The sequence below is a fragment of the Triticum urartu genome, chromosome 3A (genome assembly GCF_056163025.1).
Source record: "Triticum urartu cultivar PI428250 chromosome 3A, HENAU_Tu73, whole genome shotgun sequence".
NCBI lineage: Eukaryota > Viridiplantae > Streptophyta > Magnoliopsida > Poales > Poaceae > Triticum > Triticum urartu.
This window is the reverse complement of record NC_141875.1, coordinates 187824803-187896891: the sequence shown is the minus strand read 5'-3', so window position 1 is coordinate 187896891 and position 72089 is coordinate 187824803.

Here is a 72089-nt window from a genome sequence, read left to right as displayed (position 1 = left end):
CCCGGTATACCGCCGGAGGCATTCACATAGAGTCATATTTTGTTCTAAGTATCGAGTTGTAATTCTTGAGTTGTAAGAAAATAAAAGTGTGATGATCATCATTATTAGAGCATTGTCCCAGTGAGGAAAGGATGACAGAGACTATGATTCCCCCAGAAGTCGGGATGAGACTCCAGACGAAAAATAAAAAATAAAAGAAGAGGCCCTAAAAAAAAGAGAAGGCCCAAAAAAGAAACAGAGAAAAAGAGAGAAGGGACAATGCTACTATCCTTTTACCACACTTGTGCTTCAAAGTAGCACCATGATCTTCATAGTAGAGAGTCTCCTTTGTTATCACTTTCATATACTAGTGGGAATTTTTCATTATTGAACTTGGCTTGTATATTCCAATAATGGGCTTCCTCAAAATGCCCTAGGTCTTCGTGAGCAAGCAAGTTGGATGCACACCCACTTAGTTTCTTTTTGAGCTTTCATATACTTATAGATCTAGTGCATCCGTTGCATGGCAATCCCTACTCACTCACATTGATATCTATTGATGGGCATCTCCATAGCCCATTGATACGCCTAGTTGATGTGAGACTATCTTCTCCTTTTTGTCTCCTCCACAACCACCATTCTATTCCACCTAAAGTGTTATGTCCATGGCTCACGCTCATGTATTGCGTGAAGATTGAAAAAGTTTTGAGAATGTCAAAAGTATGATACAATTGCTTGGCTTGTCATCGGGGTTGTGCATGATTTAAATACTTTGTGTGGTGAAGATAGAGCATAGCCAGAATATATGATTTTGTAGGGATAACTTTCTTTGGCCATGTTATTTCCAAAAGACATAATTTCTTAGTTAGTATGCTTGAAGTATTATTATTTCTATGTCAATATTAAACTTTTGTCTTGAATCTTTCGGATCTGAATATTCATACCACAATTAAGAAGAATTACATTGAAAATATGCCAATTAGCATTCCACATCAAAAATTCTGTTTTTATCATTTACCTACTCGAGGACGAGCATGAATTAAGCTTGGGGATGCTTGATACGTCTCCAACGTATCTATAATTTTTGATTTCTCCATGCTATGTTATCTACTATTTTGGACATTATTTGGCTTTATTATACACTTTTATATTATTTTTGGGACTAACCTACTAACCGGAGACCGAGCCCAGAATTGTTGTTTTTTGCCTATTTTAGGGTTTCGAAGATAAGGAATATCAAACGGAGTCCAAACGGAATGAAACCTTTGAGAACGTGATTTTCTCACCGAACAAGATCCAGGAGAGTAGGACCCTACGTCAAGCAACCAACAGGGAGGCTACGAGGTAGGGGCGCGCCTACCCCCCCCCCCCCCAGGCGCGCCCTCCACCATCGTGGGCCCCCTGTTGCTGCACCGACATACTTCTTCCTCTTATATATACCTACGTACCGCCAAACGATCAGATAGCGGGCCAAAACCCTAATTCCACCACTGTAACTTTCTGTATCCACGAGATCCCATCTTGGGGCCTGTTCCGGAGCTCCGCCGGAGGGGGCATCGATCATGGAGGGCTTCTACATCAACACCATAGCCTCTCCGATGAAGTGTGAGTAGTTTACCTCAGATGTTCAGTTCCATAGTTATTAGCTAGATGGCTTCTTCTCTCATTTTGGATCTCAATACAAAGTTCTCCCCCTCTCTTGTGGAGATCTATTCGATGTAATCTTCTTTTGCGGTGTGTTTGTTGAGACCGATGAATTGTGGGTTTATGATCAAGTTTATCTATGAACAATATTTGAATCTTCTCTGAATTCTTTTATGTATGATTGGTTATCTTTGCAAGTCTCTCGAATTATCAATTTTGTTTGGCCTACTAGATTGATCTTTCTTGCATTGGGAGAAGTGCTTAGCTTTGGGTTCAATCTTGCGGTTTCCTTTCCCAGTGACAGTAGGGGCAGCAAGGCATGTATTGTATTGTTGCCATCGAGGATAACAAGATAGGGTTTTTATCATATTGCATGAATTTATCCCTCTACATCATGTCATCTTGCTTAAGGCATTACTCTGTTCTAATGAACTTAATACTCTAGATACATGCTGGATATCGGTCGATGTGTGGAGTAATAGTAGTAGATGCAGGCAGGAGTCGGTCTACTTGTCTTGGACGTGATGCCTATATACATGATCATACCTAGATATTCTCATAATTATGCTCAATTCTATCAATTGCTCAACGGGAATTTGTTCACCCACCATAAAATACCTATGCTCTTGAGAGAAGCCACTAGTGAAACCTATGGCCCTCGGGTCTATCTTCATCATATTAATCTTCCAATACTTAGTTATTTTCATTGCTTTTATTTTACTTTGCATCTTTATCATAAAAATACCAAAAATATTATCTTATCATATCTATCAGATCTCACTCTCGTAATTGACCGTGTAGGGATTGAAAACCCTTATCGCGTTGGTTGCGAGGATTTATTTGTTTTGCGTAGGTGCGAGGGACTCGCGCGTAGCCTCCTACTGGATTGATACCTTGATTCTCAAAAACTGAGGGAAATACTTATGCTTCTTTGCTGCACCACCCTTTCCTCTTCAAGGGGAAACCAATGCAAGTGCTCAAGAGGTAGCACTCATCTATGTACTACGCCACAGTATGATTCCCCTGGCGTAAGTTGCGGAACTCACGCTTCTTCATACTCATGGCTCCAGTTGAGACATGGGCAGTGCGGAAGGCTTGTTGAAACTGATCCCAAGTAACATTGGCCACGGGGAAAGTGGCGGTGTAGTTCTCCCACCATGAGGCTGCGGGTCCATCTAATTGATGTGAGGCAAAGCGCACCTTCTCAGCATTTGTGCAACCTACGGTGGTCAGCTCCCTTCAAATCTTGCCGAGCCAGCCATCAGCAACAATCGGCTCGGTGCTGCTAGAAAACACCGGCGGATTCAACCTTAAGAAAACGGTCTAAGTTGTCAATTGGGGTGGTGACGGTGGGTTGTTGTTGTTGTTTTTGCCTTGGTTCTGGACAAGCAACTGCATCAAGGCATTCTGCTGTTGGATCAACTGAGTGAGCTCCAGCAGGAAAATGAATCCGGGGTCACGTCTCAGAGGCATCTGATAGGTTTAGAGGGATCAGAACAGAATAGAGTAGGGTCTAAAGAGATATTTCACTACCCATATGCACATGAGACAAACATATTCAATACACACCACTCAATTCAAACAAGATTCAGACAATTGACCTAGCTACTATTACAAGATCTTGCAACGATTTCTAACTACTTGGAAGAATACTAATAGTGATATGATGGTCGACTAAAAATTTTGATCGCTGGAAGACTCCATAATATCTGCTCCAGCTTTGTCTTCATAATCATCATCGCTGTCAGGGTCGGGCTTCACCACGGGTATTCCTAGCTTCTTCTTCAGGTCTTCATTCTGCTCCAGTAGTACAACAATTTCTTCTTCATATCCATCATGTGTAGCCTTGAGTTCCTCTTCTAGCTCCATGTTCCAGGTCATCACCTTCTTCGTATCTATCATGTTAGCGCACATCTAGTTCTCATAACGATGAATGTGCTGGTTCAACTCCTGTATGTAGGCTGCAATAGATTTATCCCTCTTGGTGTGAATCATTTACCATTGCTCATCTCGGCGTCCACATATCTGGTAGGTGGTGTCTTTAAGTTTCTTGTTGTACACCTCTCCTATGCATCCAATGGCGATGTGGGCGGCCATGATCTTTTCTAAACTCCGGGTTGGTGCATCAAAGGACAACTCGATGGGCTCGGTAATTGGTGCAAACATCCTTCCTGGAATACGAACTTGAATCATCCAGCGCTCCACTACTGGTAAAGTGGCGGTGAAGGTTCCAGTGAAGCTTGGTATGCCGATGTTTAGGTACCTAGTGACTTCCTTCAAGTGTCGTCCGAAAGGGGTGTCGTCATCCGGTTGAGTGAACTTGTTCCTTGGGTCCAACATCTATAGTGTAGAAATAGAGAAGAGTTAGAAATGAGTAGAGAAGAGTATCATGTGGCTTTTCCTAGTGGTCGCATCCTACAGTCAGCGTGTGCTCTGATACCACCTTGTAGCGACCCGATCCCAATGGACTGTTGTCTCTGTGCTTAAGTGTCATCCCTTGATCGGTATTGCTGACACACACAGTACTCGAGGATTTATAACAGAGTTCAATGACACAATTATTACATCGAGTCTCTCATAAAGGGTAATTAATACAATAATATGGCTGAAGTCCATCTAAATAACTTGCGGGAGCATCGAAGATAAATGAGTCCATCCAACTCCACGACAAAACTGAGTGTCGCACCTTACTCTTCGTCTGAAAATTCTGCAACATGATACGTTGCAGTCGTGTAGGTCAGCACATGGAATAAGCTTGCAAGATCACACTATAGATAAAATGATGCAATAATAACTATCACTACATGCATAATTGTCTAGTGGAGGCTCTAAGTTTAACATTTGCATAAAGCTAATTTTTCCCTACAACAAAGGAATAGATTTTATTTAACTACCAAGTTTATGCCATTATTGAGAAGGTTTCCCGACCTCAATCCCAAAATAATATTAATAACCCAACAAAATTCATTAAGTAAAGTGATGAGATCAATCAATAATTCAAATACCAGATACTCAAGATGTCCATAACCGAGGACACGGCTAACCATGATTAGTTTATACACTCTATAGAGGTTTGCACACTTTTCCCCACAAGACTCGACCACATCCATGATCGGATGATGGAGAAATAGTCTTTCTAAAGAATTAACTCTTTACTCTGGGTAGACAGTACCACCTACTTTCCCCTACATCTGCTAGCCTACCACTGAAAGAGGTCACACAACTTACTCAACTATGCCAGAGCCAATAATGGCTTGTGGCTGCACACGGAAATTTCTGAGCGTGAATAATATTATGATCCCTTTGAGCCTGGGTGGCATTCCATAGGATGATCACACGGGTACTCCGAGATATCCTAGGACAACACTGGATTGCTCCAGGTGCCACAACTAATCCACCCAGATGTGCATTAAAGTAGCCACCTTAAGTTTGCCTTAGTTAAACTCTCTCACAACTTGCATGATTCTCACATACCAATCCCCGTCTACGAGCATGGCTAAGCAATAAAAAAACATAACGTGTAAACCCAGGGTTAATAAAAAGACAATAGGTTCCTACCTCATTAACTACTTACCCATAACCATATGTTCACAATCCTACTCATGCAATGTTTGAGGGTTGAAACTAATGCATATTAACTGGGTAATAAAGGGATATGATCAAAGTCTAACTTGCCTTACTGACGATTGGAAAACCCTAGAGATTCGTAGTAGCAAGCTTCGCACTCCAGGTACTCTATCGTAAACAAACAATAGCATACATAAGCACTCAAGCATAAGATGCAAAGGTAAAACCAAATAAAAAGATCTAAACAGAAAGTTCAAGTGTAGAGCTTTGACTTTCGAAAATAATCAATCAAATCGGAGATACGAAACTCAAGTTACGATCAAAAGAAGTTCAAATTCAAATCTGTTTGAAACCAAATTTCAAACTGTCAAAAACATGTTCAAGTTGATTATCTGAACAGAGGAGATCGTAACAAAGAATTTGGCGTTGGTTTCCTTGGATTTGAATAAACGAGAAAAAAGTATTGATCGACTAAAGATTAGGGACTAATCTATGATGAAAATAATTACGGGTAGGTCCCTGGCTGAAAATAAACAAAAAAAGAAAATTATATCGGACGAACGTCCGCTAACAGATACTAACGAACGAAAAATGTTTGTTGACAGATCTAAACAAACGAACGTTCGCTAACTAAACTAACCTAAAAAGAATAAACCGTGTTAAAAGAAAACCGAAAAAAATCGAGTCGGGCGGTGGTTTTTTTATACCGGTCGGCAGTTCGGCGGTTTCGGCAAAAAAAACGATAGTGGCGGCGATGAACTCCGGCGTCGATCGTCCGGCGCGGCAGGCGGCGGGAGGTGGCGAGGTGAGGCGGCAGCGGTGGGGTTTGATGAGGAGGCGGGGGCCGAGTTTGAGCCAGACTCACGGCGACACGGCGTGCGGCGGCCGGACTCCAGTGGGAGTCGGTCGCGGGGAAGGCGGGCGCTGCTGGGCCGTGGCATGGTGCTAGCTGAGCCGGCCCAGTTCGGTCGCAGAGATTTTTTTAAATATCGTCGTGAAGAAAAATCCAAATAAAATAAAATAAAAATCCTAAAATTCGAAAAACAATTTTCGCTATCCCGTCCTAATATTTAGAACAACGTGAACATTTTTCTGGAGTAAACGCAATTTTCAAAAATGCAACTTTTCCCCTAATTTAATAAAATACAACTGAATAAAATTTCAAATAAAAATATTTTTATTCAAAATTAAATTTCCAATATTTCCTAGCTATTTTGAAGAAGTCATATTATCTTCCCTCATTATTTTATTTATATGAAATTATTGCAAAAATAAATTTCAAATAAAATCACTTTGATCCAATTTACGAATTTTGAAAATTCAAAAATGGATTTTTGTGAAAACCTCCAACTCTCTCAATTGGTCCTTCAGTTGCTTAAGGTTTCTAGGATCAAAATTCCAAATAAAACAAATTCATAAATGCATAAATTATGGATGCATATGATGACCTAAAGATAAACATCCAAATTGAAAATTGGGATGTTACAGCTATCGACGACCTCGATGTCATAGCCGGTGTCCGCGACATACCCGCATACTCTAGTCCGATGATTGAGTGCATGTGGCCAGTAATGGTCGTCAGCTTCCTCGGCGACGTCGGGCGAAGAGACCACGCACCTCTTTTGGTCCGGTTGCTCCTCAAGCTCCACGGGAAGCATAGCCAGGCTTAGGCTGTGACGCTCTGGAGTGGGGGACGGGGACGGGGATGGGGATCTATGGGAAAGGGGGCATTTGGCAGGCGTCATCTAAGAAACTCAGAGCGGCCTGGGTATGGAGATCGGTGGGTAAGCTGCACAAGCAAACCGGCAGATGTTGACAATGGAGGCCTTACGGCGGCGACCTTGCTAGGGTTTCGAGCGAGGGAGGGGTGTGTGTGTTTGTGTGTGTGCGCGCGCTCCCAAGGAGGTTTTGGTGTGTGTGTGTGTGTGGAGGGGGCAGGGGTGTGTTTGTGGAAATGACATGGCTACTGAAAATTTTACTACGCGGGAGTAAAATGTCGGGGCTCTTGAAAATTTGGATGATGGTGCATCGCACACGGTCCGGAGATAACAACCGTGTGTTATGAAACAGAAAAAGCCTCGAGGCGGGCAGATATTTTCGAGGGATGCAGGCGGGAGCAAGAACAAGAAACATCACACATGGTTGAAACATAATAATTGTATTATCAAACAGAAAAAAGCTGCAGGCGGGTAGATATTTTTGAGGGGGGAAGCCTCGTGGAGCCCAACACTGTGCGGATGTGCGTGACAGGGGCACGGGCGTGGCACACGGTTAGTGTGAGTGAACCGTGTCTGTTGCGTCATCCGACTTGTCTAATGTTCATAAATTTGGTGAAAATGATGCGGGAGAGGGTCCGAACAAGAACACACTTGCATGTGGACCAAATATATGTATGAAAAGGGTAGTTTGATGTTCAAATATCAAATGAAACTTCGATGTGGCACCTATCTCGCAAACCACGCGGTATTCCTAGCCCCCTCATGTCGGCAAGAAGGGAATCCTAAGATATGAATGCATGCCCCCGCCCCACGGAGGTTCACCTGGCAAAGTGTGAAGTAGCAGCCCCCCCCCCACACACACCCACTTTCAGTCGGCGGGCCAAAGAGGCATCTCACCAAGAAGGGTCATAAAACGGACCAAGAATAATCCACCTTGGTCGTACAACCTCTCTCTTGTTGTTGGTGAAAGTGAGGGCCATCACTATGCGTTAGTGATATTTGCAGAAGCAATAGTTGGTGCGATGTCCTCGATGCAACGATGCTACGATGGAGATCAAGGTGTCAAGCCAGTGAAGATGGAGATCAAAAGCACAAGATGGTGATGGCCATATCATGTCACATATTTTGATTGCATATGATGTTTATCTTTTATGCATCTTATTTTGCTTAGAATGGCAGTAGCATTATAAGATGATCCCTTCACTTAATTTCAATATAAAAGTGTTCCCTTTGAGTATGCACCATTGCTACAGTTCGTTGTTTCGAGACACCACGTGATGCTCGGGTGTGATAGACTCTACATTCACATACAATGCATGTAAGACAGTTTTGCACATGCAGAATACTTGGGTTAAACTTGACGAGCCTAGCATGTACAGCATCGTCTCAGAACACTGGAGACCGAAAGGTCGAACATGAGTCATATAGTAGATATGATCAACATAGAGATGTTCACCACTGATGACTACCCCATCTCACGTGATGATCGGACATGGGATAGTTGATTTGGATCATGTGTCACTTAGATAAACTTGAGGGATGTTTATTTAAGTGGGAGCTCATTAGTAATTTGATTAATTGAACTTAATTCATCATGAACTTAGTCTTCATAGTTTTGCATATCTATGTTGCGTACTGGGTCCGTGATCTGAGGATTATCCTCATTGCTGCACAAAATAATTATGTCCTTGATGCACCGCTAGGTGACAAACCTGTTGTCGGTGCCAAAACTGGCTGATCTCGGGTAGGGGGTCCTGAACTGTGCGTCTGACGATCGAAGGTAATAGGAGGCAGGGGACATGATGTTTACCCAGGTTCGGGGCCTCTTAATGGAGGTAATACCCTACTTCCTACTTGATTGACTTTGATGAGTATAGGTGTTACAAGAGTTGATCTACCTCGAGATCATAATGGCTAAACCCTAGATGTCTAGCCTGTATGATTATGATCGCCCGTACGGACTAAACGCTCTGGTTTATATAGTCATTAGAGGGGCCTAGGGTTGTATAGAGTTGGTTTACAAAGAAAGGAATCTTCACATCCAAATGCCAAGCTTGTCATCCACGCAAAGGAGAGTCCCATCTGGACATGGGGGAAGGCCTTCTGATACGTCTCCAACGTATCTACTTTTCCAAACACTTTTGCCCTTGTTTTGGACTCTAACTTGCATGATTTGAATGGAACTAACCCGGACTGACAATGTTTCCAGCAGAACTGCCATGCTATTATTTTTGTGCAGAAATAAAAGTTCTCAGGATGACCTGAAAATCTGCGGAGACATGTTTTGTAATTAATGAAAAATATTGGCGAAAGAATCAGCATTAGGGGGCCCACACCCTGTCCACGAGGGTGCAGGGCACGCCCCCTGCCTCATGGGCACCCTAGGACTCCACCGACCTCAACCCCAACTCCATATATTCACGTTTGGGGAGAAAAAAAATTAGGGAGAAGGATTCATCATCTTTTACGATACGAAGCCGCCGCCAAGCCCTAATCTTCCTCGGGAGGGCTGATCTGGAGTCCGTTCGGGGCTCCGGAGAGGGGAATCCATCGCCATCGTCATCATCAACCATCCTCCATCACCAATTTCATGACGCTGAGCGCCGTGCGTGAGTAATCTCATCGTAGGCTTGCTTGATGGTGATGGATTGGATGAGATTTACCATGTAATCGAGTTAGTGTTGTTAGGGTTTGATCCCTAGTATCCATTATGTTCTAAGATTGATGTTGCTATGACTTTGCTATGCTTAATGCTTGTCACTAGGTCCCGAGTGCCATGATTTCAGATCTTAACCTATTATGTTTTCATGAATATATGTGAGTTCTTGATCCTATATTGCAAGTCAATAGTCTCCTACTATGTGTTATGATTCAGCAACCCCGAAGTGACAATAATCGGGACCACTCCAGATGATGACCGTAATTTGAGGAGTTCATGTATTCACTAAGTGTTAATGCTTTTGTCCAGTACTCTATTAAAAGGAGGCCTTAATATCCCTTAGTTTCCAATAGGACCCCGCTGCCACAGGAGGGTAGGACAAAAGATGTCACACAAGTTCTTTTCCATAAGCACACATGACTATATTCGGAATACATGCCTACATTACATTGATGAACTGGAGCTAGTTCTATGTCACCCTATGTTATAACTATTGCATGAGGAATCGCATCCGACATAATTATCCATCATTGATCCATTGCCTATGAGCTTTTCACATATTGATCTTTGCTTAGTTACTTTTCTGTTGCCACTGTTATGATTGCTACAAAAACTACTACTGTTAATTTTGCCACCGTTACCGTTACTTCCATACTACTTTGCTACTAAATACTTCGCTGCAGATATTAAGTCTTTCAGGTGTGGTTGAATTGACAACTCAACTAATAATACATGATAATATTCTTTGGCTCCCCTTGTCTCGAATCAATAAATTTGGATTGAATACTCTACCCTCAAAAACTGTTGCTATCCCCTATACTTGTGGGTTATCAAGACTATTTTCTGGCGCCATGCCGGGGAGCATAGCTCTATTCTTTGAGTCACTTGGGATTTATATCTGTTGATCACTATGAGGAACTTGAAAGATGAAAGAACCAAGATTTTTCCATCAACTACGAGGGGAGGTAAGGATCTGCCTTCTAGCTCTGCACTTGACTTACCTTCTGTTATGAGTAAATTTGCGACACCTACACCTATTATTGATTCTGATATGTCGCATGTTATTGATGATGCCACTTCTTCTATGCATGATGCTTATGACGAAACTACTTCTATGCTTGATAATATCATGCCATTAGGTCAATTTCTTGATGAACAACTTGCCAGCGTTAGAGAAAATGAAATTATAGAAACAGATAATATTGATGAAAGTGATGATGAAGATTCTCCCCCTAGATATGAATTGCTTGATGTGCCTGAGGGTTATGTCATGGATGCAGAAACTGCTAGAGACCTTTTTTCCTACAAAGATAGTTATGATCTTAAAAAACTATTAGCTAAGCTGAAAGAAAAGTCTTTGAATGCTAGAATGAAATATGACCCTGCTTTTGCTACTTAACCTATCTGTATTTCTGATAAGGATTATGATTTCTCTGTCAATCCTGAGTTAATTACTTTGGTTGAATCTGATCTTTTTATGGCTATGAATCTAAAACTGTTGTGGCACATCTTACTAAATTGAATGATATAGCCATCCTATTAACTCATGAGGAAAAAATGCGTTACTACTATATCCTTAAGTTATTTCCGTTCTCATTAAAGGGTGATGCTAAAACATGGTTTAATTCTCTTGCTCCAGGTTGTGTGCGTAGTCCCCGGGATAAGATTTATTACTTCTCTGCTAAATATTTCCCCGCTCATAAGAAACAAGTTGCCTTAAGGGAAATATATAATTTTGTGCAAATTGAAGAAGAGAGTCTCTCACAAGCTTGGGGGAGGCTTCTTCGATTACTTAATGCTTTACCTGATCATCCTGTCAAGAAAAATGAAATACTTGATATCTTCTATAATGGACTAACCGATGCTTCCAGAGACCACCTGGATAGTTGTGTTGGTTGTGTTTTCACGAAAAGAACTATTGAGCTAGCTGAATTGCTATTGAATAATATATTTAGTAATGATAATGATTGGACACTTCCTGAACCAACTCCTAAGCCAACTCCGAAGAAAAGGGGTATTCTATTTCTCAGTCCTGAAGATATGCAAGATGCAAAGAAACCTATGATAGAAAGGGTATTAAAGCTGAAGATGTTAAGAATTTACCACCTATTGAAGAAATACATGGTCTTAATAACCCGACACAGGCAGTAAAGGTAAATTCTCTCTATAGATTTGATGAAGGTGATATTCCTTGTAATAAGTCTACTAGCCAATGCTTGGATGAGTTTGATAATTTTATTGTTAAACAAGAAAACTTCAATGCTTATGTTGGTAGACAATTGAGACGTAATGCTTATATGGTTGAACACTTGAGTGATTATATGTCTAGAGTTAAAGGTGACCTTAAACTTATTAGTAAACATGCTTATATGGTTACCACTCAGGTAGAACAAGTGCTTAAAGCACAAGATGATTTAATTAATGAATTAAATAATAAGAAAAATGATAATGTTGTTAGAGTTATGACTAGAGGGGGTAAATGACTCAGGAACCTTTGTATCCTGAGGGCCACCCTAAGAGAGTTGAGCAGGATTCTCAGAGAACTAATGTTGATGCACCTAGTCCTTCTAAGAAGAAGAAAGAGAAAAATGATAGGACTTTGCATGCTTCTAGTGAACCTGTTGTTGACACACCTGAGAATCCCAATGGAAAAGAAAGAGAACCATGGGTTCAGAAACCCATACCTTTTACTCCTAAACCATCAAAGAAAAAGGATGATGAGGATTTTGAGCGCTTTGCTGAAATGATTAGACCTATCTTTTTGCATATGCGTTTGACTAATATGCTTAAAATGAATCCTTATGCTAAGTATATGAAAGATATTGTTACAAATAAAAGAAGGATATCGGAAGCTGAAATTTCCACCATGCTTGCCAATTATACTTTTAAAGGTGGAATACCAAAGAAACTAGGAGATCTCGGAGTACCAACTATACCGTGCTCCATTAAAAGAAACTTTGTTAAAATTGCTTTATGTGATCTTGGAGCCGGTGTTAGTGTTATGCCTCTCTCTTTATATCATAGACTTGATTTGAATTAGTTAACACCTACTGAAATATCTTTGCAAATGGCCGATAAATGAACTGCTATAACTGTTGATATCTATGAGGATGTGCCTGTTGTGGTTGCAAACGTTACTATTTTAACGGACTTTGTTATTCTTGGTATTCCTGAGGACGATGGTATGTCGATTATCCTTCGTAGACCCTTTTTGAATACTACAGGGGCTGTTATTGATTGCAACAAAGGCAATGTCACTTTTCATGTTAATGGTAATGAGCATATGGTACACTTTCCGAGGAAACAACCTCAAGTCCACAGTATTAATTCTATTGGAAAAATTTCAACGATTACTATTGGAGGTTTTGAATTCCCTCTTCCTACTATCAAAAAGAAATATGATATTCTTATTGTTAGGGACATGCATATCCCCGTTGAGGTAACCTAGTGTTATTCGAAAAATTCTCCGGTTTCATGTTATTTGGAAAGAGTTTGTTAACAAGACTTGATTGACCTTGTTAGTGGATTCCTTTTGATGAGCACGAGATGGATGAAGTTAGAAAGCACAACTCTCTGTACCCTCCTTTTACTTTTTGTTATTTAGATTAAATAAAGCAAAAATAGTATTTTTGTTTGTTTTCTGAATTATCCTTACAATAAAAATACCCCAAAAATAAAAGTTCTCCAAATGTCCTGAAAATGAAATATGATTTTTGTGGAATATTTAAGAATTTCTGGCACTGAGAACACACCAGGGGCCCCCACCATTTGGCCACGAGGGCACAGGGTGCGCCCACCCCCATGGGGCGCGCCCCCCTGCCTCGTGGGCCGCACATGGACCCCCTCCACTTACTCCAGCACCCACTCACTTCGTCTTCCTACAGAAAAAATCCTCCCATAGCTCAAACACATGTTCTAGCTCATCTTGCTGCCATTTTCGATAGCTTTGCTCAAAGCTCCATTCACAAAACTGTTTTGGGGGATTGTTCTTCGGTATGTGACTCCCCCAATGGTCCAATTAGTTTTTGTTCAAGTGATTTATTTATTGCAAAATTTTGCTACTAAGGTGACCCTGTTCTTGAGCTTGCATATCAAATTTATATGGTCCAAAGTAGTTTTAATGCATGATATAGCCTCTAGGCACCTGTGGGAGTAGTTGCTATCAATCTTGTTGAGTTTGATTCACTTTAAGTTTGAGTCACTAAAATTTCAGAATTTTTTCAGAGAAATAAAAATGCATAGGAAAATGTACCAAGGTGGTTCCTCAAGGAAGCAAGAACCAAGGCTCGCGATACGTGAGCCAGACGATGAACCACTGAGGGAAGCTCAAGTGTGGCCTTGTGAATGGCTGTCAGAGGAGTTTATGGTAGGCATCAAGCATGAATTTGATGTGTATGTCCGTAATGTTGATCTTGAGGACTTCGTGTCAGATAAGTGCCTACAGTACAACTACCTAACTGATTCCTTTGTGAGGAGGTTTAAATTTACATCCTCGCGCAATTCTCACACTGTTTTACTTGATCTTTATGATAAATCATATACCATGGACCTAGAATATTTTAATACTGCTTGTAAACTCCCACGGTGGGGCAATGTTAGTGAACCTTGCAAATCTGAATATAAAGACTTTCTTGCTAGTGTCACTGTGGGGGAATCTAGGGAAATCACACAAGCTACCATAGGGCGCATTCATTTCCCTTCCATACATTATTTTGCTCTCTTTATAGGTAGATGCATTAACGGTAAAGATGAGGCTTGTCACATGTGCATTCCAGATCTTAGTGTCCTCAAGAGTGTGGTATTAGGTGATAAACAATATAACTTAGGGTCCATTGTTGCACGAAGGTTGCATCTTAACGATACAAGTGGAGATTTGTTTGGTGGAATTTATGCAACTCGTGTAGCTAATTATCTTGGTGTACCCACACATGGAAATGATATGGAGTTGCCTCCTGCTTATCTAGATTATTGTGCTATGGTTCGCCATCAGTTTCTTGAGAGGAATGAACAGTTCCTCCAGTACCAACTAATCTTTGACAGACGGCGCACCGTCCATGTTGCTCTCCCTGCTCCTACTTTCTTTGACTTTCAGGAAACAATGAGATCTGTTATAAGCAGGGAGGAGGCGAACGAGTATGAGAGGAGGACGGAGGCAGCTCGCCTCCAAGCTGCAGCTCATGAGGCAATAGCTGCTGCATCTCAGTACGACCCCGGTTACAACTTCGGATATCCACCAGGCCAGCCGTGGCCCTAGACCAACTTAGGCCAAAAGCCTAATCTTGGGGGAGTACGTATTTCTCACCAACATTACATTCATGTTCACACACTCATGCCAGTTGTCGATGCTCATACTTTTTCATTGTACTATCCATGCTAGTTTATTTTCTTTTCTAAGCCTTCTTCTTGTGTGTTTGAAAAACCTTAAGAAAAACAAAAAATAGTTGTAGCTTTTAGCTAGTTTACCTTCCATGCTTGTAGTAGTAGTAATTCAAATAAAACCCAAAAAGATTTCTCGTTCTTCTTTTGCTTGTTGGGAGCTCTCCTATGTAAATAGTTTTATTTCCTTTCTTATTCTTTGGGGGTCGAGAGGAGAAGACCATAATGAAAATGTTGAGTGGCTCTCATATGCATTATTGTTGATTTAACCAAGAGCACATATTACCTTGTCTTCTCCCTTGTATAAAATGCTTGCAGATTCCAGCTTAGTCCAATGCACGTGCACTATTATTGTTATCCACATCGTTCGGTCGTGCGAGTGAAAGGCAATAATGACAATATATGATGGACTGAGTGAGATGAGAGAAGCTGGTACGAACTCGACCTATCTTGTTTCGTAAATATGATTAGTTCATCATTCCTGATTCAGCCTATTATGACTGGAACATGTTTGCAATTAGAATTAGAGATTATAGTTTCCCATGCCATGCTTAATAATCTAGGAGTTTATAATGGTTTACCTTGCGTGCCAACATGCTATTAAAATGGTTGTGATGTGGTATGATAGGGTGGTATCCTCCTTTGAACGATTCGAGTGGCTTGACTTGGCACATGTTCACGCATGTAGTTGAAACAAAATCAACATAGCCTCCACAATATTTATGTTCACGGTGATTTATATCCTACTCATGCTTGCACTCATTGTTGATTAATCTTAATCCATGTTCATGACTGTTGTCGCTCTCTAGTTGGTCACTTCCCAGTCTCTTTCTAGCCTTCACATGTACTAAGCGGGAATACTTCTTGTGCATGCACTTCCATAAACCCCAAATTTATTCCATATGAGTCCACCATACCTTCCTATATGCGGTATTTACCTGCCGTTCCAAGTAAATTTGTATGTGCCAAACTCTAAACCATCAAATGAAATTCCGTTTTGTATGCTCGAATAGCTCATGTATCAACTAGGGTTGTCTATATCTTCCATGCTAGGTGGGTTATTCTCACGACGAGTGGACTCCGCTCATCATTCACGAGAAAATGGCCGGTAACTGGGATGCCTAGTCCCATGCTCAAATCAAATCAAAATAATTGCAAACAAAACTCCCCCGTGATTTTTTTAGTTGGATGGCACCCATTGTTTCAAACAAGCCATGGATTGATGTTTGTTGGTGGTTGGGAGTATAAAATTTGCCATTTTGTTTGGGAACTGCCTATAATGTGTGTAGCATGGAAGATATCGAGATCTCTTGGTTGTTATGTTGACAAATGAAAGTATGCCACTAAAAATATTATTTATCTCCGTTTCAAATCTCGAGCTCTGGCACCTCTGCAAATCACTGCTTCCCTTTGCGAAGGGCCTATCTATTTACTTTTATGTTGAGTCATCATCCTCTTATTAAAAAGCACCAGTTGGAGACCACCACTGTCATTCGCATGCATTGCTATTAATTTACATTGAGTATGACTGTGACTGGATCTCTTTTACGATGAATTACAATGTCTAGTCAGTCCTTGATCTTCAGGGGTGCTCTGCATTTATGTTTTGCGGTCTCGGAAAGGGCTAGTGAGATACCATCTTGTTATATCATGTTATGATTGTTTTGAGAAAGTGTTGTCATCCAAGATTTATTATTATTGCTCACTATTGATTATGCATGATATGAGTAAACATGAGACCTAAATGTTATTGTGAATATGGTTAGTTCATAATCTTTGCTGAAAACTTCAATGCTGGCTTTACATATTTGCAACAACAAGATCAAACAGAGTTTGTAAAGGTTTTTCTTTATCACTTTCAGTGTGTCAACTGAATTGCTTGAGGACAAGCAAAGGTTTAAGCTTGGGGGAGTTTATACGTCTCCAACGTATCTACTTTTCCAAACACGTTTTCCCTTGTTTTGGACTCTAACTTGCAAGATTTGAATGGAACTAACCCGGACTGACGCTGTTTTCAGCAGAACTGCCATGGTGTTATTTTTGTGCAGAAATGAAAGTTCTTAGAATGACCTGAAAATCCACGGAGACACGTTTTGGAATTAATGAAAAATACTGGCGAAAGAATCCGCATCAGGGGCCCACACCCTGTCCACGAGGGTGGTGGGCATGCCCCCCTAGGGTGCGCCCCCTGCCTCGCAGGCCCCCTGGGACTCCAATGACCTCAACCCCAACTCCATATATTCACGTTCAGGGAGAAAAAAATCAGGGAGAAGGATTCATCACGTTTTATGATACAGGGCCGCAGCCAAGCCCTAATCTTCCTCGGGAGGGCTAATCTGGAGTCCGTTCGGGGCTCCAAAGAGGGGAATCCGTCGCCATCGTCATCATCAACCATCCTACACCACCAATTTCATGATGCTCACCACCGTGCGTGAGTAATCTCATCGTAGGCTTGTTGGACGTTGATGGGTTGGATGAGATTTACCATGTAATAGAGTTAGTTTTGGTAGGGTTTGATCCCTAGTATCCATTATGTTCTAAGATTGATGTTGCTATGACTTTGCTATGCTTAATGCTTGTCACTAGGGCCCGAGTGCCATAATTTCATATCTGAACCTATTATGTTTTCATGAATATATGTGAGTTCTTGATCCTATCTTGCAAGCCAATAGTCACCTACTATGTGTTATGATCCGGCAACCCCGAAGTGACAATAATTGGGACCACTCCCGGTGATGATCGTAGTTTGAGGAGTTCATGTATTCACTAAGTGTTAATGCTTTGGTCTGGTACTCTATTAAAAGGAGACCTTAATATCCCTTAGTTTCCAATAGGACCCCATTGTCACGGGAGGGTAGGACAAAAGATATCATGCAAGTTCTTTTCCATAAGCACGTATGACTATATACGGAATACATGCCTACATTACATTGATGAACTGGAGCTAGTTCTGTGTCACCCTATGTTATAACTGTTGCATGAGGAATTACATCCGACATAATTATCCATCATTGATCCGTTGCCTATGAGCTTTTCACATATTGATCTTTGCTTAGTTACTTTTCCATTGCCACTGTTACAATTGCTACAAAAACTACTACTGTTACTTTTGCCATCATTACCGTTACTTCCATACTACTTTGCTACTAAACACTTTGCTGCGGATATTAAGTCTTTCAGGTGTGGTTGAATTGATAACTCAACTGCTAATACTTGAGAATATTATTTGGCTCCCCTTGTGTCGAATCAATAAATTTTGGTTGAATACTCTACCCTCGAAAACTATTGCAATCCCCTATACTTGTGGGTTATCACCTTCTATCTTGTATCTTCTTGGCCCATATCACCTAGCTAGGACGCCCGGGGACCCCCTAATCTCGGACTCCCTCAGTAGACCCTAAACCAGGCTTCAATGATGATGTGTCCGGCCCGCTAATTATCTTCGGCATTGCAAGGCGGGTTCCTCCTCTGAATACTCCAAAGTAGTTGGCCAAAAGAACTATGCTCGGCTTTGCATAACAGTCACAAACCTAAACTACAAGGGAAAAATACTTAAACAAGATAAGCCGTGTCTACTGACAGCCTTTTCCGCGAGACGTTATGTTCTAGCCTTATTATTATTTCGAACCGTTTTTAGCCTCCTCCTTCATATTTTAAGGCGCGGTTCTCATTGACATGTCTTGTCAAAGCAAAGATCGTATCTCCTTATTGCGAGATTGTCATCAATACGGGTTTGGGTAATCCAACCGTGCCATTTGCATGACCTATTGGGAATACGCAAGTTTTAAGGCTCGTGGGGGGACGCTTGATATTCACTGCCTTTATAAGGAGATAAGGATCCATCTTCTTACCCCACACCTTCTCCTTCCTCAGCCCATCCGCTCCCGAGCTCTAGCACCCAAGTCCAAATTTCTCCCACTGCCACCAAATACTCTGGCCATGTCCGGATCTGGTTCGCAAGGCAAGTGGATGACCTCCTCCGTGACGCAGAGGGACATCAGGGAGCTCCGGGAGGCGAGGTACCTGACGGCGGAAATCAGACATAGACTCTCGGTCAAGGATAAAGTTATCCCCACTCCAGAGCCCAGCGAGAGGGTTGTGTTCCTCCCTCACTTTCTCCGTGGGCTAGGGTTTCCCCTCCACCCCTTTGTTCGTCGTATCATGTTCTATTACAGGCTGGATTTTCACGATCTACCCCCGAACTCCTTCCTTCACATCTCAGCATTTATCGTCGTTTATGAGGCATTCCTCCGCATCCCCCCACACTTCGGTCTGTGGCTCAAGATTTTGAATGTGAAGCCGAAGGTGGTTGACGGGCAACACGCGGATTGTGGCGGTGCCATGGTGAGAAAGCTTCACAAAGTTATTTGGCCCAAAGGGGCCTTTGTGAATACCATCACGATATGGCAGCAGGAGTGGTTTTATATCACTGAACCCCGCGGCACCAAGTGGGCGGCCGCCCCTGCATTTAGATCTGGACCCACGTTGCGTCTTGCGTCATGGACCAACAAGGGTCTGGACTAGGGATCATCCGACGAGGTGCTGATGCTGAAGAAGCACATCAAAAATATCATAGAGAAGGACGCCAGCCTCACAGATGTGATCCAGGTGATGCTCATCCACCGGTCCCTTCCCCGCCAACGCCGGCCTCTCCGCATGTGGGAGTTCAATCCGGAATGGCCACACACCCTGAAGCAATTCTTTGGCACGATGCACGAAGCAATCTGGAAGTTACTTTTCAAGACTCAAAAGTCGTGGACAGGGACATCTGAGGACATCGGCCTCGACTGCAATCATCCAGCCTCCCCGGTAAGTGCTACATTTCCGAACATAACATAGTTCATTAATCAAAAGAGGGAGTGCACTGAGAATTTCATCCTGTAAAAATAGGGCTGTACAAAGAAGGCGGAACAGATCAGATGTCCAGCTCCATTGCCCGAAAACCTAGCAGATCCTCTTCTAATGAGGATGTCGGTCCCTGATACGTCTCCAACATATCTATAATTTTTTATTGTTCCATGCTATTATATTATCTGTTTTGGATGTTTAATGGGCTTTAATATACCGTTTTATATTATTTTTGGGACTAACCTATTAACGAAAGGCCCAGTGCAAATTGCTGTTTTTTTGCCTATTTCAGTGTTTCAGAAAAGGAATATCAAACGGAATCCAAACGGAATGAAACCTTCGGGAGAGTTATTTTTGGAACAAATGTGATCCAGGAGACTTGGAGTGGATATCAAGAAAGAAGCAAGGAGGCCATGAGGCAGGAGGGCGCGCCCAGGGGGAAGGCGCGCCCCCACCCTCATGGGACCCTCGCAGCTCCACCGACGTACTTCTTCCTCCTATATATACCAGCATACCTCGAAAACATCCAGGAGCACCACGAAACCCTATTTCCACTGCCGCAACCTTCTGTACCCATGAGATCCCATCTTGTTGCCTTTTCCGGCGCTCCACCGGAGGGGGAATCGATCACGGAGGGCTTCTACATCAATACCATAGCCTCTCCGATGATGTGTGAGTAGTTTACCATGGACCTTCGGGTCCATAGTTATTAGCTAGATGGCTTCTGCTCTCTCTTTGGATCTCAATACAAAGTTCTCCTCGATTCTCTTGGAGATCTATTCGATGTAATTCTTTTTGCGGTGTGTTTGTCGAGATCCGATGAATTGTGGGTTTATGATCAAGATTATCTTTGAACAATATTTGATTATTCTCTGAAATCTTTTATGCATGATTTAATATCTTTGCAAGTCTCTTCGAATTATCAGTTTGGTTTGTCCTACTAGATTGACCTTTCTTGCAATGGGAGAAGTGCTTAGCTTTGGGTTGAATCTTGCGGTGTCCTTTCCCAGTGATAGCAGGGGCAGCAAGGACCGTATTGTACTGTTGCCATCGGGGATAAAAAGATGGGGTTTATATCATATTGCTTGAGTTTATCCCTCTACATCATGTCATCTTGCCTCATGTGTTACTCTGTTCTTATGAACTTAATACTCTAGATGCATGCTGGATAGTGGTCGATGTGTGGAGTAATAGTAGTAGATGCAGAATCGTTTCGGTCTACTTGTCGCGGACGTGATGCCTATATACATGATCATGCCTAGATATTCTCATAACTATGTGTTTTTCTATCAATTGCTCGACAGTAATTTGTTTACCCACCATGGAATTTTCTATCTTGAGAGAAGCCACTAGTGAAACCTATGGCCCCGGGTCTATCTTTCATCATTTTATTTTCCTATCAATTTGCTTTTTCTATTTTGCAATCTTTATTTTTCAATCTATACAACAAAAATACCAAAAATATTTATCATATTATCTCTATCAGATCTCTCTTTCGTAAGTGACCGTGAAGGGTTTGACAACCCCTTTATCACGTTGGTTGCGAGGTTCTTGTTGTTTTGTGCAGGTACTAGGTGACTTGCATGTTACCTCCTACTGGATTGATACCTTGGTTCTCAAAAACTGAGGGAAATACTTACGCTACTTTGCTACATCACCCTTTCCTCTTCAAGGGAAAACCAACGCACGCTCAAGGGCAGTCCCAGTGCCCTATCAGGCGTCGGAGAAAAAGGTCCAGAAGAAGAAGGAAGCCAAAGAGGGCCTCCGCCGCAAAGGTACTTCGGACGCGATGTCCGGAGAGACCAAAACTCACTCCTCCGGGGAGGATGAGGATGAAGAGGAGGAGGAGGCCGACAGCAACCTTTCCCCGATGGGGAAGAAGAAGAAAAGGGCGGCCTCCATAGATCCAGAGGCGGAGGTGCCCAAAAGGGGGGAAAATATCCCTCCCAGACGGCTCCGACTCAGACGTCGAGGCCATCCCCAAGTGGCGCCCCAGGCAGAAGCCCCTTGCTGAATCGTAAGTATCCGAAGATGTCGTACATAAGTTCAATTTTGATGATTATGGTATTTGACATTTTGTATGGTGTAGTCTGGCCCGCGATCTTCCCCAACAGTCATCGTAGGGGAACTATTTGGATCCGAGGATGATGGAGAGTGAGTCACCTTCGCAAGCCTCCCCGCCTATTGCCATGGACGACACCGAGGTGTTGTATCGTAGGGCCTCTCCGGGGCACGGGGTGGTACAGGAAGCCGCCAAAACGGCGCCAGAGGACACTACAAAAAATACACTTCCGTGATGATACGTGTTTGTCATAGTAGGTCGCATTTTCTGTCATGCATGCACATCCATGACGATTTTATGGCAGAATCAAGATAGTCATACCTGTGCTACCGTAGAAGTGTTCCATGGCATTACCAAAATTATCATCACGGAAGTGTCCACTTCCATGATGATAAATCCTGCGTCACAGAAGTGATTTCGTCAAGGGTGACCGACACGTGGCATCCACCATAACGGAATGCCGTTAAGCTATCGGGTCGGGTTTTAGATCCGATAACCCGTTAACAGCCACGACCAATGGGGATTTTCCACGTGTAAAATCATCATTGGCTGGAGGAAACACGTGTCGGCTCATCGTTGGGGCAGATGTCATCCACTCATTGGACAGAAGGTGCCTATGATACGTCGACACATGGCACGGCCCAACAGAGGCCCATTCCTGTGAAAAGGCTGGCCCGTTTGACTTGGTGAAAAGGTGGCAGGCCGGCCCATGTAAAGCCTGTTAACGGCCTGTTCGTATATAGCCCATTTACAGCCCGCTAACCCAAGGCCCGTTACGGCCTATCCAAATTAGGCCCAGTAGTGTCATCTGGGCCACCCAATATGATTCCAGCCTGTTTTCACTTCTAGCCCATGTATGGCCCATGACGTCTTTCGGCCCATATGAGGCCCTATGTAACTCTTGGCCTATTAATGGTCCATGGAGAAACTGGCCCGTAATGAACAGTGTATCACTTTACACCCATTAATGGCCCGTGGTGAAACTGGCCCGTAATGAACAGTGTATCATTTTATACCCATTAACGGCCCATTATTCCGTTGGGCCGTTTCCAGCCCATGTTATCTTTCGGCCTTCTCAAATCCCATTTATTCTTGGGCTCATTTCCAGCATTCGTTTACTTACGGCCCGTTACTGTCATTTTCTGCTTGTGGGCCAAATTCAGCCTGTGGTTACAGTCGGCCCGTTTGTGGTCCTTTAATACGTTGGGCCGTTTTCATAGCATCATCAAATATAGCCTATTAACAATGGCCCGTTATGGTCGGCCCATGAACGGACGATTCCAACTCTAGCCCGTTTACGGCCATAATGCGCCCTGTTATTGGCCCATGTTTGGCCAATCGATCATACTGCCCGTATAAGGCCAATTGATGATACGGCCCATAGAAGGCCCATTGTCTCTACGGCCCGTAGAAGGCCCATTCTTTCTATGACCAATAGAAGGCCCACTGTTTCTACGGCCCGTAGGAGGCCAAGTGTCACTACAGTAAATATTAGCCCATGGTTATTGTGGCCTAGTTTTAAAAAATAGGTTATTGCAGCCACTAGCAAACCACAGAAAAAGAACTGCAATGACTACAAGCAAACAAATAAACAAGACAACAAGGAAATAAATAAGCAAGCAACTTACGCTATAGGCTATCACGGCTATCGCACATATTACATCCACTGGGCATCAAAGTTCACCACCAGTGCAAATAAACGCGCCGACAAAAGAATATACAAAACTGAGAGCACTTCAGAAGGGACTAGGCCTGGCCAGGTTGGGCCCCCCAAATAGCTGAAGAAGCTGAGTAGACCTTAGTTGCGTCAATGATAGATGCATCAACACTAGATTTAAGGCATGATGGTGCGCACGGCAGTCCTTTGACATCTTCATTGCATCTTTGACTTCAAGTCGGAGCTGAGCTGAAGCAAGCCTTTCCACTATAAGTTGAGACTGAAGAAGTCGAACTGATTGAGGCAGCGACTGCACATAGGTTTTCTCACACCTGCTGGTGAGTAGCTTCAACTCACTGGCTTCATCAAGACAGGACCTTGGGGTCATCTCGTTGTCCTCAAGATGGTTTGGCTCACTATCTTCCATAAAGTTCTACCTGGCGTAAGAGATACGAGTCTGAAAGAGAAACAAAGAGACACGTAACAGGTTTCACAATTATATAAGCAAATAAATGGATCTGTTCTGCATAAGGAACATGTTTTTACAACTACAATTTGAAACTGGTAGTTGTTGCAAACATCCAATCAGATGTAAATAGCAAAGCAAACAACAGTGGAGGAAATGATGCCTATCCAAATCTATACTAGAACAAAGTTTGAAGGCTTGAGAAGGATGAACTTACATTACATGTTAACACGAGATGGACAAAGCCCTTCTCCATGTTGATGGAAGGATAATTCAATAAATTCCCCAAAGAAAATTCTTTATAAGCGTTGCCATTATTCTACATTTTGCAAAGAGTAAATATAGATCAGATAATATTGGAAGAAACAGAGGATAATGAAGCTCAGGTGCAGACTGATGATACATAATCAAATAGCAATTAATTAAGTACAGCGTTACGAGGCAAAAGGGAGAGAGGTATTGACAAGAGCATTGCAGAGCCCATTATTGTTTTGAGATCGTATGATCCTTTTTGCAAGGAGATTCGTCTGAAATTAGTTTTCGTACAAGAGAGAAGGTAAGGCACAAGCAGAAATTTAGGAGTTCAAATTTTGAATTGATATCATAGACAGTACATGACGCTGGGCTCCCAGCAGTTCTAATAGGGGTTTGGCCACTAGAGTAGGGGTAAAGTGTGGTACAGTTGGGCCTGTGTTTTCTGTGGCTGCTGATCTATCTGATTTAACAGGTATCACTACCTTTTCCGAATACCTAGTTTGTACTCCTTGAGGATCTGCACTCACCCTCTTCCTTTTGGACATCTATTACGAAAGAACAACATTTGACTGGAAAAACATAGTGTGACTACACATGGATTAGGTACAGAAAATGGATAGGTATGGCATATACTCATATATGATGCTTAAATTAAACAGATGGTGTAACAAAGTAGAAGTAATGCAAGAGGTCAGATGCAAAATATGTGCGACCAATACAACTTTGCAAAGTTAGAGCAAGCACCTTGATGGGTGAATAAGATAGGCCATCCTCCACCATGCCAAGTTTGCTAGCCAGTGGATTGTTCCGCAATATTCCTCTCGTGTGCCCATTCTCATATTCATTTTGATAATGTTCAATATCTGACATGCATGAAAACATAAAAACAAGTGAAATTTTCTTTGTAATGCAGAAGTGATTCTAATCCAATACTGCCTCCCTGTAAACCCCTTTGTACTATCTCTGCAATTCTTTTAAAAGATGACATGCATGCTGTAATTTGTTGTGTGCATTAATATAATGTGGCCTACTACTCAAAATATGAGAGCTCCAGAAGTGATGACACTTCGCAGATGATAGCTTCAACATATAGTAAAGAAGAACAAGTCGACCCGACCTTACAGATCCAAAATATACTAAGGGAGAACAACTCGACCTGACCAGTCGAACGCAAGAGAAGAGTATCATCTTAAAGAAGAGCAAAAGAGCAAGCAGATTGAAGATATTACAAGTCTTTCAATACAATGTCGGTTGGCCACCCATGATGAACCAGAGCGCACAAAGAAATACTATTCTTTCCGATCTCTCCATACGTGGCTCACATGCATTTCGAAACTAAGGTAGGAACATTTAGCTAACCAATTAAACATCTCTCAGTTTTACTAATATCAGCAATAATATCATATATGAATTTGTACAACTAAGCTTGTTTAGCTCAATGGGTGGAGCAGTGCTATTACGACACGAACCACGTAGGCTAATTGTGGTCATCATAAAATGGGGAAAACATAAGCATGATGAGTACAGTGTTGACCATGGCAGTGGGATGGCAGATCTGAAGCCGCAAACAGCGCAAAGGGTAGTTAGCAAGCAATGTTTGCTTTGAAATAACAACTAAGATTTGGTATGGACAAGAAAGTGCGGTCAACAAGTTACAAAGAAATGCAATTATGATGTCTCTCTATATGTCGCGACATGCATTTGGAAACTCAAGTTGGACCTTTAGCTAACCAACTAAATGTGTCGGTTAACTAATATCAGTATCATATCACAATCATATTTGAACAACTAAGCTTTCGAATTCTGAGTGTTGTGTTGTTTATCTTGAAGGGTGGAGTAATGCTAGTACGACAGAAAGCACCTACGCAGATCATAGTAGAGTAGATAAAAGGGGAAAACCCTAAGCATCAAAAGAAAAATCAGGAAAGTGGAACTAGCTGGACCAGTGGGTGGTGCACATGCTTTTCGACACGAATATAGGAACATTAGGTGACCAATTAAACGTTCTCTTTTTAGTGATATGAGCATCATATCAGATTCGTATTTCAACACATAAGCTTTGGGTTGAGGTCTTGAGGAGCAGTGCTAGCACAACACGAAGCACCTACGATGATGGTAGTGAATATAAAGGGGGAAAACCATAAGCTTTACGAGTATAGTGCCCGTGCCAAGGCGGATTTAAAGGTGCAAACCGGACAAAGCTACTTCGCAACCAATGTTTGCTTTCAACTAGCCACTATGATTTGGTACGGACAATAAAAGTACAGTAAACAAATTACGATCTATTTTCCGGGTGAGATCAATAACATAAGCACATATGGAAGAGTACCACCTCTCATGCGATGTCATGTAGGCCTATGCTGATACGTTGAGGGTGCTGCGGGTGCGATGGCTGTCGGCGGCGGGGAAGAAGACTTTAGATAGCAGACGGCCGGGTCAGGGGATATATCCTGTTGCTGTGGATGAGGCGGTCGTAGGAGCGGCAACAGCAAGGTGGACGACGGCGCCGATGAAGCGAGACGAGGCGATGAAAGGATCCTGGTCCAGCACCGTGGATGAGAGACGTCCATCTCTTGCAGTGGACGACGGGGTAGGAGTAGCGGCTCCGGCAAGGTGGAGGATGGGGTGGCGGACGGAGGAGGCTGGCCGCAGCGCGGAGGTTGTCGTGCCGCCGACGGTGTATGAATGGGGAAATGGAGGGGAGAAGGCATCTCAAACTTTGGGACGCACTTCTCGGAAATGGGGGAAAGTTATGAACTTATCCCCTATTTAAAATTTCGGACATCGCGTCGGTTGGGGATAGGACAGTAATCTTGCATCTCCCAAATATTTGCTGATAACTATTTCGGGCGAGGAGAGGGTGTTTTGCCGCCCATGGTTGGGGCCCACGGTGTATGAATGGGGCTAACAGGTAGGGCGGTTGTGTCACGTCTGATGGAAGTTACACATCTGCCCCTATATAAAATATTAGCCTACATCAATTTCGGACGAGGAGAATTTGTTTTGCCGCCCACCGTGTATGAATGGGGAAATGGAGGAAGAGACACATGTCTTTCGGACGAGCTTGAATCAAATGTGTTTTGCCGCCCACATTTGGCGCCCACCGTGTCTGAATGGGCTCAGAGGCCGTCGTGTCATGTCTGATTGAACTTACTAGTCTACCCCTATCGACAGCAGTGTAAATCCGGTCGATAAGGATGTCAAGTGTCAGGGGTAGACAGTAATTTCCATCTCGCAAACACTTGCTTCGGGCAGCCCACAAATTATAGTGGGTGTTTAGCCGCTTTGTTCAAAACTTGGGAGAATTAGCATTCACGTTTGCCCTGGGACCTGGCAAAATAAATTCAAATCCAATTTGTATTCGATTATGAATATCCGCAGATAATTATACATTTTGTTATTTATTTCTTCAAAACCACAACAAAGATTTATTCCACCTTTATATATGATTATGATTTAGAAATGACGTGATCTTAGAATTCAGTAGGTTGGATACACTCTGAGTCAAATAGTTATTTCATCCAATACAATATGCTCACACGAAAAACAGTTCACCTTATGTCAATCATACAAGTACTAAGGATTACCTCGCCTAAAAAATTCGGATCATTACCACACATGGACAACATAGGGGGTCTTGCAACATAATCCATTCAGAGACATGACACAACATGCAAGTACAATAATCTAATGACAATTTCAACTGGTATCTAAACAAGAACCGGGATTACCTTGGGCTTCAGATAACAGAAACAGCAGGACCTCCTCCGTCTTCAAATGCAACATTCTTACTTCTTCCAATTCTTGGGTTGCTTGCATAATGCGTGCCGCTAATTACGTAATTTCCAGCCTCAAGATAAAGATTACCTCATTCATGGCAGCCACACCATCTCTTTCTGCCTCTAGTAGAGCCTCAAGCACTATAATATCTGTGCTCAGACTGCTCTCCGGCGGGGTTGCCTTTGAACTGCTACCATCTGCTAACATGGATGGTGCACTGCTTCCACAAATAGATTATGGGGTTGTACATTGTGTCCTAGTGTGAACAGCATCCTAAAAGGTTTCCGATGGACATTAGTAAGAGATAGTTATCGTATGATCCAGGCAGTAAGCTTACATGGTAAACGACGAACGAATTATTGCCGAGCATGGCAAACTATATTTAAATGGTTCGAAGCAGCATCAGCCGAAAATAAATTAAAATGGTAAGATGAAACTAGGGATGTAAGTGGCAAATAAACGACATCCGCCAGTCCCATCTAGTTAGTTTTTGCTACCTCCCTAGTTCATTTTCCTTAAAAAACAAAAACTCTTTTGAACTATCATACCACTAGTGGACTTTAATCGGGATTAAACGGGACCCAGTTGACATCCCTAGTTTGAAGGGAGTGTACAATCTCTATATTGAAGTTGCCAAGGCATCTAAGCAGTTTAAATAATCTGAGAAAGCACTTAACAGTGTGGCCTCATATAAACTATGAAGAAAGTCTTGTGATGAAGTTGAGAGGAAATGTTAAGGACTCAAATGAAATACGCATGCATTTCTTTACGATAGTACAACAGGCACTACTGACATATTGGCCAACTCAGGTATAGCATAACAACAAATAAGCATTCGAATCAAGCAATACAGCAACGCAGACAACTGAACTATTTGTAATTCGGTAGGATTACATGTTGAGGGCACAAGCCAAGAAAGAAGCCCAATCGTATTAGATTTCACATGTACTAAAATACACTGGCTTACCATATGTTGCTGTGAAGCCTAGCTGCTATTGCAATGTTCTTTGAAGATATCGTCAGCATCCCGTGGTTGCAAATCTAGTTGTTCTAGTTTATTCTGCACCATATATTTAGGTGAAATTAATTTTAATCGCATGCACTGGTCCGAATTGATCATCAATGGTTCATCTAAACTAATGAAAGAAGGGTCTGTGCATACACGACAATATATCTACTTCCCTCTATTTTTATGCTTGTTCGAGGTGCCAGCCCCAAAAGAACAAATATGTTGCTTGATGGGGTTGGCAGCTCCATAATTAATAGAAGCATCAAATTAGTCATGCAACTTGGGAAGATCAAGAACACACAAACAAGTAATGAACAGAGGCTCGGAGTAGTGATGTAATAGCTAGCATCAGAAAATGTAGGGTAAAACGAACAAAAAGCAGCGGAACCACAAGCTAGTTTGCTGATGTGTAATTAGGCATAGAGAACATTAAGAAGTCTGACAGAACCAACAGGTGGCATCAGAACAAAACTAAAACATATTAACTATATGTGCACTGGTATGTAATTTAGCACATGTAACATGTTCACTGCCAGAAGTATGGCCCTACAGGTGCAAGCAGAATAACGCGTCTCATGAAAAACTGAATGATGCCCTGAAGAAATTCAAAGGTGCGGTACTTCTGCTAGGAAAGTGAACATAGGCGCCGGCCATTGGATAATAATACCTGATTCTCGGCGGCGTATGGGTATCGTTGTCATACTTGATAGCTAAGGATCATTGATGGTGCTCGTGTTGCGGTTGAGTTTGGGCCGACTGTCGCCATCGCTAAAGCGGCTCCGGTGCTATGGTTGTGGCGCCTGTCGACATAGAAGAAAGCTCATCTGTGGTAAGTGAACAGTTGCATGATAAAGGGAAAAACCGAAGGAGTACAAATCGAAATAACCTGATGAGGCTGCGGCGTCGATAAAGCAGGGCCGGTGGAGTTGAATATGGCATCCGTGGAGCGGATCCGGTGTAGTGGATGAAGGCTTCGGCGGGCGTGTTGTATAGTGCTTTCGGTGAGGCGGATCTGTTGCGGCGGACGAGGGCTTGTATGAAGGGCCAGCGAAGGGGCGGACAAGGGAGTCAGTGAAGGGCCTACGTTGTGGTGTACGAGGGCATCGGTTAAGCAGATCCGGTGCGGTGGACCATGATGGCGGTCAAGGAGATCTGGAGTGGTGGACAAGCCAGTCGTTGAAGCGGCTCCGGTGAAGTGGTGAGTTGGCAGTTGGGGGTTCCAAGGTGCGGAAGGTAGATCCGGCGGGGTGTGAGGTTTCACCGCTGCGGCGGAGGACTAGATTCGTCGACTTGTCGTGGTTGGGGGGTCGGGGAGGGGAAGGGGAGGGGCTCTGGGGAAGAATGTTGGGGAAAAAGAGGGGAAAACAATGGACTTACCAAAGCAGCCCTTTTCCGTTCATGTGGCAGGGGTAAAACAGGAATATCGCAGGGCTAAACTTTCGGGCACGTGTTATTTCGATGTGAGCGGGAAGTTTGAAAGCTTGTGGCGCCTAAAATTATAAGTATTCTGCTCTCGTACGGCCGACTATGATATCATGGCCGACAATTTGTTTGTTTTGCACGCAAAAAAATGTTCAAGTTTTGAAAATCAATGTCTCCAACTAAAAATTAGATTGTCCATTCAATTCAAATATGGATCATTGAGCTACTACAAGAAAATACCATCATACGGTCCAATTAAAATGAAATTCCAAATGTGTTTATCCTAAATATGATGACAAAAGCAAAAATGTGTATGTGTATGAATAAACTGGATGATTATAAAGTTTGAACATGCCCATATGTGTATATCTCTAGGTTTGATATATGAATTTGAAATCACAAAATCCCGGCTTAAAAATGTACCTCCATTTAAATGAATTACAAAAGCTAATGATGGAGTCGAATTCCAAAATTCCAATCTTAGGTTTGTAATTCTGGTACATCAAGGTATATGACGCATGTTCAAAACTATCGTTATCTCATAGTACAAACTGTGAAACAAATTGATCAACCATGAGTGCACAATATCTCAATTATGCTAAAGTCCCTCAAATATAGACACCTCACTCTTTATCTAAAGTCAACCCCCCCACCACCACACACACACAAACATAGAGAAGTTGTTCTCTCCCCAAAACACCAACACACGAGCACATTAACACCCCTCTCTCTTGTAAAGTCCGGACCCCAACATAGGTCTCTATCACTTTGTCTCTATGGCATGCAGACATCTCTTCCCTCACTCTCTAGGTCTCCCGCTATCTCTCTTACCCAAGCACACGCACTACGTAGAGTGTATATTTCCCATACACACAAAATGTCGCCCCCAAACATCTATCTCCCTAGTTATGTGGTTCTCGCACACTCACCTCACACACCACCCCCACTGCAAACAAGCACACTTTGTCTCCTTGTGCACCACTCTCCTCTTTCTATCTCTCCCACATGCGGACCCACCCCAACTCCTTCCCTGTATACATATATGTCGTGACTCTTTGCATAGCTCCCTAATGTATAATCGTTCTCGATTTTGCACATTGTTCTCTACACTGTCTATTCTAGATCTCTCATGAAGTCCCTATCACACACACGATGACTCGCTTCCCTTGCGTCTCCGTTCATAGGCCAATTTCAGACAACATCAACATTGTCTCCCTATCTATACGCCATTTATGGACTCAAACGACCCCTCTCGCCCCCTCTCTTCCTCTCTCTCTCTCTCCGTCGCTAGCTCTCTTTCTCTCGCTCTCACACCCCTCTCCCACACACACACTCGATGTCTCTTCCAAATTGTCTGCTCCCCCGCCCGCACCCGTGCTATCTCGCTACTACACATGTCGCACCATTCCCCCTTCCCTTATACTAGGTTTACATCATCAGTGGTCTCTCTACTCCACATACACTCTCTCCCTCTCACACACAAACGCGTGCACAAACACAGACAGACATGCACAAACACCCATTTATCTGGATCCTCATCTCTCCTCATGTCCGCATGTGTATCTCACACACTCACTCTCTAGTTATGTATATATGTCTCCATGTTACACAACACAAAGCCCCATGTACATGTCTCTCTCTATCCTACACACACATAGACACAAAGAATCTGTTATCATTGCCTCAATCTCTAACATATCACACACGCACTCTCTCTCTCTCTCTCTCTCTCTCTCTCGCAAACACGCTCAACAAGGTTTTCCCCGTGAATAACTTACCGTCTATTCATCAACAGTCGTGGCAGTACGGCAAACACGAGACGTGAAAGGAATAAATCTACACGTGCTTAGACCACCTAGTATGATTACTAGGACTAGAGCAAGCCAAAAAGCGCGCTGCCATCACACCCTCCTTATCGGCGACGGGAAAATCTTTGTTTTATACAGTCGAGAACTCATTGTGCTAAGGCCCCACATGTCGAGGCATTGAATAGAATGTAGATGCTAATTTACGGAAGCAAGTATGATAATACGTTTGTATCTCTATACTTATATTTCTTCTCTCATAAAAAACCGAGTTGGTGATGATGGTACGTGTGCCATCTTGCAATATAGACTGTCCGATCTATATCTGACAGATGGAAATTAAACTAAAAGATACCCGCACCCCTCTCCCCATTTGCAGACAAGGCCTTCCCTCATTCATCCTTATCTCCAACAAACCTCATTGTTTAGCAATTAAGAAAGGAAGCCTCTGGAACAAACTGGCCTGGTGGCCGCTGCCGGCATCGTCAATCCCCATGCCTCCACTTAGTCCGACCACCAACCACCACCACACCCCACTCCTCTTCACCTTATCTCATATTTCTCGAGATATCATTAGTTTTTACACATGGGATTACTCCCGCAAGTGTCAATAACAACAAGTGTTTTATAAAAAATGAATCTTGATGTTCTGTGCAATGCACGGATCTTGCTAGTACTCCTACACAAGACTAAGTTGGTGATGCTGGTGTGTCTGCCATCCATCGTTTCTGACCATTAGATCTACATCTAACGATTGTGAGGTAAGTTGTTGCCTTTTCTCACCAACATCCCACTTGTCTACCAATTTACAGAAAAACCCATAATTAGTATCTTAAAACCAACTACATCCCTCCCTGACCTCACCAAAACAGCCCAAGGAATATATTCTAATTGAAACATAATATACCTCTAGTGACATATGTATATAAAAATTAGAGTGTTTTGTACCAAGTTTGTGAATAAGTATTATTCTAATTATGATTCGTTGCAACGGACATGAACATTGCTAGTATTTCCAACCATGCATTTTTTTCCTAGTATTCCATAGTTACGAGTTTTCCATCAAGATATTAGTCACTCATGGTTGATATTTACTTTCAATCATGTACACATATGCACTATGTAACTAGCCTTCCTTATTGGCTTCCAAAGCTTAACTTTAACTCCTACTTACAATATGTAGAGTATTTAACAAAAAACTACCACTTTCAACCAGCCCTAGGAAGAATCTATTGTAAAAAAATAGCAAAAACATACCCAAAATTTCTTAATCCACGCCAAAAACTACATAGTACTCCTACCGATTAGGTTCGTTTAAACCCATTTATGACAGGGTTGGCCCACACGTTCATGCTGATGAGGCAGCTTAAACCAACACATTTTGTTTGACGGTTGACACGAGGGACCCACATCTGACCTTCTATCCTGTTATTCCCCTTCAAATCATTATTTTCCTGAACATTACTTCAAACAGTACAGATGCGTGTTAATTGGTGGCGCCGGTGATGAGCGAGTTGGCCGCCACTCCGCTGGACGGGTTGGCAGGCTGGCCCGAGCATGACTCACGAGCGAGCAAGCCGCCGCGCTGGCCTTCGCTCGAGCTAGATGGCTGGCCTTAGCGCGGCGCGCGTGAGCAAGCCGCCGCGCCGCCATGCCAATCTAGCTAGCAAACCTTGTAGACAAGCAGCTGGACGGAGCTATCTTGGCTCCCTAGTGGCCGCGGGCGCCGGACGGAACTGGCATCCGGGCTGTCACAACATGGGCTCCGCACCGCCAGCGGTTTTGACCTCGCCTTCTGCTGGCGGCGGTAGCTGCGTCCCATGGCCGAGGATGACTAGGTGGATGGGCCGGAGGTAGGAGGTCACTCGAGGATTTTTGTTATTAAGAGCATGTACAATGGTTGATAAGGTAGTCTTATCTTAAGTCTGCCATGTATGCAAGTGGTAGTAGTTTCTTGGCATTTTAGTGGTTTCTTGCATTATTAGAGCAAGTACATTAGAGCTGAGTCAGCGGGCTATAAGAAATAAACTAGTATATTTCTGCTTGGTTGGAGGAAAGAGAAGAGGAGAGAGAAGGTAAGCGGGCTCTTCGTGAAGAGCCAGCTCTAGCACGTGCTCCTAGGCACTTTGTGAGAATGAGAAGTGGGCCACATAATAAAAAAGTAGTACACTCTTTTGATCTATTATTGTACATGTTGGCTATAAGATGGGCTGTAGATGACATGGCACTGGCTTATAGCCAGCAGCTAGCTATACTATTAACCATGCTCTTAGGGGTTTCTTGTAAGGAAAAATGTACGTACTACTAGCGACAAAAGGCGATTCTACGTTGCGTTGTACTCCAACGAGTAGTACTAGTGGTCATGGGAGTGTATACCTCGTTTTGTGGGTTCGATCCCGGCTGAATGCACAGCGGCCTTTTTTTTAAAAAAATAGTACTACTACACTTCACTGTGAGCCAATATTTTACATGGGTAGTTTGAGTTTTGAAGTCAAACGGACGTGCGGCCCCACAATCTGGGTGCACTGGACAGCCTAGCCACGTGAACGGGTTTTCCTTCCCAGCATCATGTGGCTCGCGTGCTCGCCCTAGCCACACCTTGCTTGTAGCTTCCTCATCAGCTAGTAGCATATTTAAACTAGCGCCTCCCAATTAAGCCTGGCGGGGCATTGGGAACTGTGCAATATGGCTCTGTACGTAAAGTGCTCTACTACTACTCTGTAGCTTGTGGCGTTGCGCGCATGGACTTCACTCCATTATCGGCTCTACTATAAAAGAAATTCCTCTTGACGTGTTTTTTTTGAAACAGAGGCAAAAGCTTAGCTTCATCTCATTCATAAAGAAGGAACTACTAACAAAGTTCGACGAGATCCATTACACCTCCACAAATGTAAGCGAAAAGCCTAGTCTCACTTTATCAAATAACTCAAATGTTCTGCCCCTGCAGTAACCGTCGCTGATAAACAGGCTGCTAGTGTGTGTGTGAGAGGAGCGGCTGAGTAGGCCAGCTACGTGAGAGGAGCGGCTGAATAGAGCACCGAGAGTACCCACTTGGCCACTACGCAGGTGTACTTCCCCTGCATTGATAGTACAGCGATGGTTCTAGAGAATAGTAGTACCCTCCACTTCCAACTGTAGCTCCTTGGCCCTGAGATTCAAGAGTTCAAAACTGGGGCACTATACTAGACTAGACTAGAAGTGCAGTACATCTCACTACAAGTTGAGAAAAGTAGTACTAGTATTGCTACAGTACGAGTACGTACTCCTCCGTCACATAATGTAAGACGTTTTTTGACACTAGTTCGCGTGTACAAAAAATGGCAAAAACATACCCAAAATTTCTTAATCCATGCCAAAAACTACTACCTAGTGCCAAAAATTTCTTACTAGTGCTATTATTTACAGTATAATGCAATCCCATAACGTTCCATAATGCTAGTACTAGTAGTAAATAATAGACTCACCCCTTCGCTGAGGAACGATCTACAGTTGGAAGGGACGAGGCCCTGCGGTTACTACGCTCTTATCTCCTCCTCGACAGTTCCCCTCCCCATGAAGAGAAGGCGGTTCGTCACTGCTCCCATGGATTCGCCAGGCGGTTCTCCTCCTCGTCGGGGCTGGGAAACCTTGGACGATGATCCTCTGGGAGAAATCGCATGCCGCTCCGACGTCCTCACCGCCGCAAGACTCGGTGCTTCCTTCACCAACTTTTTCAAGACGCTGCTTAAACAGGCTTGGGAAAAGCCCATGCTTGTTGGTCTTCCATGCGTCCTCGAGGAGAAGCTTCTTCTATGGGACAATCCTTCGAATAGTCCACTGCTCCCTGGCCATGGTTGCACGTTGACTCCGCTAGAGTTGCCGACGTTGAGAGGTTGTCGGATTTTGTCCGATGAGCAGGTCAGTAATGGAGTTTGATCATGTAGTACTTATTTATTCCATTTCCATCCCGTAATTTCTCCGCTGCCCACCGTCTTATATATAGTTCTGGGTTGGTGCCAACGAATATTGGCTTGCATACCTCCGGCTGGAAACCACCATAATTTTGCACAACATCCACAACAGTGGGGGCGTTCCGGTAGACCCCTTCTCCACCATTGGGATTGGCCTTCCGGACTGGCTGGGCTTGAATACATATGATGATGCCTACATGAGATTGAAGAAGATAGCAATTTCGGACCCGCCGACAAAGCGATGCGGCTACGACGATTACTATCTTATCGTGGTGTTTGACATAAGGATTGCCATCAATGCAAGAGGCAGTAACGGGAGAGGCTACCGCATGTTGGCGGCGGCAGATTTGTACCCCTACACGTTCAAAGATGTCGTGCGCCATCTAGGTCGCATCTTCGCGGTGACAAGCCAGGGAACTTGTTTCATCTGGTTGCCATCCTACGGTACGGAAGATTACAAACGGAATGCACAAACCATCATTTGCATCCCTAACGGTACTCCATTATTTTGTAGGGACCAGTCATCCTCCGATCAAAATAAGATCGCTGATCCTGGATGTGCATTTGCATCCGCGATTCGGTCTAACCTGGAACCTTGTAGCTGACTTTGGCATATTGGGATCAACTATCTTAGCAGTCGTTACCCATGGTCCCACTGATGTGCAACATGGTCACACAATCTACCACGATCGGACTGTCACCATCTACCCAAGTATTCCATTTTTAACCCTCTCGCCTTCTCTTTCATTGTTGTACTAGTAGTATACTTTGTAGTAGTAGTAGGAGTACTTTTTACCTTGGAGGACGTGTATAGCTAGCTAGGCCCGTGAAGACTTGAACCCACTAGCTGCCACCATTTTTGTTTTTCCATGTCTTGCTATCTCATCCATGTAGCCAAGAGTGGCTATATATAATAAGTCGGTTATTTTACTTCCTCTATACCGGAGTAGTACTATTTGTTGCACAGTATTACTGACTGCCATATTTGAGCACAACATTATTATGCATGGACCTTGACTATGTATGTCACCATGTGTCCAGATCTGGGATGTTGCATGTACCAGATGAATGGCTTCGAGTTCGACCCCCGTGATGCTACATGGATGTCGAGGAACACTCTTGGAGAGTACTCGCTTTTCATCGGGGACAGCTGCCCCATTGTGAAGCGGATGCCACCTTCCGTGCACGACACAGAAGGTCTGCCGTTGATGAAGCATGGTTGTGTCTTCAGTGTGCACCGCCGGATGAACGACATGCTGGGACACGCTATCCCTAATTTATGCTGCTTCAGCTTGGATGACTCTCCATCGTGTGGAACCGGACTAGAAAGCTGCGACAATGATTCCCGTTGCCCACCGCTATGGATCATGCCATCCATGAAGAACACCTGGGACTGGAACATGGAGGAGGACATGTAGCCCATCTATAACGTGTAAGTGGAGTACGGTAATTGTGAACGGTAGCGCTGTGAATATATGTACACTAGTCGTGCACAAATTTATCACATGAATTGGAGATGAACTTGTGTGGCATACTGGCATTTGTCCTTTAGAATTTATTACTAGTAAATGTGTTATGTGTACGTGCAACTTGTGTGGATGTTGCACGGGATCCAACACGCTATTTGAGAAAAAAGGTGGCACGGCTTTGGATATATGTGACGTGGCGGCATCATACAGTAGTATCGTTCGCTATAGTTGTAGTACACTCCTACTAGGATGAAAACTCCTATAAAACCTTGCGCTTGGCTCTTTGCCTCTTCGGGAGGAATCAATAGTTCGTACTCATGTGAACCTTGCACTTAGCTCTTCGCCTCTTTGGAAGGTCCAACAATGATGATACTACAGTACAATATGCTTCTAGCAATCTGACACCGATTGAAATGCTGCACGTCCACCGCGAGGGCGAGGGCAAGGGCGAGGGAGAGGGAGAGGGTGCTGTAGTCAAAATCCTCTCCTCGTCCTGCGAACCACCGCGCGCGTGGGCGAGGGAGAGGCGTAGTAAGCAAGCATCTCCTCATTCAGCGAGTTGACGGGACACATCAAAGCAGTACTAGTAGTAGTATTAGTCCATACTGCGTCCTTTCCGATTAATATGGCTTAATTTGAAATGAGAAAAATGCATTGGCGGTCAACGTATGTAACAATACGCTCTTTACGGTCACTATATATAGTTCTGCGGTGATTATATGATCACTAGCTCATTGTAGAGCACCGTATTGCACCCTATTGACCGGCCACATAGTCGACGTGGCACTTTGTTGACTGGTTAAATTGTCACCTGGTTTCTGGGTCCCACCTGTCAGTTGGCAGAGCAAAGAAATCAGTTAAACAAAACTTTACGCAGGCACGACACGAGTCCAACCCTTGCGCACGAACCGCCCTGGCTGTGTATGTGAGTGCATGCACGTGTCCTCCCTCGGTCTTCCAACAAAGAGTGTACATCAGCTATAAAACAAAGAGTGTAGTACATGATGTACATCTACACTTCCAATGCATTTAGCCTTTAATCTAAATCGATATTGATTGACTAATGCACCAACTTGTGTTGTAGGTATAGGCTACATGTCTATCCTTAATTACAGCATGCAACGGCCTTCATTTAATCTTCTTATCTCAATGGTTGCATGCACACATAAGTCTGCTACTTTCGGGCATTAATTATGCCCTGGCCAATGTGTAAATCTCTAAATGTACAGTCTTTCACGGACGTAGGGAGTAGGTTGAGCACTTGAGCGTGAGCGTGTGTGTTGCGTCGTGTGCTGTGTGCCGCATGGGTGCGTGAGGGTTGCGTGCGTCCATGTGTACGTGTGAGTGTTGCATGTTGCATGCATGCATGGGGCTTACTCCCTCCCATTGACATGTTCATATTTCAAGCTTCCTCTGTTCCCTCCATATGGTGATACTCCCTCTGTTCCCAAAGAGTACGGAGTAAAATCCTCCCTTTGTTCCCAAATATGGATTATTTGTCTTTCTACAGATTTCAACAAGTGACTAGGTACGGAGCAAAATGAGTGAAGTGAGCGTAGAGGCATAGGGATACTGTAGAAAGGAAGTCCTCGCGATCCATTATTCCCCATCTCGGTCAGAGAGAACTATTCAACTAGTATTCACAGTGAAGTGACAATACACGCTGCAGCAGATGGGACACATAATTAATAAGCTGAACCAGCGTGTTGGTGTTACTAAATCAGCCTTACCCAGTACTGCCATCTCTTCTTCCTCCTCCTCTCTTCTTCTTCCTCCTCTCTTCCCCATTGTCGGCCGCACACCATTTACCCCCGCTCACTACTCGCCCGCCCGCGCCATCTTCCTTGGTAGCTCGCGCGTACCATATCCCCCCGCTCACTGCTCGGCCACACAAGGAGAAGCTTCTTCGCTCGCCCGCCCGAATCCACTTCCCCGCTGGCTCGCAAGCACCGAAAACCCCAATGGCAGAACCGACTGACACACAGAGCCGCGATTGGAATTCCCTCCCCGATGTTCTCTTGGAGCAGATCTGTAATCGTATGGACCTACTCAGCACCGTCCGTCTCGACACATGCTCAGTGTCTTTGTACCATCTACTCGTCTGCAACCGGCTGGCTCTTTTCAAGACACCCTTCTTGCTGATGCCCGATCCTCGCAGGTGGCCCAGACACCGACTTGACGATCCTACGGAGGTTGCCGTGGTGCCCCTCGACATGCTACCACTACCCGTCCACATGTCCTTCATGCGCGGCCACTACTGGGCGGGCATGAAGGCCAACTGGATCGTCCTCATCCACCACACCGGTAGTCCATGGAGTCTCGTGGATATCTACACCCAGCAAGAGATCACCCTTCCATCGTTGGATACCGCCGCCATCGAGCCTTGCGGCCCGCCGGACACTCCTGCCTACTACGCACAAGACATGTCAAGCTTTTGGCTCGACCTCTGTTTGCAGAAAGTTGTAATCTGCGAATTGCCCACACCATCAGAAGACTAAATGGATTACAAGCTCATTGCCTTGTTCAACATGGGATTAGTCTATCTGGAATCCGGTCACCATACATGGTTATGGCTCATTATCAATCCTGTTGAGGCAACATTTATGTCTAATGCTATAGTGCACGATGGCATCGTTTACGCGGTCGACGCACAGATTGGCTGCCTATACTGGTGGAATCTATCGTCATGTAATTGTTCTATCTCATCTCATCTTTACCTTATGAATACGACTGCCTGTTCATTTGTTACGAATGTAGAATGCATAGCATGTCTATAACCACATCATTGCTATATGTTCCTCTCATTTCCTAGATTTTTATGACCACACATGTTATTGTTAGAGTTGATATGAGAACAATTGGCATCTAATGATTGTTAGAATACATATTATGAGCATAACATCATGATTGCTATATGTTACTCTCGTTTACAAGATTTTTATAACAATGCATGTTATTGCTTAGAGTTGATATGGGAATAGTATTAGTAAGTGCTATGGTAGAATATGAGTAGGCGTTGTCATAGCTGTTTTTCTCTCATTGTTACATGATGTTTGAACCATGACATATTGCTAGAATATGAAAGCCATTGGCTTAATTTTTTTAACTTGGGGTATGATTATGACCACGACATTGCAATTCTCTGTCTATGATTGTTTATTTTTATCCTTTTGGTCTCCAATTTGAATTGTTGCAGCAGACGCAAATGCACTGGCCTTCATGATTCTAGGACCTAGAATCATACCAGCCTATGGGTGGTGGTTTATCACTCGTTCAGCTGATGGCGGTCATTTGATGCTCATTCGCACCTACCAAATTAACCAAACCATTACATCAAACCACATGCAGTACAATGCATGGGGCGTTCGTGACATTGATGGCTATGGCTGCTTCATGTTTGAGAAAGATCCCAGCTCCGTTGGGCCAGGTGTATTCAACTGGAGGCGGGTTTACAGCCTCGGCAACCACTCCTTGTTCCTCAGGCTCAATTATCTGATCATCCAACCAATCATCGATCATATCACCGGCGATGATTACTGTGCTATGCAACTTCCATTCGCGAGGGGGGCTCTGTTTACACATCATACCATGGGTTTCATGAATCACCATATCCAGAGATTCGTCAACACAGCTTGTTGCCAGCTAATCTTCAGTGTGTGAAAGGCATCAAGCTTCCATGCGATGGATGGCTTTTGCAAACCCGACATGCGGCGATGTGGTTCATGCCAACAGCAAATATGCACAACTTGATTCGTGCTGATATCTAGACTGATCCATGTATTCTGCTGTTGTAGCACGACCCTCTTTTGTTGGATATTATGGATTGTTGTTAGTTTGAAGCACTCCTCTGGTTTGAAGGATAGATACCTTCCTGGGATCAAGTTCATCCTAACTCACCTGCGTAGGATGTACTGATAATGATGATGGAGATTGAGGGAGTCCTGGGTTAGGGGGTCTCCGGACAGCCGGACTATATCCATTGGCCAGACTATATCCATTGGCCGGACTATTGGACTATGAAGATACAAGATTCAAGACTTCGTCCCGTGTCCGGATGGGACTCTACTTGGCGTGGAAGGCAAGCTAGGCAATACGGATATGGATATCTCCTCCTTTGTAACCGACCTTGTGTAACCCGAGCCCTCTCCGGTGTCTATATCAACCGGAGGGTTTTAGTCCGTAGGACACAACAACAACAACTACAACATACAATCATACCATAGGCTAGCTTCTAGGGTTTAGCCTCTCTGATCTCCTGGTAGATCTACTCTTGTACTACCCATATCATCAATATTAATCAAGCAGGACATAGGGTTTTACCTCCATCAAGAGGGCCCGAACCTGGGTAAAACATTGTGTCCCCTGCATCCTGTTACCATCCGGCCTAGACGCACAGTACGGGACCCCCTACCCGAGATCCGCCGGTTTTGACATCGACATTGGTGCTTTCATTGAGAGTTCCTCTGTGTCGTCACTTTTAGGCCCGATGGCTCCTCCGACCATCACCAACGATGCGGTCCAGGGTGAGACCTTTCTCCCCGGACAGATCTTCGTGTTCGGCGGCTTTGCACTGCAGGCTAATTCGCTTGGCCATCTGGAGCAGATTGAAAGCTACGCCCCTGGCCATCAGGTCAGATTTGGAAGTTTGAACTACACGACTGACATCTGCGGAGACTTGATCTTCGACGGATTCGGGCCACAGCCGAGAGCGCCGCATTGTCACGATGGGTATGACCTAGCTCTGCCACCGAACAGTGCCCTGGAGGCCGCGCCCGCATCAGCTCCGACCCTTAGCTCGGAGCCAACTACACTAATCGAGGACGGGTGGCTAGACACCGCCTCGAGGGCTGCGGTCTAAACGGCGATCGAGCCGAACACCAGCCTCATCCTCTGCGAAGCCCGTGACTCCAAGGTGCCGGACACTTTTCCGGACTCCGAACCTTCCGCGCCCCCGCCAATCGAATCCGATTGGGCGCCGATCATGGAATTCACCGCCGCGGATATCTTTCAGCACTCGCCCTTCGGTGACATTCTGAATTCACTAAGGTCTCTCGCTTTGTCAGGAGAGCCCTGGCCGGACTATGGCCAACAGGATTGGGATGCGGACGATGAATAAATTCGACGCCCACCGACCACCCACTTCGTAGCCACTTTCGATGATTTAACCGACATGCTCGACTTCGACTCCGAAGACATTGACGGTACGGACGACAATGTAGGAGACGAACATGAACCAACGCCAATAGAGCACTGGAAAGCTACCTCATCATATGATATATACATGGTGGATACACCCAAAGAAGGCAATGGCGACGAGATAGCGGAGGATCACCCCTCCAAGAAGCAACCCAAGCGCCGACGTCAGCGGCGCCGCTCTAAGTCCCGCCAAAGCAAAAGTGATGATACAGGAACAGGAGATAATAACACTCCGGATAGTGCCGAAGACAACAACAATCCCCTCCAGCAAGATTTAGAGAAGGAGGATGGAGGAGCCAGCCCTCCTGAGAGAGCGGCAGACGGAGAGGAGGAGGATGATAATTACATGCCCCCCTCCGAACACGAGGCAAGCCTCGGCGACGACGAATTCGCTGTGCCAGAGGATCCCCTCGAACAAGAGCGCTTCAAGCACTGGCTTATGGCCACGGCAAATAGCCTGAAGAAAAAGCAGCAGTAGCTTCAAGCTGATCAAGATCTGCTAGCTGACAGATGGACTGAAGTCCTCGCTGCCGAGGAATATAAACTCGAGCGCCCCTCGAAGAGTTACCCAACGTGCAGGATGCTACCCCGACTGGAGGAAGAAGCATATGATGCGGCTAATCGGCCACCTCGTGGCCGTGATAGAGAGGCATTCCAGCCAAAAGCTCAGCCCGCACCCCAACGCCATTCAAATAAAAAAGCATGGGGAAACATGCCAGACCTGCGAGACGTATTGGAGGACAAAGCAAAGCATGCAAGATCGATCTACGGATCACGAGGGCAAGCACACTATGCGAGACGATAAACGTCGCGCCGGATACAGTAAAAGTAAATCCGGCCGGGCCGAACACAGCGGGCAAGATCCATTCGAGCTGTTTCGCGATATAGCCCAATACAGAGGCACCGCACACTCTCTATGCTTCACAGACGAAGTAATCGATCATCAAATCCTAGAAGGTTTCAAACCTGTAAATATTGAATCATACGACGGCACTACAGATCCTGCGGTATGGATCGAGGATTTCCTCCTCCACACCCACATGGCCCGTGGTGATGACTTACACGCCATCAAATACCTCCCACTAAAGCTTAAAGGACCAGCGCGGCATTGGCTTAACAGCTTGCCAGCAGATTCCGTTAGCTGTTGGGAAGATCTGGAAGCCACATTCCTCGACAACTTTCAGGGCACTTATGTGCGACCGCCAGATGCCGATGACTTGAGCCACATAATTCAGTAGCCAGAAGAGTCGGCCAGACAATTCTGGACTCGGTTCCTTACAAATAAAAATCAAATCATCGACTGTCCGGATGCAGAGGCCTTAGCGGCTTTCAAACACAACATCCGTGACGAGTGGCTAGCCCGGCACCTTGGTCAGGAAAAGCCGAAATCTATGGCAGCCCTCACGACACTCATGACCCGCTTTTGTGTAGGAGAAGACAGCTGGCTGGCTCGCAGTAATAACATGTCAAAGAACCATCGTACTTTGGATACCAAGGACAGCAATAGCAGGTCGCGTCGCAACAAACATAAGTGCTCCATTAACAGCGATAATACTAAAGATACGGCAGTCAATGCCGGATTCAAAGGCTCTAAACCCGGTCAGCGGAAAAAGCCGTTTAAACAAAGTACGTCGGGCCCGTCCAGTATGGACCGCATACTCGATCGCTCGTGTTAAATACACGGCACCCCGAGAAGCCAGCCAACCACACCAATAGGGATTGTTGGGTATTCAAGAAGGCCGGCAAGTTAATTGCCGAAAACAAAGATAAGGGGCCACATAGCGATGACGAGGAGGAGACGCGGTAGCCGAATATCAGAGGACAGAAGAGGTTCCCCCACAAGTGCGGACGGTGAACATGATATATGCAACGCACATCCCCAAACGGGAACGGAAGCGTGCGCTCAGGGACGTATATGCGTTGGAGCCAGTCGCCGCAAAGTTCAACCCATGGTCCTTCTGTCCGATCACCTTCGATCGCAGGGACCACCCCACTAGTATCCGTCATGGCGGATTCGCCGCACTAGTCCTAGACCCAATCATTGACGGATTTCACCTCACTCGAGTCCTTATGGATGGCGGCAGCAGCCTGAACCTGCTTTATCAGGACACAGTGCGTAAAATGGGTATAGACCCCTCAAGGATCAAACCCACAAAAACGACCTTTAAAGGCGTCATTCCAGGTGTAGAGGCCCATTGCACAGGCTCAATTACACTGGAAGTGGTCTTCGGATCCCCGGATAACTTCCGAAGCGAAGAGTTAATCTTCGATATAGTCCTATTCCGCAGTGGTTATCATGCACTTCTCGGGCGAACCGCATTTGCTAGATTCAATGCGGTACCGCATTATTCATACCTCAAGCTCAAGATGCCAGGACCTCGCGGAGTTATTACTATAAATGGAAACACAGAGCGCTCTCTCCGAACAGAGGAGCTCACCGCAGCCCTTGCAGCAGAAGCGCAAAGCAGCCTCTCAAGGCAATCAACCAGTTCGGCTTTCCAAAACCCGGACACCGTCAAGCGCGCTCGGTGCAATCGGCAAACAGACCATCAGGCGCGATCTGAGCTCGCGTAGCAATGCGGCCCCCACCCCAGTCCCAGCCATACGGCAAAACTCGTGCCACGCGTACATAATTACGCATTAAAAATACCATGGGCACAGATGGGGAGGGGGGCACAACTGCGGCATGCCCGAAGACACGGCTTAAACCACACTAGGGGCTCCCAGTTTGGTTATTCTTCTCTTTTTTCAGGACCTTAATCTATGGAAACACTGTCCGGCAGCATTATTGCCGAACACATGATGCAGCAACCAAGGAGGCGGACAGCTACGTCACACCACGGAATTACCAAGTGGATTACAGTAATGAGTGAAATTTTCGATTTAATATCATTCCTCAGCTTGCCCTTGGAAGGGCCATAGTCCTACTATTTGCTTATCACACTATCTGTATCATTCCGCTTTAACGCAATTTCTTTTTGAATAAACAATGCATAGCACTGCGCCTATTATTGCATTCTTGTTTTATATATATATGTGTCCATTAATGACGCCTTGCAACCGTACACTTTGGTACGGCCGATACACCAGGGGCTTAAGTACCCATAATATGGTGTGAGAAGTCCGAAACACTTTCACAAGTGCGGCACTCCGAACTTATAGCATTATATGCATCAGCTCCGAATCATGTCTTCGGTCAAATATTGGGTTTGCCCGGCTCCTATGTTTTGGTACCTTACATTCTGCTCTATCGGCTAAGGTAGCGCTAGGAGAACTACTGCGATTGTGCCCCGGTTCTGCCGGGCTTAGCACCTCAGTAGAGAAAGCTAAAACTGACTGTCATGATAAGGCGAGAGACTGGTCGCTGTTCGGCGAGGTTTTCGAGTCCCTAAAGACTTATGCCTCTTAGGGCGAGGGGCCGGCCCTATCCCGCTTAAAGGCGTGTATCGCGCCGCGAATCCGGCCTTCCGAATACCAGGGGCTTCGCCGAAATTTAAAATTATAGAATTCTATGGCTAAGTGAGAGTGATAAAGCATTATTAGTCCGGTTTCCTTGTTCGTTGTGCTGAGCACCTCCCTCGAAGGACCCAAACATGGGAACAAGAGTGCTCAGGTTTATCCCGAACACCCCAGCACTCGTGGCATGGGGGCGGAAGCCGAGGACTAGCCATCTCTCAGATTGGATAAACGGCCAAACAGAAGGCAATATTTTAAATTCAAACAAGCGTTGCATAGCGCATATGAAACAAATTTTCATAAATACAGGATAAAACGAGCAAGTCTCACTCAAATATTACATCTTTTGAACACTCGTCCGCTATATGACGGGTACCTGGCAGAACACCCTCATAGTACATCTCAGGGTGGCGGTGCTCCATGCCCTCCGGTGGCCCTTCCTTGATCAGCTTCACAGCATCTAGCTTGACCCACTGCAATTTCACATGGGCGGAAGCCCGGCGTGCACCTTCAATGCAGACGGATCGTTTGACGACCTCCAGCCGCGGGCAGGCATCCACGAGCCGCCTCACCAGGCTGAAGAAGCTGTTCATAAGGGCGTCGCTAGGCCACAACCGGACTATAAAGCCCTTCATGGCCTGTTCGGCCGCCTTATGTAGCTCGACCATCTGCTTCAGCTGGTCTCTCATTGGCATCGGGTGTTCAGCCTCAGTATACTGAGACCAGAATAGCTTCTTCGTTGAGCTTCCATCCTCGGCCTGGTAAAATTGTGCGGCATCGGACACGCTGCGGGGTAAATCTGCGAATGCTCCTGGAGAGCTCCGGATTCGGGTAAGTAATCGCTAATTTACTTTTACATGGTTGCTCTGCATATAGAAAGCCTTACCCGCCGCTATCTTCTTCATTGCGTCGATCTCCTGGAGGGCCTTTTGGGCTTCGGCCTTGGCACTTTTTGCGCTCTCGAGGGCCGCGGCAAGCTCAGACTCTCGCGTCTTCGAGTCAAGCTCAACCGCCTCATGCTTCGCCACGAGAGCCTGGAGCTCTTGCTGCACCTCGCCCACCCGAGCCTCATGCTTCTCTCGCTCGGTGCGCTCCTTGGCTGCTTTATCTTCGGCCTCGGACATCGCTTGCTTTAGGGTCGCCGCTTCGGTCGTGGCCCCTGGCAAATTCATGATAATCCTATCATTTTTGCAATCACATTATTTTTATACATATACATATACTAGGTACTACTTACCTTTATTCTCCTCGAGCTGCCTCTTGGTAAGGCCGAGCTCGTCTTGGGACCCTTTAAGGTCCTGCTTCAGTATGGCGACCTCCGCAGTCATTGCGGCGGACGCCAGCAGCGAAGCCTGCATATGCATATTGACATGCTTCTATTAGACTCCTATGATATTGTTTGATCCTCTATTCGGCTTTTCTTTGTGAACACCGAACAGAGCATCAGGGGCTACTGTCTATGCGGTAATATTTTTCCTATACTTTAAACACTTACCTCAAAGCCTGTTATAAGGGTCGCAGAGGCTTCATTCAATCCGCTCTTAGCGGACTGAACCTTCTGGATCACCACACTCATAATAGTGCGGTGCTCCTCGTCGATGGAAGCGGTGTGAAGCGCTTCCAGCAGATTGTCCGGCGCCTCTGGATGGACAGAGGTCGCCGGTGCAGGCGTCTTGCCCCTCTTAGAAGGAGGCCGCCTTCTGAATCCGGAACCACTGGAGGTTCCGGCGCGGTGTCCGGCTAAGGGCCGACCTCGGAGCCCTCAGGGGCTTTGTCCCCTCTGCTCCCAGAGTCCGGGAGGCCGCCTTGAGGCACCTCCGGGACTGTCTCCCCTCGACCCGGTGCTTCGTGAGACAGCACCTCGGCATCGTCCGCAAGATGAGGGGAGGTGGCGGTCAGAACTGGATCGCTATCCATATCCGACTAGTCCAGGGAGCCGTCCGATGATACATCGATACTGGCTCGTGGCGGCCTGCATAATCATGTTCGGCGTTAGGGAAAGCAGTGCGGCAAAGGAATACTATGACTTACTCAGGTATCCAAATACTTACGATTTCCCCAGGGGCTTGGCCCTAGGCAGCTACTCGTCTTCGCTGTCGGCGGCGGTGGTGGAGTAGTCCGTAGGGAGGGTCCGCACTTTCTTGGACCCTCCGGCCTCCCCAGTTGGGGCGGCCTTCCTTTTCTTGTCTCCCCCGTCTGGAGGGGGAGCATCCTCCTCGTCTTCGGGGAGGATTGCGCTGTAGAGTCCTCGGACGGTAAGTCCGGTGACGCCTGGCATCGGGAACTCTTTTGGGTTCCCTTGGCCTTCTTGGTCTTCTCCGGCACCGTATAAGAAGCCGGAGTAAGCATCTTCGTGAGAAGAGCGTTTGCTGGGCCTTCGGGCAAAGGAGCCGGACAGTCGATCTGTCCGGCCGTCTCCTGCCAATCCTGTCAAAGGTACGGGAGTTTAGATCCCGCATTGAGCCAAGCTAGGAAAAGAATCTATCCTGTAAGAGGCAAAAGCAGCTTACCGCGCTGGCTTGGCGCTTCGCGCTGAATCCACGATCCTCAGTAGTAGGAGGGGGGACCTCGGCGCTCTTGAACAACACCCTCCAGGCATTTTCATGAGTTGTATCGAAGAGCCTGTTCAGAGTTCGGTGTTGCGCCGGGTCAAACTCCCACAAGTTGAAGGCCCGTTGTTGGCACGGCAGGATCCGGCGGATGAGCATAACTTGGACTACGTTGACAAGTTTGAGCTTCTTGTTCACCATGTTTTGAATGCATGTTTGGAGTCCGGTCAGCTCTCCCGGACTACCCCAGGACAGGCCCTTCTCTTTCCAGGAGGTGAGCCGTGTGGGGAAGCTAGATCGGAACTCGGGGGCCGCTACCCATGTAGGGTCACACGGCTCGGTGATATAGAACCACCCCGATTGCCACCCCTTTATTGTCTCCACAAAGGAGCCCTCGAGCCATGTGACGTTGGGCATCCTGCCCATCATGGCGCCTCCGCACTCCGCCTGGCGGCCGCTTACTACCTTCGGCTTGACATTAAAAGTCTTCAGCCATAAGCCGAAGTGGGGCTTGATGCGCAGGAAGGCCTCGCACACGACGATAAACGCCGAGATGTTGAGGATGAAGTTCGGGGCCAGATCGTGGAAATCCAGGCCATAGTAGAACATGAGCCCCCAGATAAATGGGTGGAGAGGAAATCCCAGTCCGCGGAGGAAATGGGTGAGGAACACCACCCTCTCATGGGGCCTGGGGGTGGGGATGAGCTGCCCCTCATCTGGGAGCCGGTGCATGCTGTCGTCGGGCAGGTATCCGGCTCTCCTCGGCTTCTTGATGTCTCCCTCCGTGACGGGGGAGACCATCCACCTGCCTCCCGCTCCGGACATGGTTGGGGAAGGTTGAGGTGGGAAGTGCGGACTTGGGCGCTAGAGCTCGAGTGTGCGAAAATGGATGAGCAAAGGAGGAAGAAGGCGTGGATGAAAAGGTTCCCACGCGCTGGGCGGACGAAACTAAGCGTCCCCACTAGCCTGGTAAAACTCGCTTATCCCCCAAGCGCTGTAATCGATGGCGCGGTTGGGTTACCCACACCAATATTGATGAGAATCCCATAATAAGGGGACACGATCTCCGCTTTGACAAGACGTGTCAAAAAACTACCTTGCGTTATGTGCGGGGCTAGTTAAAGGAAACGGTTCGAATAATCACCGGGCCATGATGTAATGTCATGTTGCCAAAATAAATCAGAAAATTGAATTTGTGAAATATTATTCCCTCTACGGTGGTATGTGAAACTTATTTTGCAGGGTCGGACAGTATCCTTATATTCAAAATTCTTCCGTGGTGTATTCGGAGGAGGAACCCGCCTTGCAATGCCGAAGACAACACTACGCGCCAGACTCATCGTCATTGAAAGCCTGGTTCAGGGGCTACTGAGGGAGTCCTGGGTTAGGGAGTCTCCGGGCAGCTGGACTATATCCATTGGCCGGACTGTTGGACTATGAAGATACAAGATTGAAGACTTCGTCCCGTGTCCAGATGGGACTCTACTTGGCGTGGAAGGCAAGCTAGGCAATACGGATATGGATATCTCCTCCTTTGTAACCGACCTTGCGTAACCCTAGCCCTCTCCGGTTTCTATATAAACCGGAGGGTTTTAGTCCGTAGGACACAACAACAACATACAATCATACCATAGGCTAGCTTCTAGGGTTTAGCCTCTCTGATCTCATGGTAGATCTACTCTTGTACTACCCATATTATCAATATTAATCAAGCAGGACGTAGGGTTTTACCTCCATCAAGAGGGCCCGAACCTGGGTAAAACATTGTGTCCCCTGCATCCTGTTACCATCCGGCCTCGATGCACAGTTCGGAACCCCCTACCCGAGATCCGCCGGTTTTGACACCGATAGAGATGTTGTGCAGAAGCCATACATATATGTATATATATATATATATCAGTTACGCTTCAAGTGCGTACTTGTTAGTTAAACCTATGTATAAATTGTGACACTAAATATGACTAGTAAGTAGTACAGTAGCAGTACTAGTATACGTCAGTCAAATTATTCATCATGTCCACACATTGCATTGACGTGACAACACGCTGCGCATGAGGTGACACAAGAATCCCAGTGGCGTGTTCGGGTATTCTGGACTTCAGATTTGGAGTACCAGTTATCTGTTGAAATCTTTCATCATTCACTTAAAACAGTCGATTGATCATACATTGAGTTCCATATAACTGGAATTACCGATACAAGTCGAAGAAGGATTGGCCGGTGCTGCCGGCTGGCGTCAAGTTCGATCCCATGGATCAGGAGCTGATCGAGCACCTTGAGGCCAAAGTGAGTGCTGACAGCGCGATATTTCAGTCTCTCATCGATTTGTTCATACCAACCATCGACAGCGAGCACGGCATATGCTACACCCAACCTGAGAAACTTCCAGGTAAGACACCGATCGGCCGTCTACTTGCACAAACATATTCCTTTGTTTATAGCTCTATTTTTGTTTTTATACGCGGACCTGGTGAAGCAATTACAATTTGACATTTAATAAAAAGTGAAACAAGTGACTGCAACATGCCAAAGATGTTATGAAAATGCGAACTAGGTACACTAAAACCTGTATTCCACAATACTACAGGTATCACACTAAGTGTCCTAAGGAAGCATTTCTTCCAGCGCAATTCCAGGGCGTTCAAAAGGGGCACGTGGACGCGTCGCAAGATACAGTCGGAGTGCGGCATGCACAGACTGGCAATACCTTGCCGGTGATGGTCAACGGCTGGCAGACGGGCAGCAAAAAAGGTTATGGTGCTGCACACCAACAAGAACTACGACCAGCAGAGGACCAACTGGGTGATGCACCAGTACCACCTCGGGGACCTAGAGCAAGAGAAGGAGCGGGAGCTGGTCCTCTGCAAGATTTTCTACCAGATGAACACTAGGGCCAGGAGTAAAAAGATTATAAGTTAGTTTGGTATTGGTAGTTGTACTACCTTGTCGTCCGCAAGTTGGTATTGTTGTTAACGATCTTTTGGTATGAACTTGCATTTGCTTCCAACCATCATGCTGAGGGTCGACGTGGATATAAAGCTGAATCATTTGTTTCGAAACGAATTTTCAGGCACCTAATTTTTATTTGATGGGTAGCATAAGCACCCGCCATTCGAATTCCCAGTTCTTCAATTTTTTCGAAACAAGTGCATGCACTTATTATCACAAGAAAAAAATAATATTCGTGCTGCATCCCAGTTATCAGTCTGTACTTGCAGAATTCTCTCGTTTCTTGAGCACGTATATTGGTTTTTTCAGGTGGAGCAAGTTTCAACTGGGTTGTAAACTGCCCAGGGTTGGTTTTGTTTTTAATAGGCCCAGCGCATGACGACAACGGGGCACAAAGATCCAGCAGGTATCTACTGGCCTCTGGCCCGCCAGCGTTAGTTATATTTTGTCTTAAACATCCGCAGGCAGTTTTTTTTACTGAATCAAACACACAACCCAGTTCTATTTTCCTCTTGAAACGCATGTCCTACATCCATTTTCTAATCTCTACCTATAGTTTTACTAGTTCATATACACATATCATTATATTGAAAATACATAAAATTCCCTTTTCATATTTACATCCTTATTTTTGTAGTTTTTTCCCACCCAGCGCTCATTTTTTTACCACTGGTTTTCCCTTAAACCAACTCAATTGTCCCACGTCTTATTTGCTTACAAAAACAAAACGATTTTTTTGGCAAATCAATAAATCTTAAAAAAATGTTTATCATTTCGGGATTACAACAGTTCGGACTCCACCGAAATAGAAAAAATAAGGTTGAACTTTTTGACCGTGGTCCTGGGCAGAAAATGGGCTGTAATAAATTACTTAAGAATTAGCAAATGGGCTGCAAATTATAAAAAATAGCAAATGGGCTTTATGTTGTTTGCCACAGATTTGGAGGCTGACATGTGGGCCTACTGAGTTCATGCGTACAAAGGGTTTCTCAAAAAAAAACTTAGTCAACAATCGACTCTACCAGCGTTGGACCGTTAGATGTCAATCTAACGGCAATCGTGATTCTTCAGTCTCTGATCTTCCCGCCCCAGCTGCCCAAACCAGCGCCGTCGGAACCGCCTGCTCCTGCCTCCTGTGGCCGGCAGTGCTGCCAGGCAGGCCTCACGGCCCCATCATACTCGCATCCATGGCCTGTCTATCCTCTACTCACCCACACCTCCTGTTATTTTCCAGCGACGACAGCCAAACCAGTCAATCCTCGTACTTTCCACCGCGTGGGCAGCCACTGCTGTGTCTTCCCCGGCTCCGTGTCGTTCCCTTCGTAGGCCTCGCCGTCGTCCCCCACCGTGGTCAACGATGTCCATCCAATGGCCGTAGTGCTTCTTCAACCTCTGGTCTTCTTGCCCCAGCCGCCCAAAGAAGCGCTGGTCGTGCTGCATGCTCCTGCCTCCCGTGGCCGGCTGTGCTGCCACGGAGGCCTCACCGTCCCCATACTACTCCCACTCCTGGCCAGGCCATCCATCCACTCACCCACTCCTCCTGTTATTCTGCAGCGATAGCAGCCTCACACCGCAGCCGAACCAGTGAACCCTCGTACTCCTCTCCGCGTGGGCATCCACTGCCGCGTCTTCCCCGGCTCCGCGTCGTCCCCTTCCTAGGCCTCGCCGTCGTCCCCCACCGTGGTGCTCTCGGCACGGCGTGGTCAATGTGGTCAACGACCGACTTCCATCGGAAGAGTACTGTACGTGGAAGTGCCTCCTTATTATGTGCAAAATAATTATTCTTCCACCTGACAGCAGGGACCCACCGGACAGGCCACCAGTATTTTGCGGAAAAAATGTTTCCCCCCTGACTGCTGGGACCCACTGGACGGGCCACCGTACTTCGCGAAAAAAATGTTCGCCCCTGACTGCTGGGACCCACCGAACGGACCACCGTATTTCACGAAAAAAACGTTCCATCCGCTGTCAGCTCGGACCCACCAGAAGTGCCTCCTTATTACGCACAAAAAAATGAATACTCCCCTTGCTAGTTGGGACCCACCATGGTGGGAGGCTGACTTGTGGGCCTACTAAGTTGACGGGGATGGAGGGCTTTGTCAACTTAGTCAATATGAACGATTCTAGCTCTAGTGACCGTACGATGTCCATCCAACGGCCGTCGTGCTTCTTCAATCTCTGCTCTTCCTGCTCCAGCCACTCAAACAAGCACTGGCGGGACTGCCTACTCCCTCCTCCCCACGGCCGGCTCTGCTGCCGCGCAGGCCTCACCGCCCCACCATACTCCCATTGCTGGCCTAGCCATCCCTCTACTCACCCACACCTGCTGTTATTCTCTGGCGACGGCAGACGAACCAGTAAACCCTCGTACAGTCGTACTCCCCTCCATGTTGACCAGGCCTCGCCGTCGTCCACCTCCCTGGTGCTCTCGGCGCGGCCTGGTCAACGTGGTCAACGACCGACATGCATCTAAAGTGGATTATACGTGGAGAGGCCGACAGCTGGGTCCACGGCCGCACGCAAGGAAATGCCTCATTATTACGCGCAAAATAATGATTCCTCCACCTGACATCAGGGACCCACCGAAAGGGCCTCTGTATTTCATGAAAAAACGTTACCGCCACTGACAGCTCGGACCCACCAGCTATATCTTTGCACGAAAGGAAGTGCCTCCTTATTACGCACAAAAAAACTGAATACACCCCTGTTTGCTGGGACCCAGTATAGTGGCAGGCTGGCTTGTGGGCCTACTAAGTTGACGGGGACGGAGGGCTTTGTCAACTTAGTCAATATGCATGATTCTAGCTCCAATGACCGTACGATGTCCATCCAACGGCCGTAGTGCTTCTTCAACCTCTGGTCTTCTTGCTCCAGCCTCCCAAACCAGCGTCGGTCGTGCCTCGTGCTCCTGCCTCTCGTGGCCAGCTGCGATGCCGCGAAGGCCTCACCGCCCCCTACTACTTCCACTGCTGGCCAGGCCATCCCTCTACTCACCCACACCCCCTGTTATTCTACGGCAACGACAGCTGATACGTCTCCAACGTATCTATAATTTTTGATTGCCCCATGCTATATTATCTACTGTTTTGGACTATATTGGGCTTTATTTTCCACTTTTACATTATTTTTGGGACTAACCTATTAACCGGAGGCCCAGCCCAGAATTGCTGTTTTTTGCCTATTTCAGTGTTTCGAAGAAGCAGAATATCAAACAGAGTCCAAACAGAAAAATCCTTTATCGAATATCAAACGTACCCCCAAACGATCAGAACAGGAGCTAAAAACCTAATTCCACTGCCGCAACTTTCTGTATCCACGAGATCCCATCTTGGGGCCTGTTTCGGAGCTCCACCGGAGAGGGCCGTCATCACGGAGGGCTTCTACATCATCATAGCCCCTCCGATGAAGTGTGAGTAGTTTACCTCAGACCTTCGGGTCCATAGTTATTAGCTAGATGGCTTCTTCTCTCTTTTTGGATCTCAATACAATGTTCTCCCCTATCTTGTGGAGATCTATTCGATGTAATCTTCTTATTTTGCGGTGTGTTTGTTGAGATCGATGAATTGTGGGTTTATGATATAGTCTATCTATGAACAGTATTTGAATCTTCTCTGAATTCTTTTATGTATGATTGGTTATCTTTGCAAGTCTCTTCGAATTATCCGTTTGGTTTGGCCAACTAGATTGGTAGTTCTTGCCATGGGAGAAGTGCTTAGCTTTGGGTTCGATCTTGCGGTGTTCTTTCCCAGTGACAGAAGGGGCAGCAACACACGTATTGTATCGTTGCCATCGAGGATAACAAGATGGGGTTTATTTCATATTGCATGAATTTATCTCTCTACATCATGTCATCTTGCTTAAAGCGTTACTCTGTTTTTAACTTAATACTCTAGATGCATGCTGGATAGCGGTCGATGAGTGGAGTAATAGAAGTAGATGCAGAATCGTTTCGATCTACTTGTCACGGACGTGATGCCTATGTACATGATCATGCCTAGATATTCTCATAACTATGCTCAACTCTTTCAATTGCTCAACAGTAATTTGTTCACCCACCGTAGAAAACTTATGCTCTTGAGAGAAACCACTAGTGAAACCTATGGCCCCCGGGTGTATTCTCATCATATCAATCTCCATTACTTTAATCTTGTTTTGTTTTTACTTTTCCTTTTACTTTTCACTTCGCATCTTTATATCAAAAATACCAAAAATATTATCTATCAGATCTCACTTCCGTAAGTGACCGTGAAGGGATTGACAACCCCTAATCGCGTTGGTTTCATTGAGCTCTTTGTGTTGTGTAGGTATGAGGGACTTGCGCGTGGCCTCCTACTGGATTGATACCTTCGTTCTCAAAAACTAAGGGAAATACTTACGCTACTCTGTTGCATCATCCTTTCCTCTTCGGGGAAAACCAATGCAAGCTCAAGAGGTAGCAAGAATAATTTCTGGTGCCGTTGCCGGGGAGTCTACGCAAAAAGTCAACATACCAAATACCCATCACAATCCATTTCTCCCGCATTACATTAGTTGCCATTTGCCTCTCGTTTTCCTCTCCCCCACTTCACCCATGCCGTTTTATTCGCCCTCTCTTTCTCCTTCCCCTTCTCCTTCTCCTTTGCCTTTTTCTCGCTTGCCTTTTGTTTGATCGTGTGTTGGATTGCTTGTTTGTCGCAATGGCTCTACCAAATTTTGGTGATGTTCACTTTAAAAGGTTAGAGGAGATCGAAAACAACGTTAGGAAGTTTATGATTTTGCAGTTTGAGCATAATAAATTCTTGAGAAATGAGCTTAAGGAACTAAAAGGTTTTATGAGTTATATGAATAAAGAGCTCGATGATAAGTCTAAAGAATTTGATGGTATCAGACCCCAAATTGCTCGTCTTGAAAAGATGACTGCTGAAATTTCGGACATGCAAACTACCTTAGTCAATAAGATGGCCGCAAAACCGAATACCTATGAAAATCAAGATGAAGATCTAAAAGTTATTGATGTGTCCCCTATCAAATCTTTGTTTTGCAATATGAATCTTGATGAAACTGAACATGATCTTCCTTTACCTAGAAGGCGTTCCAAAAATTCGGAATATTTAGATCTTTATGATGAAATTGATGAAAGTGGGATTGAAAGAAATAAAAATTTAGATGTTGCTAAACCCACTATATTGGATTTCAAGGAATTTAATTATGAAAGTTGCTCTTTGATTGATTGTATTTCCTTGTTGCAATCTGTGCTAAATTCTCTGCATGCTTATAGTCAAAAGAAAGCCTTCACCGAACATATTGTTGATGCCTTGATGCAATCTTATGAAGAAAAACTTGAGTTGAAAGTCTCTATCCCTAGAAAACTCTATGATGAGTGGGAACCAACTACCAAAATTAAAATTAAAGATCATGAGTTTTATGCTTTGTGTGATTTGGGTGCTAGTGTCTCCACTATCCCCAAAACTTTGTGTGATTTGCTAGATTTCCGCGATCTTGATGATTGCTCTTTAAATGTACATCTCGCGGATTCTAATATTAAGAAACCTATGGGAAGGATTAAAGATGTTATTATTGTTGCAAATAGGAATTATTTGCCCATAGATTTCGTTGTTCTTGATATAGATTGCAATCCTTCTTGCCCTATTATTCTTGGTAGAACTTTCCTTAAAACGGTTGGTCCGATTATTGATATGAAGGAAGGGAATATTAGATTCCAATTTCCATTAAAAAAGGGCATGGAACACTTTCCAAGAAAGAAAATAAAATTACCATATGAAACCATCATGAGAGCCACTTATGGATTACCTTCCAAAGATGGCAATACCTAGATCTATCCTCGCTTTTATGCCTAGCTAGGGGCGTTAAACGATAGCGCTTATTGGGAGGCAACCCAATTTTATTTTTTGTTTTTTTGTGCTTTTCTTCTGTTAGGGAATAAATAACCCATCTACCCTCTGTTTGGATGTGGTTTTGTGTTTTAATTAGTGTTTGTGCCAAGCTAGACCTATTGGATCTTCTTGGATGATAGTTATTTGATCTTATTGTTCCAGAAACTTTGTGTTCAGTGCCCGAATTACTAAAAATCATCAGAACGTGATAAAATACTGATTCCAATTGCGACTGATCCATAAACAAATTATCTAGGTCGTCTAATTTTGGTAGATTTTTTGGAGTTCCAGAAGTTTTTGTTAGTTACAGATTACTACAGACTGTTCTGTTTTTTGACAGATTCTGTTTTTCATATGTTGTTTGCTTATTTTGACGAATCTATGGTTAGTAAAATAGTTTATAATCCATAGAGAAGTTGGAATACAATAGGTTTAACACCAAAATAAATAAATAATGAGTTCATTACAGTACCTTGAAGTGGTTTTATGTTTTCTTTCTCTAACGGAGCTCACGAGATTTCTATTGAGTTTTGTGTTGTGAAGTTTTCAAGTTTTGGGTGAGTTCTTTTGATGGATTATGGAACAAGGAGTGGCAAGAGCCTAAGCTTGGGGATGCCCATGGAACCCCCAAGATAATCCAAGGACACCAAAAAGTCAAAGCTTGTGGATGCCCCGGAAGGCATCCCCTCTTTCGTCCACTTCCATCGGTAATTTACTTGGAGCTATATTTTTATTCACCAACATGATATTTGTTTTGCTTGGAGTGTCTTGTATTATTTGTGTCTTTGTTTGTTAGTGTGCCACAATCATCCGTGCTGTACACACCTTTTGAGAGAGTCATCTATGAATTAAAATTTGATAGAATACTCTATGTGCTTCACTTATATCTTTTGAGCGTTGAAATTTTGCTCTATGTGCTTCACTTAGATCTTTTAGAGCACGGTGGTGGTTTGTTTTAAAGAAACTATGATCTCCCATGCTTCACTTAAATTATTTTGAGAGTCGTAATAGCATGGTAATTTTAATTTTCTTAATATATAATAACTTGCTTGGTATACAAGATTTGTGAAACTTTCTTTTGAGTGCGTTGAATACTAAGAAAAAGTTGGATGATTGATAATTGTTTTGAGATATGGAGGTAGTAATATCAAAGTCATGCTAGTAGAGTAATTGTGAATTTGAGAAGTGCTTGAGTTAAAGTTTGCAAGTCCCGTAGCATGCATGTATGGTTAACATTATGCAACAAATTTGAAACATGAGGTGTTATTTGATTGTCCTCCTTATTAGTGGCGGTCGGGGACGAGCGATGGTCTTTTCCTACCAATCTATCCCCCTAGGAGCATGCGCGTAATACTTTGGTTTTTGATGGCTTGTAGATTTTTGCAATAAGTATATGAGTTCTTTATGACTAATGTTGAGTCCATGGATTATACGCACTCTCACCCTTCCATCATTGCCAGCCTCTACAGTACCGTGCATTGCCCTTTCTCACATTGAGAGTTGGTGCAAACTTTGCCGGTGCATCCAAACCCCGTGATATCATACGCTCTTTCACACATAAACCTCCTTATATCTTCCTCAAAACAGCCACCATACCTACCTATTTGTTCTAGTATTGAGTTGTAATCATTGAGTTGTAAATAAATAGAAGTGTGATGATCATCATTCAATAGAGCATTGTTCCAAAAAAAAGAGAGAGAAAAGCCAAAGAAAAAAAAGAAGTCCCAAAAAACAAAAAGGGGCAATGTTACTATCCTTTTTCCACACTTGTGCTTCAAAATAGCACCATGATATAGCGAGTCTCATATATTTTGCTTCAAAGTAGCACCATGTTCTTCATATAGAGAGTCTCTTGAGTTATCACTTTCGTATACTAGTGGGAATTTTTCATTATAGAACTTGGCTTGTATATTCCAACAATGGGCCTCCTCAAGTGCCCTAGGTCTTCATGAGCAAGCAAGTTGGATGCACACCCACTTAGTTTCTTTAGTTGAGCTTTCATACATTTATAGCTCTAGTGCATCCGTTGCATGGCAATCCCTACTCCTTGCATTAACATCAATCGATGGGCATCTCCCTAGCCCATTGATTAGCCTCGTTGATGTGAGACTTTCTCCGTTTTTATCTTCTCCACACAACCCCCATCGTTATATTCTATTCCACCCATAGTGCTATATCCATGGCTCACGCTCATGTATTGCGTGATAGTTTATGAGTTTGAAATTATTAAGGTATGAAACAATTGCTTGGCTTGTCATCGGGGTTGTGCATGATGAGAGCATTCTTGTGTGACGAAAATGGAGCATGACTAAACTATATGATTTTGTAGGGATGAACTTTCTTAGGCCATGTTACTTTGAGAAAACATAATTGCTTTGTTAGTTTGCTTGAAGTGTTATTATTCATTATGTCAATATGAACTTTTGTCTTGAATCTTTCTAATCTGAATATTCATACCACAATTAAGAAATTTTGCATTGAAATTATGCCAAGTAGCACTCCGCATCAAAAATTCTCTTTTTATCATTTACCTACTCGAGGACGAGCGGGAATTAAGCTTGGGATGCCTGATACGTCTCCAACATATCTATAATTTTTGATTGCTCCATGCTATATTATCTACTGTTTTGGAATATACTGGGCTTTATTTTCCACTTTTATATTATTTTTGGGACTAACCTATTAACCGGAGGCCCAGCCCAGAATTGTTGTTTTTTGCCTATTTCAGTGTTTCGAAGAAACAGAATATCAAATGGAGTCCAAACAGAAAAATCCTTTATCGAATATCAAACGTACCCCCAAACGATTAGAACGGGAGCTAAAAACCTAATTCCACTGCCGCAACTTTCTGTATCCACGAGATCCCACCTTGGGGCCTGTTCCAGAGCTCCACCGGAGAGGGCCGTCATCACGGAGGGCTTCTACATCATCATAGCCCCTCCGATGAAGTGTGAGTAGTTTACCTCAGACCTTCGGGTCCATAGTTATTAGCTAGATGGCTTCTTCTCTCTTTTTGGATCTCAATACAATGTTCTCCCCCTCTCTTGTGGAGATCTATTCGATGTAATCTTCTTCTTTTGCGGTGTGTTTGTTGAGATCGATGAATTGTGGGTTTATGATCAAGTCTATCTATGAACAATATTTGAATCTTCTCTGAATTCTTTTATGTATGATTGGTTATCTTTGCAAGTCTCTTCGAATTATCCATTTGATTTGGCCAACTAGATTGGTAGTTCTTGCCATGGGAGAAGTGCTTAGCTTTGGGTTCAATCTTGTGGTGTTCTTTCCTAGTGACAGAAGGGGCAGCAAGACACGTATTGTATCGTTGCCATCAAGGATAACAAGATGGGGTTTATTTCATATTGCATGAATTTATCTCTCTACATCATGTCATCTTGCTTAAAGCGTTACTCTGTTTTTAACTTAATACTCTAGATGCATGCTGGATAGCGGTCGATGAGTGGAGTAATAGAAGTAGATGCAGAATCGTTTTGATCTACTTGTCATGGACGTGATGCCTATATACATGATCATGCCTAGATATTCTCATAACTATGCTCAATTCTGTCAATTGCTCAACAGTAATTTGTTCACCCACCGTAGAAAACTTATGCTCTTGAGAGAAGCCACTAGTGAAACCTATGGCCCCGGGGTCTATTCTCATCATATCAATCTCCATTACTTTAATCTTGTTTTGTTTTTAATTTGCCTTTTACTTTTCACTTTGCATCTTTATATCAAAAATACCAAAAATATTATCTATCAGAGCTCACTTCCGTAAGTGACCGTGAAGGGATTGACAACCCCTAATCGCGTTGGTTGCGTTGAGATCTTTGTGTTGTGTAGGTACGAGGGACTTGCGCGTGGCCTCCTACTGGATTGATACCTTGGTTCTCAAAAACTGAGGGAAATACTTATGCTACTCTGCTGCATCATCATTTCCTCTTCGGGGAAAACCAACGCAAGCTCAAGAGGTAGCAACAGCCTTAGACCGCAGTGAACCAGTGAACCCTTGTACTCCTCTACGTGTGGGCATCCACTACCGCGTCTTCCCCGGCTCCGCGTCGTCCCCTTCCTAGGCCTCGTCGTCATCCATCGCCCTCGTGCTCTCGGCGCGGCGTGGTCAACGTGGTCATGGAACGACTTCCATCAGACGTGGACTGTACATGGAGAGGCTGACAGTTGGGTCCACGGCCGCAGCAAGGAAGTGCCTCCTTATTATGTGCAAAATAATTATTCCTCCACCTGACAATGGGGACCCACCGGACGGGCCACCGTATTTCGCAAAAAATATGTTTCCCCCTGACTGTTGGGACCCACCAGCTACACCTTCGCACGCAAGGAAGTGCGTCCAGGCAAAAAAAATAAAACGATTCGCCCCCTTGACTGCTGGGACCCACTAGCTACATCTTCGCATGCAAGGAAGTGCCTGACAGTCGGGACCCACCTGGTCAAAGCATATGTAGCATTGTCATTCTGGTCGCGAACGTGTACGTACATACTAGTCGATGTAGAGGCGCGCACGTGTCGTAGTAGAGGCGCACGTGTCGTAGTAGTGGCACGCACGTAGCATGTACACGTAGGTACAGCGGCCAGGGTGCAAGAAGGAAAATACGGCCACGTGTGTGTACATACGGGCGGGGTCTCGAACGCCTACTCGCGCATACGTACGGCCAGGGCTCGTGTACATGGCTGGGTCGGAACGGAGAAACAGCGTCGTCGTCGTGTTCATGGGGAGGCAACGGAATGCGTCGTGTTCATGGGGAGGCAACGGAATGCTTCGTGTTCATGGGGAGGCAACAGAATGCGTCATGTTCATCGGGAGGCAACGGAACGCGTGGGAGCCAACTGGCTGGGTTGGAATGGAATGCGTGGTCGTGTTCATCGGGAGGGCTTGGACGGAACAAGCGATGGAAACGAGGCCTGGCATACCGCAGAACGGAGGAAACGGACCTCCTACGGTCAAAACGGGGGTCTGTTGATCGGGAGGGGTGTGGCGTATCGCAAAACGGACGAAACGGAACTCCTACGTTCGAAACGGGGGTCATGTTCATTTGGAGGCGTGTGGCGTACCGCAAAACGGGACTCCACAGGATACTGTTCATCTCTACCGTCGACCTCCCCAGCCTCCACGGGCTACCGTCGACCTCCTCCAGCCTCCATGGGCTCCTGTTCATCCAGACTCCACCGCGCTCTACTCCACTGGCTACTGTTCAACCACCCCTCCACGGGCACCCCTCCACCGTCTACTATACATCCAGCCCTCCACACCACGGGGTCCTGTTCAACCACCCCTCCATGGGCACCCCTCCACCATCTACTATTCATCCAACCCTCCACACCACGGGGTCCTCTTCATCCAGAGGCAACGCCACTACTCACTGTTCATCCACCCCCCCCCCCAATGTTCACTGTTCATCCAATTGATTGGCTTCAGTTAGCAGCAGTAGCGAAGGGATCGCTCGATCGGGTTTAGTTAACAGCCATCGATCGATCGCCCGGGTTCAGTAACGCGTAGCCTGCAGTGCAATCGCTCGGGTTTAGTTAGAGCCCAACGCCTCGCTCGGGTTCAGTTAGAGGCAACGCCTCACACACACGCGCGTACGTGTACGAGAGAAACGCGCATCGCTCGGCCCCCGACCTCCCACCGTAACTGGGAACTCCCCGAAATTTTCCTCGCCCTCGCTTCTACCATAGTTTTTTCCGTCATGGAAGGCCCAAAGAATGTCATGCAGCTGCGTCTCCAGCCCGCCCAGGACGAAAAGCCCATTTTCTGTCATGAGTTTGTGTCATAGAAGTAGGATCCCACCACATCTATGATGATACCGGGTTTTGTCACAATTATCGTCATAGAAGTGTCATATGTATGACAGAAATAAATTTCGTTCGGCCCAAAATGTCACGGATGTGTCTTTTTTTGTAGTGGGATAATACCTTGGCCGCCGAAAACACGGGAGGAACGATCCCCTCGAGGACTGACAGTGGGGGATGATAACCCACAAGTATAGGGGGTCGCAACAGTTTTCGAGAGTAGAGTATTCAACCCAAATTTATTAACAGTTGAGTTGTCAATTCAACCGCACCTGAAAGACTTAATATCTGCAGCAAAGTATTGAGTAGCAAAGTAATATGGAACTGACGGTAACAGTGGCAAAGATAATAGTAATAGTTTTGTAGTGATTGTAACAGTGGCAATAGAAAAGTAACTAAGCAAAGATCAATATGTGAAAAGCTCGTAGCCAATGGATCAGTGATGGATAATTATGTCGGATGCGATTCCTCAAGCAACAGTTATAACATAGGGTGACATAGAACTAGCTCCAGTTCATCAATGTAATGTAGGAATGTATTCCGAATATAGTCATACTTGCTTATGGAAAAGAACTTGCATGACATCTTTTCTCCTACCCTCTCGTGGCAGCAGGGTCCTATTGGAAACTAAGGGATATTAAGGCCTCCTTTTAATAGTGTACAGGAACAAAGCATTAACACTTCATGAATACATGAACTCCTCAAACTACGGTCATCACCGGGAGTGGTCCTGATTATTGTCACTTCGGGGTTACGGGATCATAACACATGGTAGGTGACTATTGACTTGCAAAATAGGATCAAGAACTCACATATATTCATGAAAACATAATAGGTTCAGATCTGAAATCATGGCACTCGGGCCCTAGTGACAAGCATTAAGCATAGCAAAGTCATAGCAACATCAATCTCAGAACATAATGGATGCTAGGGATCAAACCCTAACAAAACTAACTCGATTACATGATAAATCTCATCCAACCCATCACCGTCCAGCAAGCCTACGATGGAATTACTCATGGACGGCGGTGAGCATCATGAAATTGGTGATGGAGAATGGTTGATGACGACGATGGCGACGGATTCCCCTCTCCGGAGCCCCGAACAGACTCCAGATCAGCCCTCCCGTGAGAGATTATGTCTTGGTGGCGGCTCCGTATCGTAAAACGCGATGAATCCTTCTCTCTGATTTTTTTCTCCCCCAACGTGAATATATGGAGTTGGAGTTGAGGTTGGTGGAGCACCAGGGGACCCACGAGGCACGGGGCGCGCCCAGGGGGTAGGCGCGCCCCCCACTCTTGTGGATAGGGTGTGGGCCCCTTACCTTGATTCTTTCACCAGTATTTTTATATATTCCAGAAATACTCTCCATTGATTTCTAGGTCATTCCAAGAACTTTTATTTCTGCACAAAAATAACAACATGGCAATTCTACTAAAAACAGCGTCAGTCCGGGTTAGTTCTATTCAGATCATGCAAGTTAGAGTCCAAAACAAGGGCAAAAGTGTTTGGAAAAGTAGATGCGTTGGAGACGTATCAACTCCCGAAAGCTTAAACCTTTGCTTGTCCTCAAGCAATTCAGTTGATAAACTGAAAGTGTGATGTCTACTACACAACCTTCTTCTTATAGACGTTGTTGGGCCTCCAAGTGCAGAGGTTTGTAGGACAGTAGCAAATTTCCCTCAAGTGGATGACCTAAGGTTTCTCAATCCGTGGGAGGCGTAGGATGAAGATGGTCTGTCAAGCAACCCTACAACCAAATAAGGAAGAGTCTCTTCTGTCCCCAACACACCCAATACAATGGTAAATTGTATAGGTGCACTAGTTCGGCGAAGAGATGGTGATACAAGTGCAATATGGATGGTAGATAAAGGTTTTTGTAATATGAAAATATAAAAACGGAAAGGTAGCAAGTTGTAAAAGTGAGCGTAAACGGTATGGCAATGCTAAGAAAAAAGGCCTAAGGTTCATACTTTCACTAGTGAAAGTTCTATCGACAATAATAACATAATTGGATCATATAACTATCCCTCAACATGCAACAAAGAGTCACTCCAGAGTCACTAATAGCGGAGAACAAACAAAGAGATTGGTGTAGGCTACAAAACCACCTCAAAGGTCTCCTTTCTGATCGATCTATTCAAGAGTCCTTAGTAAAATAACATGAAGCTATTATTTCTATTCAATCTATCCTAGAGTTCGTACTAGAATAACACCTTAAGACACAAATCAACCAAAACCCTAATGTCACCTAGATACTCCAATGTCACCTCAAGTATCCATGGCTATGATTATACAATATGCATCACACAATCTCAGATTCATCTATTCAACCATCACAAAGAACTTCAAAGAGTGCCCCAAAGTTTCTATCGGAGAGTCAAGACGAAAACATGTGCCAACCCCTATGCATAAGTTCATGAGGTCACGGAACTCGCAAGTTGATCACCAAAACATACATCAAGTGGATCACGTGATATCCCATTGTCACCACAGATAAGCACATGCAAGACATACATCAAGTGTTCTCAAATCCTTAAAGACTCAATCCGATAAGATAACTTCAAAGGGAAAACTCAATCCATTACAAGAGAGTAGAGGGGGAGAAACATCATCAGATCCAACTATAATAGCAAAGCTCGCGATACATCAAGATCGTGCCGAATCAAGAACGACAGAGAGAGATCAAACACATAGATACTGGTACATACCCTCAGCCCCGAGGGTGAAATACTCCCTCCTCATCATGGAGAGCGCCGGAATGATGAAGATTGCCACCAGAGAGGGATTCCCCCCTCCGGTAGGGTGCCAAAACGGGTCTAGATTGGTTTTCGGTGGCTACAGAGGCTTGCGGCCGCGGAATTCCCGATCTAGGTTTCTTTTTGGAAGTTTTGGTATATATAAGAGGTGTTGGAGTCGGTAACAAGTTAGGGGGGTCCCCGAGGCGGCCACGAGGTAGGGGGCGCGACGGGGGGTAGGGCGTGCCCCCACCCTCGTGGTGGCCACATGACTCTTCTGGCCCATCTCCGGTACTCCATGGGCTTCTTCTGGTCCAAAAATGATCTTCGTGAAATTTCAGGTCAATTGGACTCCGTTTGGTATTCCTTTTCTGTAAAACTCAAAAACAAGGAAAAATAGAAACTAGCACTAGGCTCTAGGTTAATAGGTTAGTCCCAAAAATCATAGTATAAAATAGCATATAAATGCATATAAAACATCCAAGGTTGATAATATAATAGCATGGAACAATCAAAAATTATAGATACGTTGGAGACATATCAAGCATCCCCAAGCTTAATTTCTGCTCGTCCTCGAGTAGGTAAATGATAAAAACAGAATTTTTGATGTGGAATGCTACCTAACATATTTATTAATGTAATTTTCTTTATTGTGGCATGAATGTTCAGATCCTAAAGATTCAAGACAAAAGTTTAATATTGACATAAAAATTATAATACTTCAAGCATACTAACAAAGCAATCATGTATTCTCAAAATAACATGGCCAAAGAAAGCTATCCCTACAAAATCATATAGTCTGGCTATGCTCTATCTTCATCACACAAAATATCTAAATCATGCACAACCCCGATGACAAGCCAAGCAATTGTTTCATACTTTTTATGTTATCAAACTTTTTCAATCTTCACGCAATACATGAGCGTGAGCCATGGACATATCACTATAGGTGGAATAGAATGGTGGTTGTGGAGAAGACAAAAAGGAGAAGATAGTCTCACATCAACTAGGCATATCAACGGGCTATGGAGATCCCCATCAATAGATATCAATGTGAGTGAGTAGGGATTGTCATGCAACGGATGTACTAGAGCTATAAGTGTATGAAAGCTCAAAAAGAAACTAAGTGGGTGTGCATCCAACTCGCTTGCTCACGAAGACCTAGGGCATTTTGAGGAAGTCCATTGTCGGTGTCAAAACCGGCGGATCTCGGGTAGAGGGTCCCTAACTGTGCATCTAAGGCGGATGGTAACTGGAGGCAGGGGACACGATGTTTTACCCAGGTTCGGGCCCTCTTGATGGTAGTAAAACCCTACGTCCTACTTGATTATTCTTGATAATATGAGTAGTACAAGAGTTGATCTACCACGAGATCGGAGAGGCTAAACCCTAGAAGCTAGCCTATGGTATGATTGTATGTTGTCCTACGAACTAAAACCCTCTGATTTATATAGACACCGGAGGGGGCTAGGGTTACACAAGGTCGGTTACAAAGGAGGAGATATACATATCCGTATTGCCTAGCTTGCCTTCCACGCCAAGTAGAGTCCCATCCGGACACGAGACGAAGTCTTCAATCTTGTATCTTCATAGTCCAATAGTCCGGCCAAAGGATATAGTCCGGCTGTCCGGAGACCCCCTAATCCAGGACTCCCTCAGTAGCCCCCGGACCAGGCTTCCATGACGATGAGTCCAGCGCGCAGTGTTGTCTTCGGCATTGCAAGGTGGGTTCTTCTCCAAATTTAGAACGTTTGTTAAGCAGTGTCCGGTCCCATAAATGTTGAACATCTTAGCTTCTACGCCCAATAAGGGCTACTTCCACGCGTCGAATGAATTCGAGGTGCTAGGGCGTTTTTACATTCGCCCCCCTAGCCAGATACATAAATTGTCTACTAAAGGGACGGGGATTCTTAGATCCAATCCATACCATCCTCCCCAGCAAGAATCCATCGGAGCGTGCTTCAGAAAGATCCACTCCAGCATGGCCGATCTCCGCAGCTCCTCCTCCCGCCCCCGTAGTCCTAAGCCCGGTGATTGGGAGAGGTGTTCAGTCCCACACAGTCGATTAGTCGAACTGCAGACTAAGGGATTTCTCCCTCCGGCGTATATGGTGCCCATCCAAGCCGGGCTCGCCACCTACAATGGCGGGGAGCAAGCGGAGAGCTTCCCCAACCCCTCTACGGGGGAGCGGGTATGCCTTGTCCCTTATTTATTGAGGGGACTCGGATTTCCGATTCATCCGTTCCTCCATGGGCTCCTGGAGTTTAACGGCCTCCAACTGCATAATTTCACCCCTTCTTCCATTTTACACATCACCCGCTATGTTGCCCTTTGCGAGTTATTCCTAGGTTGCGAGGCTCATTTCGAGATGTGGAAAAGGTTATTTTGCCTCGTCCCTCGCACACAGAAGGGGTCACTTTATCAAGTGGGTGGAGCCGAAATATGGCGCATCGCCGAAACCGGATACCTGTTCGGTACTCCGAAGAAGACGTCCGAAGACTGGCCTTTGGAATGGTTTTATATGGAGGACGTCCCCCTTCCAGACCCTGTTCGGCGGGGTCTTCCTGAGTTCAGAAATGCTCCTCTGAAGAAACGCCGAAGTTGGCGCCCATGGAGCCCCCAGGAGGAAGACAACGAAGAAGTCCTTTACCTAATGAACCGGATTAAAGCGCTGGCTCAATCAGGATTGATAGTAATCGAGGTTATGTCAATATGCATAATGCGGGGAGTGCAACCACTTCAATATCGAGAGCACCCCTTGTGGTGTTTTAACAGGGAAGATGATGCCACCCGTTGCTGGCGTAAGGGTCCGGACAACGCTGCCGCTTTAGCAAAAATCTTGTCCGAATTGTTCAAGGGAGAGGAAGAGGAGTTCATCCGCATCAAGCCACGGGATGGATTCTCCATGTACAACCCTCCAAGCTGGGTGAGTTATATCTCCTTACTCCCGTTCTTCCCGCATTCTTTGTCGTAGGTACTCACCTTGCCATTTTGTGGTAGGAACTACGGAAAGCCATAAGGGAGGTCAGCAGCCCATCTCCACAACCAGAGGACCCTGACCGGGCCCTCGGTGCTGGACTCGAAGAAGATCCAGACATATTCGTGGAGCTGATAGACCAGCAGTTCTATCAATTAAGCTGTGATGACGCCATGGTGGCCATTACGGCCGACTATCCCGGACTGCTTCCTGCGTCGCACTTAAGAAAAAACAAAAATCCCAACTCAAAAAACTAGGATCCCCTTTTAGACACTTCACCTACCAAATACATATGGTGTTTTTATAGGGCAGGCATTCAGAACGCCATGCCTAACCCGCAGCAACTCTCCAACAAGAGGCACCGAGGCCGGGCATGCCAAAAAGGAAGGCGGTCAGGACGGAGACGCCGGCGCAGAGGTATGACAGAAACCCCACTCTGTGGTTGTCGTCTTTCTTGAAATGTAATGACGTCCATGTTTCTTTAACAAAAAAACGCTTGCCGGAATATGTCTGGTGAGGCTGCCGATCATGCTTCCACCAGTCAAGCTCCAGGACCGAACATGGAGGCGGAAGCCGACATGGGGCGGACGCCGGATAGCCCCCCTACAGAGGATGCAGATAGGCTATCCGCTACACATTCATAAGTCGAGAGCGCCATGAATCATAGGCGTCACCGGGCCATACTCCGCGATGCTTGCTTCTCACCAGAGGCATTTGATGCCTTCAATTCTGGAGAGGCGTACCTCCGTGCTGCTCAAAATGGTCTAGCCAGAGCCACGGACTAGTATGTAAACGATGTACGGGTAAGAAAATCTGACGATTATATGTATCAGTAGCCCCTGAGACTTGAAACAATTAGCATAACTGATTTAGGGATCATCTTATTGTGCAGGTTCTTACAGAGAAGAATAGTCGACTGTCACAAGAGCTAGAGGAATGCAAGACCCAACTTCGGGCCTCTGTTGCCGCATTGAAGGAACCTAAAAAGTCCCTAGCTGGTAACATTTCTTTCAAAGAATGATAGGTACCATATAGCGTCCGGCATGGCTGCAGATCTAATAATAGATGTTGTGAATCCAGAGAGAATCCGGAGGAGCAGCACGACGTACGACAGCTAAAGGCTGGCGAACGCATGCTGACTGAGGTCAGGCGGGAGAAAAACAATCTCCAAGACGCCAATACCAAGCTAAGCGTGGAACTGAAAGATGTCCGAGCCCAGCATATGGACTCCGAGAAGGAGAATAAGCGGCTTCGACGCGGCATATTTAGTAAGTGCTTGAACGAACCCTTAATAAAGGGGACGGCGGAGAAGTCGGCTAACAGAGTTATGTCTGCAGGTATGCTGACGGGTCATCCCGCAGAGGAGATGCTCGGGTCTGCGGGTGATCTTCTACCCGAGCTCTCACAACTGCACGAACAAGTTCGGCAGGTGATGCAAGGTATTGCCCAGGCGTTGTGGCCATCCGTCTCCCTGCCAGAAGGCGTTGGAGAGCTTGTGGAGAAGCTCAAGGGAGCACGGTGGCGCTTCTGATTATGGAAGATATCTTCCTGCCGTCAAGGTGCCAGGGAATCCCGGGCCATGGTGAAGACGCGGTATACCAAGGCTGACCCAAATCACATGGCCAAATTCGGACCTGTGGGGCCCGACGGGAAAGAGATCCCCGTTTGCTTGGTGTATGGGCAAGTAGAATTAGCTGCAAAGTATTCCCAACAGGATTGTAGGCTAGACCGCCCGTTGGATGGTATAGAAGAGGAATTTAGTCAGTCTACATGACTATGTAATTAAAGTGACATGTATAATGCCTTCTAGCCGGATTGTAGATCATTCGTCATGGCAGACCTTTTCGCTTCAACCTCGGGACCCGATAGTCCGGAGTGTATCCGAATACCCGCTCAGTTATATAAGAACCGAGGTATGCGTGGAGACCAGGCATAGGGGTCATTAGTGCTTGAACAGACAAGTGCCCAACTAGTTATGTTATATTACATGGCTAGTAAGAAACATCTTCCAGGGAGAATAGTTCCGTTAAGGGTTCCTTTCCCTGGGTACGCATGCCCTAAAGTGCATGTACGGACTGTGAGAGGAAACGTAGGAAAAAACATCTGGGGGCACATATGGAAAATAAATAAATAAAAATCATCTTTTGTTTGCTGACCGAATATTCCCTTAAGAATGCTAGCTTTCGGCTTCACCAAGTCTGAGGTACACATCCGGCTGACCCGGCAGTAACAATCGCACAGGTGCTCCCCTTATGCCCTAGCCGAATTAACGGGAACATAGGGCATAAATACAAGAGACAGGCAACCCAGCTTGGCCAAAACTTAAGTCATATCAATGCATATAGTGGCGGAGAAAAGGTACATGTGGAAGAATAACACATGTGCGGGGCGCGAAGCCCAGATAGATAATTAAGCTTCTGTGTAAGAAGCCCCCAGGTATAATGAGTGCGGTTAGCGCATCTATAATGTGCGAGCGAGGCACAAGGTGGCCCTTGAAGGCCTAGAGAAAGAGTAAAAGAAAGAAAGAGAAAAAAGACAGATAATGTATATGCAAAAAAGGACAGAGATGGAGTCGAATATAGAGTCCGGCGCTAGGCGTAGAATCTTCGGAGCCTGGCTGCGTTCTATGGGTTCGACTCAATTCGATTATTCGATGCATCCCGCAGACGGTACGCTCCACCAGTAGAACTTGGTGAATAATGAAGGGACCTTCCCATTTGGGCTCGAGCTTGGACTTTTTCTTCTCCGGCAGGCGTAGAACTAACTCGCCAATGTTATAAGTTTTGGCCCGTACTTCTCTACTTTGGTATCTGCGAGCCTGTTACTGACAAAATGCGGAACGGGCTTTAGCCACGTTGCGCTCCTCCTCCAGGG